Source organism: Euphorbia lathyris, chromosome 2, assembly GCF_963576675.1.
Source record: "Euphorbia lathyris chromosome 2, ddEupLath1.1, whole genome shotgun sequence".
NCBI lineage: Eukaryota > Viridiplantae > Streptophyta > Magnoliopsida > Malpighiales > Euphorbiaceae > Euphorbia > Euphorbia lathyris.
In genome coordinates this window covers 38,754,370-38,826,458 of record NC_088911.1, presented here as the reverse complement: position 1 = coordinate 38,826,458, position 72,089 = coordinate 38,754,370, and the positions used below count along the sequence as shown (strand labels likewise).

Genomic DNA, 72,089 nt, shown 5'->3' with positions numbered 1-72,089 from the left:
CTTTCAGTTAATTTTCCTTGTTTTTGATTAATTTAGGAAATAAAAACGTCAAGCTAACTCGGCTCTCGAGATTTGTATTTCAGGTACGAGCAAGGAGTGAAAATCCACTCAATACGCGAGGCGCCTCATTCCTTACGCGGGGCGTGAAACATAGAGTCAGAAATAATTGCCCTATCCACAGGCACCATGTGGGATCTAGTCAGCATACGCGAGGCGTATGCCAACCTACGCGAGGCGTATGACACATGTCAGAAATGATTAGCCTAATCCTGAAGTTAGACTGCATGGTCTCCCTGAGTCAACTATCCATACGCGGGGCGTACTACCTTACACGCGGGGCGTGTGAGGGAATTCTTCAACATAAAAGTTCAGAGACTCATTTACACGGGGCGTGCCTCAAGCTACGCACGGCGTGAAAGGACCAAATCAAGCGATAAAAAGTCAGAGTCTCAAACACGCGAGGCGCATCCCAGTCTACGCGGGGCGTGTTTGAGACAACAAGATCTGGGATTGGTCCACATGCAGGAGATTTCTGACGGAATGGGCACACATGCAGGGCGTATACCACCATACGCGGGGCGTATTATGGGATTTTTGCACAAAATTATGTTCCTCCATACTTGCACCTTGTGGAATTACAATCTTACCCCCAACTTGATGTATAAATAAGAGTGATTAGCACTCATGTACACACCTTTTGATATACAACTTTTGTATAGTTTAAGTTCTTGTTATTTTGTTGGAGATTATAGTTTACATAACAATTCTCTTCCACCTTGAGAGCTTGCTCGTTGATCCCGGCATTCCGTCAAAGTTTCGTTCCATCTCCGCTCACCAAGCTCGAAAGCTCCACCTCCAAGTCCTAAGAGACGGCCTTGAGTCCGGTTAGCTAGTTCCGAGGGTGGATTCTTCCTTTTTTACTTGCTAACTAGCTTGCACTCTTCCTATGTACTAGGCTTGGTTGTAATTCACATATACATTCTCCATATTTATAATTTATGATTCATAATCTTCTTTTCTATATATGTGTTGATGTTTGTTACTTGTTTTGATATTCATAATTGATTATTGTGTAGGAGAACGCGATTTCTGACGCCATTCGGGCTATCTTTAGGGATTCATATAGGTGTTGCCTTACCGGAAGTGACAAACCGAAAACCGTAGGAATTGACAAGCCACGGAACTTACGGGCCCTAATTTCTGGTCCCAAGCATTAGACACGCCTTGACTAGGAACCACGTAGTCTAAGTACTTCACGGGTCGGTTACACTACACGTAGTCGTCTTTGCAAGAGCAAAACATCAATCGTATATGCATTAGGAGTCGTTATTTGTCATATTTATAACTTATCGCACCCACATCATTTCATAGAGTTTTGTTATATAAAGTTGTCTCACCCATAGTTAGGAGTAGTTTGTAGTTGTTCCCCGAATCAACTCAAAGTATTCACCGCTTAGATAACATATAAAACCGAGTCGTTTAATACTTGCAGTTATAAATCCCGTGGATTCGATACCCGGTCTTAACCAGATTATTACTTGGTACGACGGGGTACACTTGCCCCTAAGTAGTGACGTCTAGTAAATATAGAGCATTTAGAAAGATCACATCCATAGTCGTAACACATTTATCGTAATATACATTTCATATTTACACTACTAGACGGTACACACATCAATTACATTTTGTCGAACGTTACTCGGGTAAAGAGACATATGGCTATGGATCCTACTTATAAGTTTTGTTCTCATCCTAAGACTGCCTTGCACATCGTTCGGACGAACTGCTATCGTGCACGAGCTGTTTGGGATATGGTTCGGCCTCAGAATTTGATTAGAGATTTTTTCATTTCAGATATGAGGACTTGGGTTAACTTGAATTTGAAATGTAATGAGCAGAGATTGCGACGATTTCCTAGTGGCTATGGCGCTGGCGTAATGAGTCGGTCTTTAATCCAGAGTACCGCTTGCCTTTCAATCCAATAGGTTTTCTGCAGACTCAAGTCGCTTCGTTTTATTCTGCCTTTTCTATCAGCAGAAGAGGGGACATGAGAGCTCAAATGGAGATTAATGTGGCATGGAGATTGCCTATGAGTGGATGGGTTAAAATAAACTCGGATGGTGCGAGTAGGGGTAACCTGGGTTGTGCTAGTGCTGGTGGTCTGATACGGGATGAGTTGGGTAGGTGGAGAGGAGGTTTTCTGGCTAACTTAGGAATTTGTTCAGTAGTATTGGCTGAGTTCTGGGGAGTTTATTTTAGCCTTGAGCTTGCTTGGAACCTTGGCTGTCGGCAAGTTATTATGGAGGTGGATTCGCAGGTGGTTATCCGGCTTGTACAGAATGATCGTCCTCGACACCAATATGTTTGGTTAATTAGACAATGTAAGGAGTTGGTGGCGAGGAGTTGGGTGGTCAGATTCCAGCACGTTTACAGGGAAGGTAATCGTGCGGCTGACTAGATGGCGAACTTCGCAGGTACTGTTACCTTGGGTCATCACGAGTGTGGTGTGCCGCCTGCAGGCATCCATGATATTCTGTTTTGTGATTCTTTGGGATTTCTTTCCCCCGCTTAGTTAGCGTTTAGGGTTCTTTGGGGTTTCCCCACCATTTGATAAAAAAAAGATATATTTTTAACATGTGGAATTAGAACATTCAATTTCATAAAAGTTTGGCTTAATACATCATGCGCTTTGAATTTGTTCCAAAATACCATCTGATCTCATAAACTTTAAAAAAATGTTCTATTGACGCTTTATATTTGTTTAAAGTGAATAGATAACTCTCTAAAATCCATATTTTAAAAAGTTAAAAATATATATACTTTAAGTAAATTTAAAGAGCTAATAGATCGTATACAAAAAGTTTAGGATCCTAGTAGATATTTTTCAGAGAATTATTTGAATATTTTAAATTGATAAGGTAAATAGAAATTTGTTGGTATAGGGCAGTTGATTTCTTTTTGAGATAAGTATGAGTGGGTATTAAGCCTAAAAGTTTACATCTTAAACAAAAGTATGAAAAGATAGCAAGTTGCATAGAATAATGGAAATATTACCCAGCCACTCATATCACCAACGTTGCAGGCTATAATGGATCAAAACAAATAAAAGGTCAACATCTTCTTCACAATATTCCATTATTATAAATATATATATATATATATATATATATTTTTTTTGAAAAAATTGTAATTTGATTATTACAATATGGACTAAAAGCATCAAGTTTTTATCCAAAAGAAAAAAACTAAATAAAAAAATTAGTCATTTCTTTATAATGTTAAATCATTCCATGTATCGTTTTTAGAAACTTGAACTCTAACAGTACAATTTTACATTTAAGTTTTCAAAGAACATTAATTTTAATCAATTATATCTTACCATATTTATTTTATTACTAATACAACCTGCTAAAATATCAATATTTAAATCTTCCGAGTACTAATTAATCATAAAAAAAGCAATCTAAAATGTTTATTATGTTATTGAAACAGTTATGGAAAAAACATGTCAAAATACACGAAACTCCTTCAAATTATCAATAAATAGTGTTTGAAAAATCTATTATGGCAATCTACTAACAGTCAATATTAGAGGAAAATTGCACTATTTTGTATGTCGATGGTAAATATGTCTTTTTCCAAAAATAATAGGGGCAAATTTACACATCATCCTTAAATTATTCATTTTTTTTTTATCATTAGTTCTGATTAATCGGTACAAGCTCGTTAGGTAGCTTTTTCTCAATTAAAATCTAATGCGTACTCTAAGATCCCGATTCAAGATTTGTAGCTTGTGTCTTAAGATCCTTATAGCTCAAACTAATAGGGTTGTAAACGGGGCAAGGATTCCCCATCGCCGTCGAGGATCTGCCCCGTCGCGTACAGTGAATCTCTTATTAGAATTGTTGCGAAACGAGAATGAGGACTGTTTTGTCCCCTCAAACGAGGATGAGAATAGGTATTCCCGCTTCGTGGGGATCTTCGTACCTGTTCCTGATATGTTGACACAGGGATCCCCACGAATTCCCTTATTAGTTCATTGTTTAACATTTATTTTTTATTTTTTGATATATTTTTTAGGATTCTTTTTAGAGTTATTAGGTTAGGTCAATTTTATTCTTTATTTCCGCCACTCATCTCAAACTTAGTTTTATTCGTTAGGTATTATAAACAATGCCAAGAAAATAGAAAAAAAATATAATAAAAGTTTTACATATATAAAAAGGGTAATTAATTTATTAGTCCCTATATTTTGACAAAACACACTGTTTAGTCCCTGTATTTTTAAAAACACATGGTAAGGTCCCTAACCTTTTTCTCAGTGAAATGTTTAGTCATTCCGTCTGTTTGTTAGATTTTTTACCGTTTATGACTTCGGAAATGACTAAATTACCTTTTACTATTTACCTTCAAACTTCAGAAGTGGAAATCTAATTTAGAAAAAGAAGCTATTTGTATGGAGAACAAGAAAAAGAACAGACCCAATGCTTGCGAATTTGAACGATTAAGAAGAAAATCAAGAAGAAGAACACTCATAGTTGATTTCAAATGCATTAGAGTTTAAAAGGAAAGGAAAATAAAGGAAAAGAAGAACGCAAAACTAAATTGACTAACAGAACCTTCATGAGAGTCTAACGGCAGGGACTAAACAGTTCACCTAGAAAAACGTTAGGGACTAAACAGTTCACCGAGAAAAAGGTTAAGGACCTTATCGTGTGTTTTTAAAAATACAGGGACTAAACAGTGTGTTTTGTCAAAATATAGGGACTAATAAATTAATTACCCTATAAAAAAACCATAATAAAACAAAAAATAAAGATTCTTGTGGGGATGATGATAAAATTATCCCTGTTAAGATTTCGGAGATTAGATTAGGGAGCGGGGATGGAGAATATAGTCTCCACCTCTCCCAACCTTATTTACATTCCTACAAACCAACCTTACGTGGTAGTTAAATTATGGCTTAATACATCATTTGCCCATTGAACTTATTCAAAAAGTTTGATTGACCTTTTAAATTTTTAAAATATTTCGAAAGCCCATCAATTTGATTAAAATATACCGATAGTCCCATTAACTTGTTTAAAATATAGTCAACTAATTACTTGTTTGCAAAGAAATAAGTTGCATATAGAAGGCGTGCAACATGTGCCTTGGAAAAGCCAAACAACCAAGGTCGGGGTGAGTTTTAGTATTAGAGAATACATAGTTTACAGTTGAGCAAGTAAGAACTTCATTTCTAATATTTTGTGAATTATGTAATAACACTCTAAGGCGTGTGTAACACATTTTTCACATGCAGCTTACTTCTTTACAATCTAATGATTAATTTTTTTTTTTGAAAGAATGAATGAATTAACTTAAATCAGAAACCAATACATCGGAAAGAAACGGTGGAGGACATGCCCACTCACCGAGATCAGAACAAGAACTAACAGCCTTTGCGATCAAATGAGCTGCGAGGTTCGCTGATCTACGAACAAAAGAGATCGACACAGAGTCCAAATCTCTTAAAAGTAAACAACAATCCTGAACAACATCCGATAAGTAAGACAGGTCGACGATCTGATGTTGGATAGCTCGAACCATGTTAAGACAATCCGATTGGACTTCCACATGTGAGAGCCTAAGTCTCTTAATCCAGCTAAGGGCCTCCCGAATGCCGAGAGCCTCGGCCATTACCGGCAAAACAGAAATATTCAGCCCTCCCTTACGAGCTTGAAGGCATTTCCCCTCATGATCCCGCAAAATCATTCCGAAGGAGCAAAAGTCCGCCTCGTTATGAACACTAGCGTCGACATTACAGATCAGCAGTCCTTGCTGCGGTTTTGTCCAGCAATTCGACCTTGCACCAGCTGAAGGTTTATTTGCAGAAATAGCACGGCTTGCCTTCCACGCTTGACATTCAATGTTAGCTGCCAACAACAGTGAGCTTGGTAAGCTGAACTTGTTATTCCATACAATTTGATTGCGATTCTTCCACAAGTGCCATAAAATAGTAGCAGCCATTTCAATTGTCTGTCCATTTGATTCTAGTAAGTTTCCAAACCAATTGAAGAAGTCCTGCTCCCTCTCCATCCTGTTATCAGAGAAAAACAATCCCCATACCTGCTTGGCCACTAGACATGTTAAGAATATGTGGCTCTCATTTTCGCCGGCCAACTGACAGACAGGACAAACATCAGGTAATGTGCTTCGTTTTCTACGCAGATTGGCCATCGACGGTAAGCATCTCGACACAGCCCTCCACAGGAAATTCTTAATCTTAGGGGCAATCTGCAATTTCCACAACAATTTCCAATTAATTTCAATCGGAGCCAGAGGTTGCTGTACTGATGAACAAGCAACTGATAGGTAGCCACTTTTCACAGAATATGTCCCATTTGGCATGTGGATCCACATCCATGAATCATTGGTTCCCTGTCGGCGCTTTGGGATTGATAAGACTAGCTTTGTATCTCTCTCATCGAAGAAGCTCCGAATTTCCTCCTTCTTCCAACTTCCATTCGGATTTAGCAGATCACTCACGAATTCTATCTGACCATTAGCGGGTTCTTGGGTGGTCGGGCTTGGGTTGTCTAAGTCAGGCAGCCATGGACTTCCCCAAATTTTAACTGTTACACCATTGCCGACTCTACAACGAAGACCCGCAGCAAGCAGCTCACGTCCCGCAAGGATGCTACGCCATAAAAAGGAGGGATTGTGTCCCAATGTTGCATGAAGAAAATCTTCATTCGGGAAATAGCGAGCTTTAAGAACCCTGGCTACTAGGGACGATGGATCTTGTAGTAACCTCCATCCTTGCTTCGCGAGAAGGGCAAGGTTGAAAAGATGAAGATTACGAAAACCCATACCTCCCAATGCTTTTGGATAGCTCATATTATCCCAACTCTTCCAATGAATACCAGTGGTCGAGTCACCTGACGATTTCCACCAAAATCGATTGAGTAATCTGTTTATCTCTTCACACAACTCCTTAGGCAACAGATAGAGACTCATCAAATACGTTGGAATAGCTTGAAGGATAGATTTAATGAGTACCTCCTTGCCTGCTCGGGATAAGAATTTCTCCTTCCAATTGCTGATACGCTTCCAAATTCTATCTTTTAAGATCCCAAAAGCTCTTTGCTTACTTCGCCCCACATCAATCGGCGCCCCCAGATAGCTATCCAGTGTCCCAACTTCTGAAACGTGAAGTACCTCATAAACTTCTTCACGGCTACCCATACTGGTATTTGAGCTGAAGAAGATTGAGGATTTCTGAAAATTCACACACTGGCCAGACACCTTTCCATATGTCGCTAAACACTCCTGAATACACTGAGCTTCAGCCAACTTGGCTCGGAAGAACATCAGACTGTCATCTGCAAATAATAAATGCGATACCCTAGGCGCATTTCTGGCAACTTGAATCCCATGTAACCTCCCCTCTCTCTCTCATGCCAGTAGAATTGCCGATAAGCCTTCCACGCAAATTAGAAATAGGAATGGAGAAAGGGGATCTCCCTGTCTCCTCGCTTGGGGAGAATCGGGCCCAACTCTCTACCTTCATGTGATATGGTATAAGAGACAGTGGTGACACATAACATAATCCACCTAACCCAACCAGCCGGAAACCCCAGATGTGATAGCATATGTTCAAGAAACTTCCATTCGATACGATCGTATGCTTTGCTCATGTCTAATTTTAGTGCCGCTGCTCCTTTACTCCCTTGTCTCATCCCCTTCAGTTTATGCACCACCTCGCTTGCCACAATGATATTATCTGTAATAAGCCTACCCGAGATAAATGCACTCTGATTAGTAGATATTAAGTCGGGAAGAATCTGTTTTAAGCGATTGGCAAGCATCTTGGTTAATATCTTCATTAAAACGTTGCATAAAGCAATTGGCCTTAGGTCCGCGACTGTTTGAACAATTTGTTTCTTAGGTATAAGCACTATGAGGGTGTCATTCAACTGTGTAGGAAATTGTAACTGGTGTAGGAAGTTTAAACACGCAGAACTGACATCTTGCCCCACTATATTCCAGAAGCGATGATAAAACGCCGGGTTAAGACCGTCAGGCCCCGGGCTTTTGTCCGGATGCATGGCGAAACAAGCCTGCTTCACATCGTCCCCAGTAAATGGCTGCGCAAGGATTTCCTGGTGAACATCCGATAGCCTCGATCGGACGCAGTTCAAAACTTCCCCATCATCAGTTCCTGAACTGGAGAATATCTCTGTGAAATAATCTGTTATTAGGTCTTCCAACCCGTCACCCCAACCGCATTTCCTGCCCGTATCATCTTGAAGAACCGAAAAGCCATTCCTGCGTTTCCTCTCAGAGGCATATGCGTGAAAGTATTTCGAATTGGAGTCTCCATCATGAAGCCAAAATAGCTTCGCCCTTTGCCTCCAAAAATCCTCCTGCTGTCTAAGAGCTTTGGAATAGGCTTGTGATGCCATGAAGAACTGTTCAGACCCAAAGCTATCCCGCCTACCTCTGAATTTACTCATCTGATTCCGAAGCCCATCTAAAGTTTTTGTGAAATTCGTTTCTAACCGAGAGCTCCAATTGCGCAGTGCATCACAGCAGTTCGCAATTTTATCAGTAACGGACAGCCCCGGGATCGCCTGCCAAGATTGAGAGATAACCATTGAACATTGATCCTCTTGCAACCACAGATTTTCAAAGCGAAATCTTCTGACAGTAGGCCTACGGATCCATACTTGGATATCCAACAACAATGCAGAATGGTCTGAGGCTATTGTTGCTAGATTACGAAGTTTGGTAGCCGCGAAGATCGTATTCCACTTGTCATTAACCAGGGCTCTATCCAATTTCTCTTCCAACCATCTATCCGTACCTCTTCCCACTTCCCAAGTAAATTGATGACCCTCCATCCGAACATCCTGTAACTCACAGTCCTCCACAGCTTTTGAAACCCATCCATTAACCAGCTTGGTTGAGGTCTTCCACCCCATTTCTCTCTACAGTTTAGAATATCGTTAAAATCTCCTATACAGCACCAGGCCATGTCTTCTTGGTTTTTGAGGGATCGCAGCAAATCCCAAGAAGCACGCCTTCTACTACGTTCCGGGAAACCATAGAAGCCGGTTAACCGGAACGGTGTAAGATTCGGAAGAGAGACAATAGCATTAATAAAATTGATGGACGAAGAAACTATATCCACCAGAATTTGCTCTTTCCAGAACAGCACAAGGCCGCCCCCGTGACCAATACCTTCAACCACAAAGAACTTGTTGAAACCTAGCTTCCTCCCAACTTCCTTTATTTTGTCTGCTTTTATCATAATTTCCATCAGAAATAACAACATGGGCTTGTGGACCCGTATTAGGTCCAATAGAACATTAACTGTGCGTGAGTTGCCCAACCCACGACAGTTCAAGCTGAGGAGACTCATTGAGGCTGGCGAGCTTGGGGTCCCTAGCCCGCCACAAAATCGTTTTTTGAAAGTTCAGAATCGTCAATCTCCATCTCATTTTCCTCTCTCCTAGGACGTTTCAGATCGTGTATCAGGCCCTGACCCCCTGAAGCATTAGTAGCCAAGCTATTGGATGCCGGATCACCGCTCCCCTTATTCCCGAATGTATGAATTAGCGCGTCAACCTTTCCCGTACCTGTACTTTGTCCAGTGACGTTGACCATGTCCCATTCAGTGGCTATTCTGGAGCCCTTAACACCTCCTTCATCCTCATTTGACTCCCGTAACCATTCTCTACCCACCATACTGCCATTGCGACGGATCTCTGCTCGGAGAAAGGGTCCATACTATCTATCTGCTGAAGCCAACAGATTATCAAATAGCTGCTGACAGAATTTATCCGAATGACCTATAACTCCATAATAAAAGCAAAAGCTCGGAAGTCTTTCATACCTGAAATTAATCCAGAACCATTCACCCCCACTTCTTTTCATTTTCTAACCCAACTTCGGTGGACATCGAATATCAATGGCTACCTTGATCCTCAAGTAACTTCGGCGGAGGCCTGTAAAATTTCTATCGTCTGCCTCTATATACAGACTAAGGTAATTGCCCAATAGCCTGCAAATAGTTTCTGTTTGAAAACCCACAGGGAGGTCAGCTACTTGCACCCAAATAATCAGGTGATTGAGTTCCACCTGAACAGCTTGCTCTGTAACTTCTAGTCTTTTAAGGACCAGAACATTCTGATTGAACGTCCACGGCCCGTCATTCAGAACCCGGCTTATGTCTAGCTCATGATAGAATTGAAATAGGAATCGTCCCTCCTTATCTGTTTCGGTGATTGTGACTCCTTTGACAGGTCGCCAAATGGAGGCCAGAGTACACTTCATGCTCTCAAAATGGATTGATTTGGCCGTTAGAAACTGGCCGATTATGAACAGCGAAGGGAGATCGTCATTCAGCGGAACTTCCTCCCCTAGGACTATAATCCCGACTTCATCCACATCGTCGAGTCGCATTTTAGCATAGGCTTCCAGAATTCCTTTCCCTTTGTCCATGTCTCAGTAAAAGCTGGTCTGTTGGCGGAGGTAAAGGCGGAAGGCGGCAGCGGAAGTAGCCGGGTAGTAAGAACTCGGTGGAAAAACCCTAATAAGAAACCTTCTCAGAGGAGAAGACTGCCCACACTCCAATAGGAGAGACAATCTAGTGATTAATTGATTACATTTTAAGCAACTTTAAAGAATTATCAGAATATTTTAAATAAATTAAAGAAACTATCGAAACTGTTTAAAAGTCCAATAGACCAATTTTTTTTTTGGATAAGTTCAAAAGTTAAATGATATATTAAGTACTAAATTATTCATTGACGTTGAAGTATAAGAAGATATTCCATAATTTTTTTTTCTATATTCGGCTTTGTATATATATTTATTTCTAATGATATCAATTATTTTTAATAGAAAATTAAGGCTTCAATTGAACTCCTCACTTTTTTTTTGGTAGAAACAGGAAAGAAAACAAACCAACACCGAGACAAAAGCTAACCTGGGATCAGCCTAGGAAAGCTAACCCTAACTCTGTCCTCTAAAAGGAGAGAAGAAAGATAGATAGGAGGATCAGAAAGGGTGGAAACACCTAACATCCCCTCGTGCCCAGCCGCCGCCAAGCGATCCACAATTCGATTTTGTTCTCTGTAGATGTGGCTGAACTCTAAGGACTCAAAGGAGGAGCCAAGACTTCTTATTGCCAATTGAACTCCTCACTAATAGCGAGTTTGTTGTCCCAATGATGTTTAAAAAATAGGGACAATTACAAAACTAGCACCTTTTAAGGGGTTAGTTTTCATTTCTAACACACTTTCAAAATCTCACCAAAACTAACACATTTCATTAACTAAATTCCAACCTTACCCTCATCTCTAACCTTTTTATAACGTTGTCTTCCCCCCATTTTTCCCTTTTCGTCCCGCTCTCTCTCTCTCTCTGTCTCTCTCTCTCTAAAGAACGGGATCAATTTACAGGCAACGATCAACAATCAATCCAACCCACAGTGTGTGCTTCAAGATTTGATACACAATCAAGTAAGTTTTTCATTTATTTACAACATTTAAAGCTTCGTCCTATTCATGGTTGATGTATTAGTTTGTTTCTCTAAAACCTAATGTATATCGTTGCTGTCGTCTATTCATGCTATTACTGTTCGTGCGAAACCCTAAAATGAGTGACATTGTTGCAAGAAGATGCTGATTTGGAACTTCAATCTGCGATTTTACCGACAGTGTCGATATTTGTCGATACAAGATGCATATCTACATACAGAGATGTGTGATCGACAGTGTCAATATTTGTCGATACAAGATGCATATCGACATACAGAGATGTGTGATCGACAAAGCACATAGCACATATCTGTATGTCGATATGTGTTTTATGTCCCTTTTCCATTCTAAATCATAAAATTCAAACACAAAGCATATAAAACATATATAAGAACCATATTTTTATATATTAAAATAAGGAAAAAAATACATAAAACATAAAAAAACACAGTAAAACATAATATAAAAACACAAAACAATAAAAAAAAACAAACACATAACAACTAATATAAGTACGTAAACATTAAAAAAAACACAATTATTGGTACTCAGGACCCATTAACGCCTCAACGTAGTCCTTCTTAGACTTCTCCAAGTCCCTCTTGAGGTGCCTTACTGTCCTCCTCAGCCGCCTGTTTTGGGCCATGACTGACTCCAGAAGGTCAGACATTTCTTCTGCAGCCCAAGACATGGTGTGTGCCATGCCCCTCATGAACCTCACGATTTCGTCCGTGTCTCCATCACGGAACGAGAGGATGAAAGCAACCATGAGTTCTTCGAACTCGGGCAGAGGATGAGGTGGTGGTGGTGGTGGTGGCGACTGTGGTGATCCCGGTGGTGTCGCTGCCATTGTTTTTGGATAAACTTGAGAACTGAAGAGTTTACTAGAATGAATAATAAAGTATAAACAGGTAATGAGTCTATTTATAGATGAAGGAACTGTAATATGCATGGGGAATCTCAACAGACTATAGAGTGATATTCGAAGAAGAGTGACATTCGAAGAAGAGTGAAAGTCAAATTAATCATTACCTGCATTTAATGCTCACTAATAGAGTATTCTAGAAAAACATCTATTCATATTCTGTCGATATACGCCGATAAGGTTCCGTATCGACATTCATACCGACAATACTTCGCAGATACGTGCCGATAGGTGTCGAAATATTTGCTGTATCGGCATATATCGACGTATTTAATGCTTAGAGTGATAGTCAAAGTGATCATTACATGCATTTAAGGCACCGCTTAACAGATCATTCTAGAAAAACGTCTATTCATATTTCGTGGATATACGTCGATATATGAGCCGTATCGATGTCTATACGTCGATATGTGTCTATATGTAAGTTGCATCGACATATATCGACATATCTTATAGTTTGAAGTGTGTATACCAATAATATATAATTTTCGTTAGCTTTCTTCGTTTAGTTACAATAATATATAATTTACTTCTGTGTTTATGATAATGCAGAAATATGTCCACCCCGAATATTTGTCTGTGTATGCTTTCGTGGGATGGAGAATGGAAAAAAGAGGGGCCCATGGACACTATGATATACGTTGGTGGTCAATCGAAGGTGCTCCATTTTTCAACGCCAACTGATTACCAAAATTTGAGAGATAGAATTCACGCTTCCTTGAACGTTGATGCAATCTGTTTTGACATACAAATGGCAATGCACACAACATACGGTCCAAATAAACTTTTTGGACGATTAGCACACATTATGGATGACAGTGATATTGCTGGTTTCGTTGAGTTTTGTAGATGGAATAAACCCGATGTGATGCCATTATATGTGACTATGACTTCTCGAACAAGTGTTGCGGAATTAAGGCGACCAATGGTTGATGAAGTACGGCGACAAAATGTTGCGGAAGTAAAACGACCAATTGTTGCAGAAGTAAGCCGACCAATTGTTGGTGAATTATGTCCACAAAATGTTGCTGAAGCAGAGGCAACCAGAATAAGTTATTGTGTACCTAACATAGCAATTGAGACTCGTGGTCCGGCAAAACATGTCATGAATCCATATACCCAATCTCCTCTTGGGCTAGACGATATTACATTGGATCACAATTGTGGGTATGGTAATGTAGTGCACGGGGATGATCAAGGATATGGTAATGGATGTGATAACGATGACCATGGATACGATAACGACTACAATGGATTTGACAATGATGATCACGTATATGATAACGATGATCGCCAACGATCCGTTTCAGAACCATCGATTGATAATGTTCAACCAAGTTTGCATGTGATTGATGATGAAGCAAGAATGAGAAGGAGAACGGATCCATTTTGGTTTGTTCCACAAGTACCAGAGGATGTAGACATTCCGACCAAAACTACCGAATCTTCGGGGGGTGGTGGGTTGAAGGCGCATGATATGTTCAAAAGCAAACGAGAACTGCAAGATGCACTTGGGAGATATGCAATTGATAATATGTTCGAATGGAAGGTGCACAGGTCAACTAAGTCTTTGTTCGAGGTCCGATGCAAGCATGTTGATACATGTAAGTGGCGGGCTAGAGGTGGAGTCATACTCGGTTCAGATATGTTCATACTTAGGAGAATTGACAGTATGGACAGTCACACTTGTGATAGGGGTGGACAACTATTGCCACATCACAGGCAAGCGGGGAAACGAGTAGCAGGTATCATACTTAGTGAGAAGTTAGATATGGAGAATCGGGTGTACCGTCCAAGTCACATCATTTGGGAGATTGAAAAATTATTTACAATCAACTTATCTTACATGCAAGCTTGGAGAGCAAGATATTGGGCGGTAGATAGCACGAGTGGTACACCTGAAGAATCGTACATGTTGTTACCTGATTATTGTGAGACACTGAAATTTGTTAATCCAGGTACGGTGACACATATTGAAACTGACGATGAAGATAATTTCAAATTCTTTTTCATGGCCATTGGTGCTTCAATCCAGGGTTTTAACGCACATATTCGCCCCGTTATATGTGTAGATGGAACACACTTAAAGGTTAAGTATGGCGGGGTACTTTATGTTGCGGTTGGAAAGGATGGTAATAATCAAATTTACCCAATTGCATTCGGAATTGGGCTGAATGAATGTAATGAATCATGGGCTTATTTCTTCACCAGGTTGAAAGAATGTATTGGTGATGTTAAAGACCTCGTCATAATATCAGATAGGAACAAGAGCATTGATTATGCAGTCAATATGGTGTATCCAAATGCGGTACATGGAAGTTGTGCTCAGCATTTGAAACAGAATGTGAAGGCTAAGTTTGGGGGCGAGAAAAAGTTAGACATAGCGTATTGGCAAGTTGTAAAAGCATGGCCGACCTCTGATTTCCAGGAAAGAGTCGCCAGACTTCGTAGTATAAGTCCGGGGGCAGCGGACTATCTAGAGGAAGCTCGTCGAGAGAAATGGACACGTGCGTACTTTTGCGCACGTCGGTATAACATTATGACGACAAACATCTCAGAATCATTCAACGCAAGAATGGGAGATGGTAGACGTCTACCGATCACATTATTGGTTGAGTATATAAGGACAATCCTCCAAGCATGGTTTCATGAGAGGCGCACAAAAGCAGGTATGATATCAGGACCTCGTCCCTGGTATAATGTACTAATAGTTCTTATGTACTCATATATTGAAAATGTTTTTGCAGGGGAACGGGAGACATATTTGTCTGCATTTTATAACGAGAAGATGCATAAACATGTCAATAAGTCAGTTCAGTGTTCATATAAGCCCATTGATGCTCATAATTTTGAAATCGGCGATCGAGGTAAGGGTGGAATAGTGAATCTGCGTGCGGGAACATGCACGTGTAGGAAATGGCAATTGTCACAATTTCCATGCAGACATGTATGTAAGATTGCATCAATGCATCGATTAGAGAATGCATATGCGTGGGTGCATCGCTACTACAAAAATGAGATTGTACGATTGTCGTACCATGAACCCATACATCCACTGGGCCACCAGTCTGAATGGAAAGTTTGTGAGCCTCCTAAGCGGGTGCTTCCTCCTAAAAAGGCTGCGCCTAGAGTGGGACGTCCGAGAAATCAAAGCCGAATACCGTCAAGGGGTGAGGAGGTAACTCCGACAAGGTGCACCAGATGCCAGCATACTGGTCATAATAGAGCGACTTGTACTAGTATGTTACGAGTTCCATCTCGGCTTCCACCAACAATATCAAGTGAAGCAAGCTGTTCTAAAAACTCAGCTGGCAAATAGTGTACTCTATATTCTGTATTGATAATTTCTGTACTGATAATCTGTGTATGGATAATTTCTGTATTGATAATTTGTGTATTGATAATTTCTGTACTAATAATTTCATAGTTTGTGCCTTTTGAATCAGGAGTTCACGTAACAATATGTCATATATACAAGTCGATATGTTCCCATATCGACTATGTAGACGCCGATATGCGCCCATCTCGACTAAATAGACGCCTTCCATGATCCTACGTACTCGCCGATAAGGTTCCATATCGGCGTCTATAGACTAAATAGACGCCGGTTTGTTCCCATCTGTCCTACGTTAACGCAGATATGCTCCCATATCGACTAAATAGACGCCGGTTTGTTCCCATCTGTCCCATGTTAACGCAGATATGCTCCCATATCGACTAAATAGATGCCGGTTTGTTCCCATCTGTCCCACGTTAATGCAGATATGCTCCCATATCGACTAAATAGACGCCAATATGGAACCTTATGTCCTATTACCAACAAGAAGATGTCACCAATAATCTACATTCATAAGTTACCAACAAACGTTTACATGTTACAATATATTACAAGCCAAGCAAATTAGTCATTGTAATTAGATCATTCTGGTCCAACAATCGTTGGTTGAAGAGTTCCAAGCACACCCGCAGCCTATAGAAACGTCCATCAAACCCGGAGAATCCATAATCCGTACATAATGGCCCTTTTTCAACATAATGCTGAGCAAACAAGCATAGGAAGACACCACAATCATTGGATTTGCGCAGCTGTTGTGGGCACCCGCGAGCCCTCTCCCACTTTATGAATCGATTGCCGTTATCAGGCCGCCCACTTTTCTTCCAATACTCGGCCTCTTCCATTGCTCTTGTCATGATACGAAACCGGGGTTCAAGCCATTTGTCTATTGATTCGTTGGATGCATTTGACTCCAAACTATCATAGAACTCCATCCTCATTTCTTCCACGTAGAACACACCAAGTAACCAGTGTTCTCCTTTATAGTTGATGGGTATTAGCACATGTTTAACCTCATACCAAGGCCGACTGTTAAACTCTTTCATCCCAGTGATTCGTTGCACAAACAACTTGGATTATCCCCAATTTCCGGGTTTGTCATAATCCTTGGTCATATTTGCAAACTCCATAAATCCAAAGAAATTTGAGTCGATGGCAGTCCAATCCTGACTCTGATGGACGTATTTTCCGTTTAATAACCACAAAAATGCATTTACAAGCTGCAACACATGCACAAATAAGTACAAACACAACACATACAAAGTTCACAATATAAACCAAAACATGGAAAGTGAGCAATATCTTACTTGGCTGTCTATGTACTTTCCAGTTATCTCTGCCTCATCAAACCACGATACAGTCTGACCCCAATCGGTTCCACCTAACGTCCTCAGCTGATCATGGGGGGTATTCTTCTTCCAGTCGTCGTATGCTTCTAGAAGGTGTCCTTTTATACGATCGCGACCATCGTGTTGTTCCACGGGGTAATTTGCATCATCATCATCATCAAAATGGTATTGCATCCGAGGATCAGTGAATGGTGACTTAACGTCTTTCCCACGTTTCTTTTCTCGATGGGGGTCTACCTTTCACTTCTTCCTCCTTGATGGTTACATCCCTTCCTGTCCATCTTCTTCCTCCTCTTCTCCCTCTTCCTCCCCTTCCATCCCTTCCTCCTGCATCCATTACCCCCCCTCCTCTCCCTCTTCCTCCTCCTCTTCCACCTCCTCTTACTCCTCCTCTTCCACCTCCTCTTCCTCCTCCTCTATTACCCTGCACTTCCTCCTCATGTTTAACCTCGATAGTCAAATCTTCTATTTCTCCTTTGTCTTCACGTATAGGTAAAGATGATTGGACAACTTGGTTAACCAGAAGAGCAAGCTGTCCATGATCGATCTCAGCATCATGGCCGTCATGGCTCTCATCTTGTTAAAACACCAAGTAGAAACACATATTACATCATTGTGAATTCAGTTAAAAGCACCATATTAAACGTAAAAACAAACTTACATCAATCATTATAACAGTTGCCCTCTCCTGGTCTTTCTTCTCCATCTCAGCCTACTGTTTCTTCTCTATTTCCTCCTGTTCTTTCTTAGCCCTCTCCTCATGTTCTTTCTTAGCCCTCTCCTCCTGTTCTTGCTTAGCCCTCTCCTGCTCTCTCTTATCCATCTCATCCTGTTGTTTCTTCTCTATTTCCTCCTGTTCTTTCTTAGCCCTCTCCTCTTGCTCTTTGTGCACATTCTCCTCATGTTCTCTCTTCTCCCTCTCCTCCTGCTCTTTGTGCACCTTCTCCTCATGTTCTCTCTTCTCCCTCTCCTCCTGCTCTTTGTGCACCTTCTCCTCATGTTCTCTCTTCTCCCCCTCCTCCTGCTCTTTGTGCACCCTCTCCTCATGTACTCTTTTCTCCATCGCCTCCTGCTTTTTCTTCTCTATCTCCTCCCGTTGTTTCTTATCCCTTTCTTCATGCTCGTTCTTCTCTATCTCCTCCCGCTCTTTCTTCTCCCTCGCCTCATGCTCTTTATTCTCCATCTCCTCCTGCTCCGTCTTCTCATTATCATCCAGACCTTGTCCTCCAATCTCCATCTCATACATATCAACATCCCGTTGTGACTTCAGTTCCTGCACATCACGTTCTACAACGGACAATCTATTTACAAAGGCATTGAGTTTCCTATCTTGCTGACCAAACTGTTCAGTTATCATCTTCTCTTGCTCAGCAAACTTGACATTCATTTTCTTCTCGTGCTCATCAAACATCCTCCTCAGTAGTCATTCCAGACCAGATTGTTTCTTCTTCTGGACAGGTACTCTAGGTGAGACAATGAAGGCATTTTCATCATTATCAGTCTCAGATTCACTGTCATCCTCTACATCAACATATCCGCCTTCATATGTACCCAATCCCTCATGTTCCTCCTTTTCCATGCCTTCATCCTCTTGCTCCTCTTTCCCCTCTTCTTCCACCTCCTTCCCCTTTGCAACCTCTTGCCCCTTTTCCTCCTCTTGCCCCTTTTCCAAATCGGTAAATACATGGTCATAATTACACTGCAGACCATCCACATGGTTTACTAGATGATCATACCATGAGCTTTCTTTCTCGGTGTCTTCAGCTGTCAGTTTCGTGGCATTTGGTTTTACACCCGACTAAAAATACAAATGTACAAATAAACAAGTCAGTCAGATGTATAACACAATAGTGACACATATATGCACAATGCTTGGTCAACTTACTTCAAAAATTGCTAGGACTTTGGGCAATTTAGCGATAGCGGTCTTTTTCCATCGTAGCCATCGTGGGATGCGAGTGCCTTTCTTCTCATACCATGTCCGGGTGGCATCCCATACTTCGAACAACCAAGCCTGCAACAAAGTTCCAATTCATTATTTATGCCTATTACCAACATTTCTAGTATACAGAATATACACACATCATACCTGAAATACGTATGCAAAACCATATAGGTTGTATGAGACACGGTTAATCCTTAACTTCTCCCTATAAGCGATCAATTGATCAATTCGGTCTTTTCCACCATCTATCCCATTGACAAGAGACCTGTAGGTCACATCCCACCCACAAACACCCCACGGAAACTTGTTAAACAATCTTGGAAATTCAGAAAGTTCCAACACCCAATGAAGAACTTTTTTTTCACGCGTGTTATCCAACACACAGCCAATGGCAAAATACAACATGACAAATGAAACTGCATCCTGATCAGACTGATCCTTCCAAACAGTTTCCAGCATAATTGTTTCCACGTCTTTATAGGAAGGTGTAGGGATGCCTGGAAAAAACTTATTCCTAAATCTATATGGCTTATTTATCCCACTAAACCTTTCCAGAAATGCTTCCATGTCTCCAAACCGTAACCCACTTAGGAGTCCAAACTCCCAATCCCCAAATCTTAACTCAACACCTCTAACTTTGAAGCAAAGCTCCCTTGGTTTGAGGTCTTCACGTATGATCTCCCTTGTTAAAACGGTATGGCAGAGGACTCCTGCAAATACTGTATTGGTCATTTCCAAGTACTGGCCGAAGCAACTCTTCCTAAATAGATTTAGTTGGTCTGATGTTAACAACCCCTTTATCTGTTCTGCTGCTTGTAGGTTACACCTAACCGTGATGACGCTTTCCGTTCCAAATGCTTTTTTGTATTTATATGCAGATTTCTTCTTGGCTTTCTTCTTCGAAGGAGAGCCATGCTCATCTCTCTTCCTCTTGTCTACACGATCATGCTGAAAAATGTTGTAGACATATCATCAGGGAACATACAATCAAGCTAATTATAACGTTGAGCTAGAATGAGCTAGCGTATGCTAGAATAAGAGAGTTATCAGTAATAGTTCGTCGAGATGAATGTTCTATCGACAATATAACGTCGATATGAATGTTCTATCGGCAATATAACGTCGACATGACTGTTCTATCGGCAATATAACGTCGACATGACTGTTCTATCGGCAAAATGATCGACGATATGGATGTTCTATCGGCCATTAGGCTGTCTATGACTATGTACTATCTACAATTAGGTTGCCGATGAACATACATATCGACAAATGACTTCCTAACACCAGACGAACCCAGGAAAAACCCTAACACCAGAAGCAGTAAACGAAACGAAACGAAACGAAATGTTCCTTCTCAAACACAATAAATGTACATGCAATAGAAGAGAGAAACGCAAATGTAAAGTCAAGTTATTTACCCTCTTTTTCGTTCTTCCTTCTGAGTTCGATTCGTTGTCTGAGCTTTGTGTTCTCGCCATGTCAACTCCAAGTAACAGAGATTCGCCGGATGAAATGTACAGAATCGCCGGAAAGTTAGAGAGAGGAATAGAGGGGTGTTAGGTTAGAGTGATGGAAGTTTGAATGTTGAAGAGCGGGAGCAGAGTGTTAGAGATGAGGGCAAGGTTGGAAGTTAGTTAGTGAAATGTGTTAGTTTTGGTGAGATTTTGAAAGTGTGTTAGAAATGAAAACTAACCCCTTAAAAGGTGCTAGTTTTGTAATTGTCCCTAAAAAATAAGATCACCTATTGTTTTTTAGGTTTAATACATCATATGAGTACATTGAATTTTAGAAAATTTTCATCACAAATTTTTTCATTAGCCTTCTAAATACACACTACACGACAGCAAAAAGAATTTTAAACAAATTAAAACATTCATTATTTTAAACAAGTAAATAAATAATTGTAACATTTTAAGGATAATAAATCATTTTAAATAAATTTTAAAAGTCAATAAATCATTTAATAAATAATTGTAACACTTTAAGGATAATAAATCATTTTAAGTAAATTTTAAAAATCAATAAATCATTTAAACTTGTGTTAGCAAGACGGGACTTTTTAGTTGAACTAAGTTCTTTTTTTTCCACTTGCTTCTTTATGGATTGAATATGATGCTCTTTGCTTTACTGACGTTGTCCCGAGCCACATTCTTTGATCGTAGAGAATCATGGAATGGGTCACGACAAAGCAGCAAATAGATTGGATGCTGGAGCAATGTGACCAACTTACCTACTATTTTAAGAAGACCCTGGAACACGTATACCGACTAAACGAAGGGTTTAGGAAGTATCTCCCACTAACCGACGACACTCAACTGACATATCTTTTTAATTTATATATATATACATATTATCATAAATTTGAAGTTCTCTTCCAATAATATTTATGAGGAAGAGCTCGTTTGATTTAGCTACTGCTTGCTGTTTGAAAAACTGATTTTCTAGAAAGTAGAAATTCTCTGCTTTTGTAAAACGTTATTTTTCATGTATAAATTACAAACACGAGTTTCATAACCAAACACCTAAAACTTCTCCTCTTAAAGTGAAAAGACAAATATGAGGAGAAAATAGAGTAAACAAACACCCCTAAGACCACTCTTACAGGCATTTAAAAATTTATCTTTATACTATAGTTTTCAATTGATTAGTAATTGGCTAAATAAATTTGATCTAAACTTTATTAACATTCTAAATTCAAAATGAAATTATTTTACGACTTAGATTTAATAAGATTAGATCTAACAGTACTTAACAACTAAAAACTATAATAAGTTTACATGAGTTTAACCTTTTTATATTTGTTTCAGTGTAGATTTATTTATTTTGTCTATAATCATATCCTTTTTGTCATTTAAAAAATGATAGTATCCGAGTATTTCTAAAGGGCACATTCGCAGAATATAGAAGGTAACCTTGATACTGTAAATGCTCTTGCACCGCGAGTCTCGAAGGAGGAAAATGATGGATTAGTGGCCCCATTTACGATAGAGGAGTTTAGGGTGGTAGTCTTTCAAGTGCACACTGACAAATCATCGAGTCCAAATGGTCTGAGTCTGGGATTTTATCAGCATTTCTAGTCGGTTATTGGAAGGGAGGTGTTCGAAGCATGTAAAGATTGGTTTGAGAGAAAAGAAGTCCCGGAAAATTTGAATGATACAGTTGTAGTGTTGCTACCAAAGAGTAAACCCCGAAGGTAATGACTGACTACAAGCCAATTTCGACGTGTAATGTGCTCTAAAAAGTGATTTTGAAGGTGTTAGCGAATAAGTTAAAGGTAATACTTCCTAATTTGACGAGTGAGAGTCAATCTTCTTTTGTCCCTGGAAGGTAAATTATTGATAGTGTGCAAATAGCCTTTGAATCTATTCATCATATGAAGAGGAATAATAGAGGATCAGTTAGGGAAGTAGCCCTTAAAATTGACATTAGCAAGGCCTATGATAGGGTGAATTAGAGATTCTAAGCAGTCTTGATGAGATGGGGTTTGGGGATATATGGGTGCAGTGGATTCTACTCTGTATAACCACCGTGTCATACTCAATTTCGGTTAACAAGGATTTGGTGGGGCCGATTTCTCTAGGAAGAGACAAAGGGATTCGTTGTCTCCATACTTATTTATCCTGTGCGAAGATGTGCTATCTCAACTTATCTATGAAGCAGAGCGCGGAGGTTTGATCAGGAGTTGTAAAGTCTATAGAGGAGCACCCATGGTCTCTCATCTGTTCGTTATTGATGATAACTTCTTATTCTTTGGAGCTACGATGGATGGACTAGAATGGTTCTGGAGATCCTGACAAAGTATGAACAAGCTTCGGGACAAACAATCAATGTACTCAAATCAGGTATTTTCTTCGGTACAAATGTTAAGCAGGAAATCAGGGATAGGGTGTGTAACTTGCTAGGTGTCTGGTCTCCGCTAAACACGAGATGGTACTTAGGACTCCTATCTCTAATAGGGAGATCCAAAAGGAGTTTTTTATGTTCTTAATTGACAGACTGAGAAAAAGATTTAGTTGTTGGGGCTTTAAATTTTTTTCTAGTGCGGGTAAAGATAGTTTACTTAAGACTGTTGCACAAACACTACCAATATTTTGCATGAGTACGTTTCTGTTACCTAAGTCTATTTATGAGGAACTACAAAGAATTATGAATTCGTTATAGCGGGGAACAAAGGAGGACAGAAGGAATAAGATACATTAGTTTCATTGGGAGAAACTCTGTAGTACTAAAGTCAAAGGAGAATTGGGTTATAGAGATTTATAGATGTTTAATTTGTCACTGTTGGGTAAGCAAGGGTGGAAAATTCTATCCAGTCCACTTTTTTTAGTCAGTAGGCTATTCAAAACCAAATATTTCCATACTGGCAATTTTCTTGCTTCAAATTTGGGCACTAATCCCAGTTTATTTGGAGAGGGATGTGGAAATCGATAAAAGCGTTGAAGTTGGGGCTAAAATGGAAGGCTGGGGATGGGGAGGCAATACGAGTTTGGAGGGATCATTGGTTAGACGAGGGAAACCAATTTATGGTGGAGTCTAGGGATCTAAGGGGGTATGCTGAAATGAGAGTGAAGGAGTTGTTTGGTGAAGGCTCAAAGGTATGGAATAGGGGAAAGTTAGAACTATTGTTTACAACTCAGGAGGTAATTGCAATAAGTAGAATAATTGTTTCCTCACAAAATATTCTGGACATGATTATTTGGCAGTTCAAAGATAATGGCTTCTATTCTGCAAAGTCAGGTTATCGAGCATTGGAGGCGCAAAAATGGGGTGGTATGCCTCAGATGGATTTGAGTAGAATTTGGAATTTTTGGATCCCTCCTCGAATCCAATTATTTATGTGGAAGCTATGTTCAAGGTGTTTGTCATTGAGATCCCTATTACGGTCTCGCCATATAAGTATGCCTAATAATTATGTTCTATGTGAGACAGATGTGGAATATAGATGGCATCCTTTTTGGGCATGTCCGTTTGCAGTGAGTAGTTGGAAGGAGGCTGGGTTAGCCATGCCATAAGGTGAGTATGAGGATGTCGTAGCATGGTTCTCGGAGGTGTGTGGTACATAAAACGATGAAGTGCTAATCAAAGTAACTAGCGTGTTGTATGCAATCTGGCAGCATCGTAATGATGTTTTATGGTATAACAATCCGAGGAATGCAACTGATGGGTATATGAATGTGTATTGTTTTGTCCAGGATTGGCAAAGGTCGAGGGAGAGCAACACCGGGCAAGCATGTATTGCAAGGGATAACAGTAGCGGGTCCCATGTTGGATGTCAATAGCAATGTGCTATTGATCAACAACAGTAGGAAGCATATCAATAGCATCAGAATCTGCCAGAACATATACAGTAGCAGGCCGTTTGTGGTATCATAAGGTCTGTTCGTCGGCAATAGTAGGGAGGTGTTAATCCGGATATGCAGCAACATCTGCAAGTTTTAGCACGAGCTCTTCATAATCCATTGCAAATTAGAGCAGCAACTTTTGCCATCACTTAGGGTTGTAGGATGATACAGCTCGGAACTAGCAACGGTAGTCGGGGACGAGTGCATGCGAGGCTAGGGACCATCAGCTGGTAACCGAAGATAGTCAACAACAGGTTGAAGAAGCTCGGTTCATACATCAGCAGAGGGTATGGATTCGGGCAGGAGCAGAAACATTGACTGGTGTATACACAACCAGCAGACGTCATGAATGCGACCAACATCGAGAGGAAGCCGAGAGCAGTAGGCAAGCTGGACATCTGAGACAACATCGAGGTAAAAGGTGGATACATCCCGGGAGAGGGTGAATGAAGTGTAAGGTGGATGGTGCCATCTTCCAAACAACAAATAGTGGATAGGGAGCGGTGGTGCAGAATGAAGATGTAGAGTTCATGGCGGGAGCGATGGGAGCGATTGAAGGGGTCCACGATGAATGATTGAGGCTTATGAGTTGCGAGCTAGTTTACTATGGGCCTAAGAACATGATGTGGAAATGGTAGTGTCTGAGACGGACGCGAAGGTAATAGCTGATGTGGTTTAATTATTTAGGGATTTGTTGGAAGATTATAGATAATAATGCAAAGTAAAGCATTAAGGTAGCCTATATTCCTAGACTAGCGAATAGAGCATCTCATCTCGTAGCTAGGCATGTTTTTTCCATGCTAATAGTTATACATTTTTTGATTTACTAGATTGGCTTATGCTTGTAATTAATGAGGATATAATTATTCCCTCATTAATATAAGTTTCTTAATCTTTTTTTTCAAAAAGATTTTGATTCTGATTCTTCCCTTCAATTTGGATTTTGATTCTGCATATTTGTAACACCCGCTCCAAATTTCATTTTATTCTATAATATTTAATAATCATAAATAATTAAAACGTCACTAAAATGAAGAAACTATCATAAGCATACCGATTTATTAATTCTCCATTCTTTACATATCAAAAACCTAACAATGAGTTTATACTTTAATTATATACTGTAACATAGTTTAACATACTGGTTGTTATGACATTTGTACCGCTAGTCAATTAATACCTTTATCCTTAAAAGAAAACTGATGGAAAGTGAGGTGAGCTGGGGGCTCAATAAGATAACTAATTATATACGCAACACAACCACACGCGCATACAATTCAGTGTACATGCATATAATAATTAATAGATGACCAGACATCAAAACAAAACATTTACTATTTATTTATTGACATTTGTTTAAGGGCTCCACTTGCCAAGTAAAAGTATACTCAATGGTTCACCGGTCGACTCAAACTATATCACAATCTCAATCACAATCTCATCATACTATATATCAACAGCACATGATACCATTCCTCGTCAGGTATCCCCGCACCACCCCGGTGCGTAGCAAAAACAGCAAAGAGTATCTCCTGCATCCCGAGATAATCCGACACTAGCCCCATGGACAAGTACCTAGCAAATCATATATCAACTCAACCATATATACCATCAATACGTACACGAATGAACCATTGAATATAACTTCGTCAAGACAAGCTATTAATTATTTTCAATTTCTTTCTTTACCAAATACATCCAATATTCGTTTCCCTCAATAATAATTATTTCATAATATTTAATATCACACTAATATGTATGACACTAGCTACATTCATTAAGCAAGTCACAACAGTCACATAGTTTCAGTTATCATCATTATTATCACTGATAATAAAAAGACACGGACGTCATCAATTGTTACATATTCACAAACTTAACACATTAATCAATGAACCACACCAACTATCCATTTAACAATCAAATACAAAGAACATACAAATAAATATAACTAGGTATATAATTAACCACTTACTTGATATTTACATAATTGAAAATAATTACCAAGCCATGACCGCTACCTTCAACTCTCTCGCTACGAATGACAACCACTGTAAATTTTCTCTCTCAATATAGGTAGGCGGCTATCTTTCTAATTGAAGGAATAATAACTCTTTCTTTTTCCAGAATTTCCAAAGGGTTTGCGGCCGGCCTCCAAAAAAAAAAACAAGTTTCATATATATATATATATATGAGAAAAGAAGAAGTGTACTGAAGGTTAGTAATTAAGAGGAAGACAAGGATAGGCATTGCTGGGCCTTGACCAACAATGGTGCTTATTCCTGCAAATCGGCATTTGAAGCTTTTTCCCTTAACAGGTCTGATCCTCCCTCTAATACTTGGAAGTCCCTTTGGGCCCTTAGAGTCCCTTACCGTATTAGGAGTTTCCTGTGGCTGGGAGTTAAGGACAGGTTGCTTACTAATTCGGATAGGCACAGACGGCATTTGGTGGATTCAGGAGCTTGCAGTAGATGCAGAGGCCATGTTGAAACTTTGTGCCATGCTCTTAGGGATTGCTCGAAGAGTAAAGAGGTGTGGAAGAAAATTCTTCCTCACCACATTCTCTCTCCCTTCCTTGCTCACTCTGAGTACGACTGGTTCTCTGATGGTGTTAGTGGGAAGCTTCTGGCTAACTTGGAGCATGGTGACATTTTCTTTGCTATCATCTGTCACCAAATTTGGAAGTGGAGGAACGAGGAGATTTTTGGTGATAAAACTGTTTTTATTCCTAACCTTTCCGAGTTCTTCTCCAAAAAACTCTCTATTATTACTGAGAGTTTCAAAGGGGATTCCCTTGCCAGGGCTACCCAAAAAAGAGAAGTCCACCTCGTTGGTTGGAGCAGGCCAAGAGATGGGGTGGTGAAGTTGAATACGGATGGCTCTTGCCTTAACAATAGGAAGATTGCGGCCGGAGGGGTTCTTAGAGATGGGGGGGGGGGTGCCTGACTTTCTAGGTTTATCCAGAATCTGGGGTTGGGCTCTTCCTTTTCTGCGGAGCTTTGGGGTATTTTCTCTGGTATCAAGCTTGCCAAGAGTTTGGGTGTTAAGAAGTTATCCGTGGAGTCTGATAACATGGAGGCCATCAATATGATTTGTGATAATCATGCTATTTGTCTTAATAGCCGCAACCTTATCAAAGCTATTAAAAGGCTTAGCTCTTTCTTTAAATCCTTAAAGTTCAGCCACATTTTCAGAGAGCAAAACCGGGTCGCGGATCGTTTGGCGGCTGCTGGTCATGAGGGGATGTTAGGCGTTACTACCCTTTCTGATCCTTTTACTTTTCTTTCTTCTCTTCTTTTAGAGGATAGGATTGGGCTTAGCTTTCCTAGCTGATCCCAGGTTAGGTTTTTTTTTTTTGTTTTTCCTTCCTGTTTCTACCAAAAAAAAAAAAAAACAAATATAGTTCCTACCACAAAAAAAAAAAAAAAAACAAATATAGTACTTAATCCTCATGGTTTTATATAACACATTGTTAAGTCTTCTATTTTGAAAAACAAATTATAAGATACTTATGTTTTGTTAATATTAATTCTTTAGTCATTTTATCTATTTTTTTAGAATTTTTAACTGAACATATCTTAGCTTTCAGGACAGACATAGTACAATATAAAATGACTATATTTATGCGGAATATAACTGTTAAGAATCGGAAAAAAAAAAAGATAAAAGGACAAAAAAAAAAAAGTTAATATCAACAAAAATAAAAATAAAATAAAGATCTTCTTAGGTAAAAAAATAGGGGATATTATATTAGAAAAATATTAAAAGAGATATATAAATTAATTAGTTCTGTTAAATTAAATGATGCAATGATTAACGAGGCATAAAAACTAAAAGAATAAAATAATTATTGTAAAGAAGAAAACAAAAAGAGTAGGTGCTATAGTGAGTGACGGATTGGAAATAAAATGAAAAGAACAGGGACATAATGGGAAATACAGAAGTCTCAAAAGCTACAAAAGACCTGGACATGCTTTTGAGACCAGAGAGTGTATAGTGGAAATCATGTTGAGTCACTGTGTATGTGTATCTGCTTCGACCTCATCTCCCCATTCCTGATTTTATTTTACTTTTCTCTCTTTTTCCGTCTCTACTTTCTTCTCCGGTAAGCAAATTACAGAAGCTGCTCTGTTTTTCCTTTCTTAATTTCTCTTTTCTCTGTCTTCTTCTCCTTCTCTTTCACTGTGTATACTGTTTGTTCGCTAAAAGAAAGTTGGAATTTAGCAAACAATCCAGTACTACTAGCACACTTGCTGTCAATTTTAAACTGTGTTTTATTGTTGAAGATGGAAATTTAATTTTGTCTGGTCCTTTGCTCTTGTACCTCCTTTTACGAGCATAAGTTGAGATTTTTCTATTCTATTTTTGAGGGTTTGAATGTGGAAGTTGTTGAACTTTCTGTTCTTTTTTTTAGTAAGTAGTTCATTTGGGGTCTTTTGGATTCTGACTCTGTTTCATTGTGGACTCCTCTGTTTGGTTACTGAGAAAAGCAGAGGAAAGTGAAATTGGGAGAAATTATTTTCAAATCCTCGTTGATGTAAGATAAATTTGATACTAGAAAATCCCATATCCTCTCATTAACTGAAATTTTGTGGATATAACGAGATGGAGGCATTTAAGTTATCCACTTATCCTGTTTATTTTCCATTCAACTTTCTGGGCATATCGTACAATGTTATTATTCCTGCATACAAGCCATGATGAGTCTATGGGTCTCATTACATTTGGTCTAGTTTAGCTTGTAGAATTCTGGTTTTTGTGTTTGATTTTAGCTGGATCATCATCTTTAATCCTTTGATATATATTATTATTTTTTATGTTGTCAATTTCATCTTTTTTTAGTATTTAATTTAGTGCAACCATGTTTTTGCTATAACTTTTTCTACATCGTTATTTAAATGTGTACTTGCTATCTCTCTGACTTTCACACAATTAAAAGTGAATTTGGTCTTTTGCTACAAGTTCTAAAGGTTGATACTTGTTTTATTTTGGGGTAATTTTTTTTATTCTTTTTCTTACGAGTTTATGCTTATCAACATGTTGTCTGCAGTTGTATTGTTCTCTGCTGATGGAGTCTTGGCGCTATGCTGCAGAAGGGAAAGGTCTTCTGTTCCCAGATGAAATAGATTTATCTATTGATTCATTTGGGAGAAGTAGGAAACTTCTATCAGGATGGGATGGGGATTCTGTTGAGAGCATGGAGTTTGTGGATTTAGGTTTCTCTGAAACGCCCAAAAAGTCTTTTTATGGATGTGAGAGAGGTGTGGAGATGCTTGGTAGTTTTGAAGTTGGTATTGATCCTAATAAGATAGAATTAACTTCACCCAGCTTTATGATGGCTTCAAATTCATCACTGGAATCTGGGTCGAATCATTCTAATTCTTTTATGGAAGCTAACAGCCACGATTCATCTCTTATTGATTTGAAGCTAGGGAGATTGGCTGATGGTAAAAATGCACTGAATACCAAGTTCTTGAAAGAGAGATCAGTGATTTCTTCAGTGAAGCCAACTTCTCAGGCAAAGAGAGCTCGAACAGTGAGTACACGCTTGCAGACTCCTTTCTGCCAGGTCTATGGTTGCCACAAGGATCTCAGCTCCTTGAAGGATTACCACAAGAGGCATAAAGTTTGTGAGGTCCACTCAAAGACTCCTAGAGTTATTGTTAATGGTGTTGAGCAAAGGTTTTGTCAGCAGTGTAGCAGGTTAACTTCTATGTTTCTTGTTTCCCCTTTTTGTCCTTCATTATTGTTCTAAAGGTGATACCAGGCTCATGTTCTTATCCATGCATTTATGTTGGCTAACTGGCCTTTGATGGTGATACTTAATTTACTTTGATAAGATTCTCTGTATCTGTTGATTTATGGTTTATTTGGGAAAAAATTAGGAAAATGGAATAGAAGTGGCTCTAGGGAGACTAGTTATGTTTAGAGTGAATAAAACTACAAAGATATGAATGGGGAATTTTGGTTTTCACCTGTCCAATTGATCTTATAATCTTTTATGAGTCTTTTACCTACAACTGATTCTGTGCATCTTCTCCTTAAGTGTACCCAACTTGGTTTTCTTATACTACTTAATCTTAAATTGATCTTTTAGCATGCGGATCTTTTATCTTCAACAAGTCCCATTGATTGATCTTACAATACTTGATTAATCAGGTTTCATTTGCTGGTTGAATTTGATGAGGGTAAGCGCAGTTGTCGTAAACGCCTAGCAGGTCATAATGAACGTAGAAGGAAGCCTCAATATGGTGGTCTCTCTGGCAGACCACATAGGTTGCTGCATTCGTATCAAGGTATGGACAAGTCATAAGTTTTTACTAGTCTTTCTTAAATACATTTAAATACTCTAGCAGCAATTAGCATCCATTTTGTGAAATTTTGCTTCTTGAAGGGAAGTGGTGTTGTTTGCTAGATGAATGTTGATCTATGCCACTAAAATTCCATTACAGTATGTTTTTAAGTCGATAATGCTTCTCTTTTAGGATGAATAACATATTTTTTCTCACTTTTAATGAGTTTAATGGGTAAACTAATGACATCAACCAAAGTCCGCGCTCTTGTAAATATCTCTTTCTAGAAAGACAATCTTGAATTTTTGGATGATCTCTTCATATAAATCAACTCTAACAGCATGCCTAAAGCTGTGGCTTTACATTTCAGCAAATCTTACATTTGTCATAGGTTTGGTTATACTTGCACTGGGTGACAATGATAATCCTGAAAGAGAATGTTGTGCAGCTTAGAACTTCTGTTCGAATGCAGTTCTTTATGTTTTTTTAACTGTGAATCCTGAAACTGAGAGCATGTTTTAATGTCTTAGAACTTCTGTTGAGGCTTCGAATATTTAATCGGCTAGTCTCTGGTTATTGAAATCTATTCAATCTTGTAGATGCTTCATGAATAAAATCCTGATAATGGATCTATTCAATCTTATGTGATTTTGGAATTAATCGATCCTCCCCATTTAAACCAATGTATGCTATATATGCACAACTTTCAAATTTTCATTATTCAACATATATTTCACTAAATTGCTAACTTTTATGGATTCTGCAGGCAACAAATTTTTGGAGTCTTCCTTGCCAAAGAAGGCTTCTATCATTTTCCCAAATATACTACCCGGTGGTATTCTTTATCCTGATAAATATGAACAGGCTAACTACTCTAGGCCTGTTAAGATGGAAGAGAAGTCATACTGTGCCGATGGACAGTTACTTCCGAAGTCCTTTCTCCATCTACATGGCAATGAGATCCATAACACTTCTGGAATATTTCCACCAGCCGCTGAAGACTTCACTCTTCTTAATGCATCGTCATCTATTCATGACCTTGCTGGGGTGTCACATTCCAGTTGTGCTCTCTCTCTTCTGTCAGCGGAATCACAGGACTTAAGCCATTCAGCAGGAGTTACAATGGCAAGGCCCTTCATCAGTCAAGCTAATCGTTGCCACCATGGCACAGGTTTTTCTGAAAAGTCCTTTGGCATAGAATCTTCAGGAAAGTATATGACGAATGCATTTCATTCATCTGACATGAATACCATTAAAGTTAACCATAACGGGTCCTTTATGGTTGGTCGTGCTGCTGATCTTCAAGTTGAAACAGACGGATTTCTTCAAGATCAAGAGGCAGACTTTTTGAATGCCAAATATTGTGTTCCTGCTGAAGATGGATCTACAGTGGATTTGCTTCAACTCTCATCACATCTCCATAGGGTGGAGCAGCAGCGAAATTCTGCCCAAGTGAAGCATGAAATTGAGGATTTTTCGAGATTCCTTCCCACCTATGGGACATGAAAGGAGAAAGGTTTGAATCATAACTTTCTGAAATCTCTTAGTAATTCTTGTCTGGATCCTTGACAATTATTATTGGTTGATCCATATAAGTCTTTCTCTAAAGGAACTTAATATCTTTAGGAGTAATGATTACTTTAATGTTGGTGCAGGCTCAGAGAATCGTGTTGAACGTAAGCTGCTTCATCACGTATGTAAACTAACTTCTCTGGCGCGACACTGGACTTAGATATGAGCAGAAAATTAAAGAGACAAGTTGTAGAATAATTCTATACTGATAGGTACATAACAGAAGCTAATGCGGGTTTAATCACCAAGTTTAAATAAGTTTATTAATAGTATTTATTGGTTTAAGTACTTTATTTTACCCCCTATTAGTTCAAGGATTCAAACACTTAATTGTACAACTCAACTCAGTATAGTCAGTCACTGGAGAACCTTTTAATGTTTGTTTATCTAAAGCAGAGTCCTACCTTTCATCACTTTGTGAAGGGGCAATTTTGAAGGTACAAAGTGAGGCAAAGGCAAACCCATAGAACTTGAGGAGGTTGAGTTCATTTAACGCATGCCTTCATACTTATATTATTTTATATGCATACTTAATGCTTAACCAACTAGAAGATCCTTCATATCTTTGGTCTTAATATTTTAGAATATCACTCTTGATACATAATACCTTTTGCTGCTGTTCTTTACAGCCCTTTTTTTCTATTATATAATTTATTCCATATACCTTGGAGCTTTGACCAAGTCAAGCTCCAAGAAGAATGAATATAAATTGAATGATTTAGCCTCTTTCCATTTCCAGTTGAAGCAAGATAGGAATGAAAACCCACTTGATGCACTAATCAAAAGTTTTTAACTTTCTCTTTTACTTTTTTTTTTTATTATTATCTCCCTCTCTCACCCTCTAGTCTACAGAGTGGTGTGTGGGGAATGAGTTGTTAAAGGTAACACATTTTCAAAAAGTCAGCAAGAATTAAGTCATCAATCCCACCCAGGATATGGACCCATGTTTTTATCTTTTATTGCACTTTGTGTTAAAAGTAAGATTTCCCTTCATGCAACATATCTTTTCTGCAGCTTTAAACCCTTATAAAATTCTTGAGTGTGCTTGTTTTTTGGGTATTTCCTTTTTGTTTTCCCCATCCCTAGGGCTCTTAGTTTTGAGTTATTTATGTCACCTTGATAGCACTTGATATTTGATTATTGATGAGTTTTTGACAGGAGTGGAGGACTGTATACCACAAGTTCTAAAATACTCTTTAAAAGCTTCAATTTTTGTGATGCAATTTATTATTAATGAAATAAAATACAAGCCTTCTTCTAGGTGCATTCCTCATACGTTGGAGTTGCCAAAAGCCGTCCTAGCCTGATACGTGAGAAATTGAATAAGATGTCGTTTTAAGTTGTTTAGGTTGCGTTTTATAGTCTTATCTTTAGCTGAGTTAGTTAGAGGATGAGTATTGAAAAAAAAAAGTTGGAGGATGAGTATACGTGTACAAACAATCCTGCAATCTGTTAACAACATTCCCTAGGTGTAATGGATATAATCTACTAATGGAATTTATGGTAATGAATACACATTTCCGCCTCTCTAAGCTTCTTCTATTCTTCTTCCTTCTCATCAAGAGAATTTCTTTGGTATCAAAGCAATTTGTTCCTCACCTAAGTTATTATTGCTCTTGCCATATTCAAGCAACGACCATGGTGGACAACATCAAGTCTCGGGTCTTAAATTTTTTTGAAAAAAACATCAAATTTATGGTGAAGAGCATGTTCATGGAGCATAATAAGTAGGAGCAAGCATTCACTGAGCTAATCAATAAATCACAAGGTATAATAATTGATGAGCTTAAAACCTTTATTTTTACTACGCACGCTAAGGGATCTACCTCAACCCAACATTAAACCTAAATTCCTCTGACCTAGAAACTCCACCATACAAACTTTCCACTTGATTCAGTAAAGTAGATTTCCCCAAGTTCGGTTGAACAGATTTGTAGAGGTGACTTTTTCGTTGTGAAAGGTTCTTCCAAATTAATCTCACTCTACCCAATACTAGAGTTAAGCTGGTCTTACTTCACCTAGTAGGTAGAGCTTTAGAACGACACCGGTTATATTTGAAGAATAGAGAAGATTTAGGGAAAGAATGTATGCATTCAATGGAAGATTAGAAACGTTTGATTGAAACACGATCTCTTTTATAATATTTGGTGTCTTTGATGTTTCTTCGCATAAGGTAAATCTCTTTGGAAAAAATGTTTCAAGTTGTTTCCTTAGTGGTTTGATGGATCTTATTGGGCACCTTTTGCAAATGTAGGACCCAAAACCTAGCAATAGGCTTATGTCTACATTTTTCCTCTAGGTAGAACTATTTGTAATAAAGCACTCACCACATTTATTGCACCTTCCTCTATGTCTACATCCTATAAACCCTCACTCCTTCCTACACCAAATGCTACAAAACTGCTGCCATATTTTGCTCACCCCAATCCTATATCTCGCACTTAACTAAACACTACACTACCAACCCAACTCAAAGTACGCAGGCTAACAAAAGCAGAACTAGCTGATAAAAGAGCTAAAAACCAATGTTTTGGTGTGATGAGAAGAGCTCAAAGTATATGCACATGATTATGGTGCAAGAATGTCATAAGGAAGAGATAGAGGATGAGACAAAAGCAGTGGCTGATTTGACTGAAATCTCTACAATTTCATTATGTGCCATGTGACGATTACATGGGAACTCACCCCCAAACAATGAGACTCTTTGGCAGTTTTAAGAAAAAATCCTTGCATATCTTGGTGGATTCAGATAGCACACACAATTGCCTTGATCTTACTATAGTTAAGGGTCTGAGGGTGTCCTTTGAAGGCTATTGAGCCCTTTAAAATCACAATAGCTAACATGCAGAAAGTATATAAAATATATGATTGGGCCTTAACTATCAGTTCGAACTTTTAGTTCAATCGGTTCCATGACATGGTATCAGCGCCTCTAGGACCAAACGGTTGAGGGTTCGAGTCCTGGCAACCTCATTAATTTGTGGAATTAAAACGCATGGCGGGATGAGCCTGTGTTGTGCACGCTGCAAGTCCAAGAGGCATTGTAGGATATCACTTGGAATATCAATTCCTTGAGCATGTCCTTTAAGCTAGGGACCTCCGATTATCATTTGTAGGGCTTTTCCATTACTTCAATTGAAGTGATCTCAGAAAGCAATATGTTGAGAATGCTCAACCATATCATACCCTATAGACATTCATCTCTTCAAAAATATGTCATAGAGAAAATTATCCAGAAGCTGCTAGACAATGACATAGTTCATCATAGTGTTAGTCCATATTCTTCACCAGCGGTATTGGTCAAGAAAAGAGACATTACCTGGAGAATATGCATTGACTACAAAGATCTTAATAGCAAGACAATTAAGGAAATATTTCCAATCCCTATAATTGAAGAACTACTAGATGCATTACATGTAGTTATAGTCTTTTATAAAATAGATCTCACTTCTCGATGCTATCAAATAAGGATGTTGTGAGCGCCTAGTCCTTTAACTGTGAAGGTCTGTTTTTACATTACACTGCCACTTAACATTTTTAAGAACGACACATGGTGTGTCCCTTCCGGTGTATGCATTACTTAGCCTTGTGTCATGTTTTTAGGCTAATTCGATATGTCAGAGTCGCCACCCAGGATTAATGTCCGGAAACATATAAATTAGATGACATATGAGCCCACACTATGCCATATCTTTAGAGTTAGGTTCGTGAATTAAACAGTTAAAGAGTTTGATTAATAAATAGGTAGACTTGACTTCTGTTAGAATATCATTTATGATATAATTCATTTTCAGTTTATAATCATTTATCACACAAAAGGGATAAATAAATACCGAATAATAAATTACATTCCAAAATTACAAAAAAGCCTATACAACCAGTCTAGTCCTATGAATTAAAGATATTAAACCTGCAAGACAGATAAATGTTAGCTGCAAGATATTGAGACCCGTTTTTCGGATTTATCTACGATGCCAGACTCGATCAATTAGGACTCATTCAGATCCTATTGTCTAATCACATCCGCATGCATTTCGATTTGTGATTTATATCTAACTATTCTAGCAGATTTAATATTTATTCCAAAAATACCCTCAACCCGCATTGCATTTTACGTGTTTGAGCCAGTGTTGTAAAAGTCGCTAGGCGCTAGTCGGGCGGACAAGACCTCCAAAGATTAACCGGTGATTAATCAGATTTGTATTTTTCTATTTTTTCGATTTATATTAGATAAATATTATATAAACACATTTAAAATATAAATTATACTATCTAAAAATAATAATAATAAATATTATATAATAGAAAAATATAAATATTTATTTTAAATAAATAATAAAATAGTTATTAGTTAATACTAATTACTTGTATTATTTTTTACTAATTGTAATTTATAAATTGGGCCGATTTTAACCTGTTTCAGCCGATTTTTTCCGCCTAGACCGATTTTTCCGTCTAACCCGACTTGTCCGACTTAACCCGATTTGAACCGCCTAAGTGGAAGAAAATTGGGCTCCCAACTTATGCCGACTAGTTATATAAAATCGGTTAGTGTTGTAAAAATCACCGATATATCGGCCGATTAGTCACCGACTTGATCGATTTTTACAACACTGGTTTGAGCATTTGATCACCTATTTACGCGTACTGGAATGTAAATTTACCGAAATAGAAAATTACAGACTCAACACGTACTAAAATAGAAAGCATCAAAATTTTGTAGTTTTGTAGTAGTGGCCAATCAGCCACCACCCTTGAATTACAGAATTCTACTTTGTCTGTAACTCAAACTACAGTGAAACCAAATATATTCAAATCAAATTGCACAGTCAGCGAAAGGCTTTTAAACCCTTCAGAGCGTTACCATTGGCGCTATGATCCGGATTAGCGTAGAGGTAAACTCACGAACGCAAATGAACAGGAATGCAAGTGAAACCCGCGAACAAAATTCCAAACTGGTGGAATTAGACACGAACATGAATGAATCAATCTCAAATAATTAATTTGATCCCTTTCCTTGCTTCTTAGGAGGATTAGGGTGCTGAAATGGGTGTTTACCCAAAAAATCAGTGAGGGAAATCAAGGATTTCACTCACTTTCAAGTATTTCTCTTTTTAGAAACCTCTTTCTAAACTGAGTGTTGTGAACTTAAATGATGTTTAGATTGACGTGGGAATGATTTCTGATCCTTTTGGAACAATTTGGGTTGAAGAAGATGAAGATGGAGTTTTCTCTTCTTCTTTCTCACTCTTTCTTTGTAACCTTCTGTCGTTTCTGTAACTTCTTTCTTTTTCTAGTAAAAGATGGCCACCCTACCTAAATGGCAGTTATCAACATTCTAAACCAGTATTAGAACTGTATTTTGCAATTATTTCGAGTTATTGGGCATGTTACAATAGAAATTCAGAATCTGTTTTAACTTCCCGCCCGTGGCCGATCAGGCACAGGTGGTGGTCGATCAGCCACCCCCTGGTTAGCCCTGAATGCAGCCCAGATCATTCCAGTTTCCAAAAAATGGCTTTCCCGACATATTATTTCGACGATTCTTATACTGTTGGATTCATCTCGACGAGATGGACATTTCATGTTTTAAGGTCCAAGGCTATAATGAGCTGATTGAAAGATATGGCTCTAACATCGTCCCGAGCTTCCATTCGGAAGACTTTGAATGGTCATAACTCCTTCGTTTGACTTCCGAATTGAGTCCGAAAAAGTGCGTTAGACTCATAATGGAACAGTTGACTTTAAGTTCTAAGATTGAGAGAAACGATTTTGGGTTTCGGTCTTTGATCCAGTACGAAGCGACACGAGACCCACATGCAACGCACCGAGTACATGCAACCTAATTTCATCATTAGGATCGGAAAAATCCATGCTAACAGATGCATCCTGCTGAAATCCAAAAACTATGTTTAGAACTCATGAGGGGAACTAAGTTCACTGTGATGCCCTTTGGGCTCACCAATACCCCCTTCCACATTTGAGAGCCTTAGGAATTAAATTTTTCAAGCCTTGTCTAAGGAAGTTCATTCTACTAAAGAAAATTTTATATATTAAATATTTGTGATAAATTAGTGTTTTTTTAAAAGAGTAATAAGTTAGCATTAATTATTTGTTTCACGAGGTAAAGCATAGGTATTAGAATTCTAATTGATTAAAACAATTATATATGTGTTTATTATAAAAAGAAACAATAATGGTTATTTTAGGTAGGGTAAACTTCTTCTTTTCTCATATATATATATATATATGAAACTTGTTTTTTTTTTTGGAGGCCGGTCGCAAACCCTTTGGAAATTTTGGAAAAAGAAAGGGTTATTATTCCTTCAATTAGAAAGATAGCCGCCTACCTATATCGAGAGAGAAAATTTACAGTGGTTGTCATTCGTAGCGAGGGAGTTGAAGGTAGCGGTCATGGCTTGATAATTATTTTCAATTATGTAAATATCAAGTAAGTGGTTAATTATATACCTAGTTATATTTATTTGTATGTTCTTTGTATTTGATTGTTAAATGGATAGTTGGTGTGGTTCATTGATTAATGTGTTAAGTTTGTGAATATGTAACAATTGATGACGTCCGTGTCTTTTTATTATCAGTGATAATAATGATGATAACTGAAACTATGTGACTGTTGTGACTTGCTTAATGAATGTAGCTAGTGTCATACATATTAGTGTGATATTAAATATTATGAAATAATTATTATTGAGGGAAACGAATATTGGATGTGTTTGGTAAAGAAAGAAATTGAAAATAATTAATAGCTTGTCTTGACGAAGTTATATTCAATGGTTCATTCGTGTACGTATTGATGGTATATATGGTTGAGTTGATATATGATTTGCTAGGCACTTGTCCATGGGGCTAGTGTCGGAGTATCTCGGGATGCAGGAGATACTCTGTGCTGTTTTTGCTACACACCGGGGTGGTGCGGGGATACCTGACGGGGAATTGTATCCTGTGCTGTTGATATATAGTATGATGAGATTGTGATTGAGATTGTGATATAGTTTGAGTCGACCGGTGAACCATTGAGTATACTTTTACTTGGCAAGTGGAACCCTTAAACAAATGTCAATAAATAAATAGTAAATGTTTTGTTTTGATGCCTGGTCATCTATTAATTATTATATGCATGTACACTGAATTGTATGTGCGTGTGGTTGTGTTGCGTATATAATTAGCTATCTTACTGAGCCCCCAGCTCACCTCACTTTCCATCAGTTTTCTTTTCAGAATAAAGATATTAATTGACTAGCGGTACAAATGTCAGAACAACCAGTATGTTAAACTATGTTACAGTATATAATTAAAGTATAGACCCATTGTTAGGTTTTTGATATGTAAAGAATGGAGAATTAATAAATCGATATGCTTATGATAGTTTCTTCATTTTAGTGACGTTTTAATTATTTATGATTGTTAAATATTATAGAATAAAATGAAATTTGGAGCGGGTTTACGTTTCTAGAGATAAGATATGTTAGATAAGGTATGTTAATTATACTATCATTAGCGTTAATTGTGTCATATGACATGGTAGAAACATAACTGCAAGAGTTAGAATAGATTCCGATCATCTTATGAGGAGTTCATAAAGTTCATGTATGTATCAATTGTGAATTATGAGGAGTCTATTAATTATAACTATACCAATCCATTGATTGGTTGATTGCATAAAAATCATAAATTTGACTTTTGATTAATATTTGCTTTTACACATATAGATTATTATTACGTTTATGAAAAAGGATATTAAACTTGTATGTGTAGCCATAAAAAAAAAGGGTTGTATGTGTATATTTGTCCTTGTTAAGTAATATGTAGTCGAGAAGAAGTAATATGTTAGTTAAATTCAATATTTGTATTTTAGTGCTTATTAATTATATGTCAATAAAATTCTATAATTTTGATTCAGTGACCATTTTTAAATTTTACTTATTTTGGAGGTTGAAAATCATTAAAAAAAACATACTGCTATCAATTTTTTTTTTGAAATCTTTTCCTTTATTCTATTAAAGGAAAATGTCAATAAAATTTATTGAGTACTTCAAAAAATAATAGTTATGGAGTGATATAGTTAAGGTTTGATTTTGTGAGTTTCAATATGCAATTAAGCGTATTTTTAAAATATTTTAGTCGTTTAAGTGGAACTCAATATTACATTATTATATATTATGTTATTGATTTACTTTATTAAACCTTCCATTTAGTATTATATAGCTCTTGTGGTTAATTTCCTTAGATTACATTTATTGTTGATATTCTGTCATTTATCTAGTTTTTTCTATTCATATATTTAGTTAACTAAGTTCTTTATTTCAATTAGACTGAAAGGGAAAATAATAAATTGTTCTTTTTTGATAACATTGTGATATTATCCTAAGGATCAAAAGAGATATTTGTCTAAGAATGCCACGTGTTGGTCACCTGATACGAGAATACCACGACGTATTGAAACAAAGAGATCCGACGGGCGGATCACCAAGAACTCATGTGGGCGAACCTGTGAGGCGAATCTCCAAAAACACTCAATCCGCCATTAAGAACAGCTGGGCCGATCCGGCCATAAAGTCCATTAATGAGCTATCAATTAGCTAACCGCCAACTTAAAGGTAACCTGTAACCGCCATTAATGGGACATTAATGGAGACTTTCTAGTTACTGGAAGTTACAACTTCATGACTACATATAGCCTATGTCTCAGGCTATCAAGGTACATATTCACTTACCCTTTGTCAATTCAGTTTGCTCTCTTGTTCTTCCTTACTGACTTTGGCATCGGAGCTTCCCCCCGTCGAACCCAACGACGCCCCACAGAGACGGAAGTCCATCATAAATTCTCCACGTGTCATCAATTGGTGCGGTGAACGTGGAATCCTTAATCAAATAAAGGGTTTCCATTCACATTAGAAAAGATATGACAAATGGAGAACAGAACCCCTCCTCATGGGTTGAAACGCCCTTGGTAACACCCTCAAGCCAACCTGTATCAAGCGCTGGGCGCGTTGATGGGAGCAGTCCAGCAACTCAGGACGGAAGGAGTCTGTCGTCAGATGCATTCATTGAGACATGTGCGGGAGCCATAGGAAGAGCGTTTGGTCCTGATATGGAGAGACGCCTAAGGTCGTTCATGATAGTACCAGAGCTTCGGCGCACCAACCCTACGTCATCTCAATGGCAACAGGCCATTGTTGGATCTGGCGCCCATGATTCTTTGTTCTTCCAAGCTCAACCTACAGATTCCATGGTGACTACTACCGTAGCTAGTATTAACCCGCCACTCAATCGGCAATTATTTTCTGATGAAGCAGGTGGAAGTCAAAGGATGAATCTGGGCGGATCAGCTAATCCAAGTCGCCCGCGGCCGAGTCTCCCTGAGGGAGGATCGGAAGGTCGAAGACACAAAAAGCGTCGAAAAGAGAAAAGTAGGCGGTCGAAATCATCTTCGCCCAGGAGACCAAAATCCACCCGTAGGGGTAGATCACCCCCATCTACTGGTCGTAGACAAAGTAAGAGGCCAGTAGAGACGCCACGTTCAGCTAGACCACCGCCACACCAAGGAGAGGATAAACACCCTCCTTCAGGAGACCACAGAGGCAATAACGGCTAAGGTGATGGAGGCCAAGGTGGTGGAGGCCAAGGTGATGGAGGCCAAGGTGGTGGAGGCCAAGGTAGTGGCGGACAAGGAGGTGGAGGCCAAGGCGGAGGCGGACACGGTGGTGGAGGTGGACGTTCACCATCAGATCCGTCATCTGGTTCCAGCTCTTCATCTTCTCCAAGTAGATCTCCCCGTAGGAGACCTCCGAGTCGATCGCCACGATGAGGACGCCCCAGGGCGGGTCTAGAGAATTTTGATGATCGAGTTAGAGCTGCAGTGCTTCGCATTAATGAAGAGGATGCCCGGCATAATCCGTTCGCCAATCGTGATTCGCCTTTTATAGCGTGGATCGAGGCTGAGGAAACGGAGAGGAATTTTAAAATACCTAATATACCCCTTTACATAGGTGCGGACAACCCGGAGGCCCATGCAAGAAAGTACCGGATGTTGCTCAGCCTTAACCGTGCTAGTGAGGCGGTCTTATGTCGGATGTTTATCACCACCTTAGGAGGTCCCGCTTATGATTGGTTCCAATCTTTACCTCCAGGATCTATTGATAGCTGGGATCAATTGAGTCGGGAGTTTTGTGCGAAATTCGCTGGATGTATTTCTCCAGTGGTCAAATCCCGAAAGCTTTTCGAATTGAAGCAGAAGGCGAACGAACCCCTTCGAGAGTATGTAGACAATTTCAACAAATTGTGCATACGAATTGTCGATGTGGATGTCTCCATGGCGACGGAAGCTCTAGCAAAAAACACCACATGTAAAAGCTTGCAAGAAGATTTAATTCGGAAAAAGCCCCGAGATATGGCAGAATTAATCGAAAGATGCAAGGACTTTATGGAGGTAGACGACATTCGCCGAGAATCACTATCTCTGCCTAGAAAGGACAAAGGCGAATCTCGCCACCGAGATAGGGAAAAAGACAAGCACCAGGATTCCTCCTCTAGAAACCGGTGGAGGGGCTCTAAGAACAAATCGGCATTTGTCACGTCCTTCACACCTCTTAATGCCTCTAAAAGCGAAGTGCTAATGTGGTTAGAGAACAGCCAGCACAAACGGAGCATTTCATACCCCGAACCAAAAGGGGGAGAGTATACTAACACTGGGAAAAATCCAAAAAATTATTGCAAATATCACAGGAAAAATGGCCATGACACAGACGCATGTTGGGAGTTAGCCAGAGAAATAGAACGTCTCATCGAGAGAGGCAAATTGGACCGGTTCGTCCAAAATGATGGCAAGAAGGGAGATGGTGATAGATCCAGAGATGATCTGAAGAAGAAAGGAAAAGGGACCATCAATGTCATAGCAGGCGGACCTGGGTACCAACCTGTACTGAAAAAGGCAAGAACCACTGCTCTTGACAATGCATCACTTAATCGCCCTTTTGCAGATGTTGGCCCAGAGATCTCTCCTCATGCGGATGCCTTGGTCATTACTATGATGGTGGAAGGCTGGAAGATGAAAAGAGTGATGATCGATACCGGGAGTTCATGCAATGTCATTACAAGAGGAGCATTTGCCAAGCTTATGGTCCACCCAATCCAAGTGGAAACCACCATAGTGGACATCCTGGGAGTGACAGGACATACCATCCAAACAAAAGGCCAGGTAACACTAGATTGTGAGTTAACAGATGAAGATCAAGTCTGGAAAGGCGATCTGGAATTTTCTATCCTGGACGGCCAGTTAGCTTACAATATTATCCTTGGGCGACCCTTTATCTCCGAAGCAGCAGCCCTTATCTCCATACGCCACTTAACTCTTTATATCCCCACGGCCAAGGGAGGTGTAATGATCAGAGGAAGCCAAAAGGTAGCTCAGGAGACGTATTCGGCATCTTTAATGATCCGCCCCCAGTCTAAAGACGAGGAGGAGGAAGAACTCGTCACAATGGCCTTGGGCAAAACAGAGATGTACCTCATGGCGGATGAAAAACAGGTACGAATGGCTAAAGGGCTCAAGGGAGAAATTAAAGAAGCAATCACCAAGGTTCTCCATGAGGCAGAAGACGTCTTTGCATGGAAAGATGAGATCCTCCCCGGGATTAGTCCAGATGTGATCACTCACAAACTCAACATCGACAAAGACGCGGTTCCGGTAGCCCAAAAACGAAGAAACCATGGTCTTGAAAGGCAGAAGGTGATAGAAGAAGAAATCACCAAGCTCTAGCGGGCAGATGCCATCAAAGAGGTACTTTATACACAATGGCTAGCGAATGTGGTTCTAGTCAAGAAAGCGGGTGGATCATACCGCATGTGTATTGACTTTACAGATCTCAACAAAGCTTGTCCCAAAGACAACTACCCTTTGCCGTGTATTGACATCCTCGTAGATGGAACCGTAGGACACGCCATGTACTCTTTCACTGACGTAAAGTCGAGTTATCACCAAATCCCAATGGAGCCTTCAGATAGAATCAAAACTTCGTTCGTGACTCACCAAGCCACTTATTGCTTCAAAGTCATGCCCTTTGGGCTTAAAAATGCAGGTGCAACCTATCAACGGATGATGAATAAAATATTCGCGGAAAGAAAAGGTGATAACTACTCTGTCTATGTAGATGATATGATCATCAAGAGTACCACTGTGGAAAAGCATGCAGATGATGTAAGGGAGGTACTGGGCGTACTCCGACGTCACAACATCAAACTGAACCCGGAAAAATGTACTTTTGGTGCAACGTATGGAAAGTTCTTAGGATTCATGATTAGCCAGAAAGGAGTGAGCCCAAATCCGGACAAGATCAAGGCCGTTCTGGAGATGCAAGCGCCACGGAATGTCAGGGAAGTGCAACGTCTTAACGGGCGGATCGTAGCCTTGGGCAGGTTTATCTCATGTTCGGCCCGTAGATGTCAGCCCTTTTATGAGGTGATCAAGAAGCAAAAGGCGTTTGAATGGAACGAGGATTGCGAAAAAGCCTTCGAGGGAATCAAACGGTTTCTTACAGAACCGCCCTTGATGAGCCGACCCTTGAAAGGTGAGAATCTTTACATGTATGTCTCGGTTACAGATAAAGCTGTTTGCACGGTCATGATAAGGGAAGAGGATGGCCAGCAGTATCCAATCTATTATGTAAGCAAAGTATTAAAGGATGCTGAAACAAGATATTCCAAGCTTGATAAAATGGCGTTGGCCGTTGTCACCACAGCAATCCGCCTTAGGCCTAACTTCCAGGCTCATACTGTCATAGTTCGAACGAATATACCAATGAGGAAGGTATTGCAAAAGCCGGAAACTTCAGGGAGATTGATGGAGTGGGAAATCCGCCTTGGAGAATTTGATGTACGATACGAGAGCAGGTCAGCCTTAAAGAGTCAAGTCTTGGCAGACTTTGTGAACGAATTCACTGAGGAAGGGATGAATCTCCCTAAATCTCAAGTCGAGGAATGGACAATGTATACAGATGGGGCCTCCTCGGCAGAAGGAGCTGATATAGGCATCATAATCACAGGTCCCCAATATATAAAACTACGGTACGCAGCAAAATTAGATTTTATTGCAACCAACAATGCAGCGGAGTACGAGGCCTTAATATTGGGACTGCGCCTGTTGAAAGAAATCACTCCCGAGCGGATCGTGATCTATAGTGACTCCAAGTTGATGGTCAACCAAGTAATCAAAAATTACGAGGTAAAGGATGATGTTTTGGCCAAATACGTTGCTGAAGTTAAAAAATTGCTGGATCACCTTGAAGCCAAAGAAACTAAATGGGAATTGATCCATGTGCGTCGCGGATCAAACACTGAAGCGTATCATCTAGCTAAAATGGCTTCCAGCAACGAGAACTGGGCAGATCCACAATGTCCATTCGAAGTTAAAGCAGCTCCTGCCTTCACCTCAGAGGAAGTATCCCTACTCATGACAGTAGAAAGTGATTGGAGGTCGGCAATCCGCCAGTATCTGTTAGATGGAGCACTACCTACAGACAAGGAAGAAGCTCGTCGGATAGTCAGGAAAGCGGCCTATTTCTCCATAATAAATGATTGCCTCTACAGAAAATCTTTTAGCCACCCTTGGTTAAAATGCATTTTGCCAGAAGAGGGACAACAGGTTCTCAAGGAGTTGCACGAAGGAGCATGTGGAGCCCATGAGGCATCCGCTTCCATCTTGAAGAAGTCTAGGTTAGCAGGGTTTTATTGGCCCACAACGGAACTCGATGCACAGAAACTGGTGGAATCCTGCCATAGTTGTCAGATTCATGCAAATGAATCTCATACCGCCAAACATCTCCAGAGGGCCATCATCGAAGGTCAACCCTTTGCTGTCTGGGGAATTGACATTGTTGGACCATTTCCTCCTACTCGTAGACAGAGGAAGTACGTGGTAGTGGCAGTAGACCATTTCACTAAATGGGTAGAAGCTGAAGCTGTCTCTTCCATCAATGTTGAACGAATGGTGGAGTTCGTCAAAGATAATATTGTGGGAAGATACGGAGTTCCACACACGATCATCACTGATAATGGAACGCAATTCAACTGTGGTGAGTTCAAAGCTTTCTGTGAAAAATTGGGCATTCTGAACAGATTCACCTCCGTATATTACCCACAATCCAACGGTATGACCGAAGTCACGAATCGGACAATCGTAAAGGGAATAAAGAAAAGACTGGGTGAGTATGATAAGAAATGGGCGGATCAGTTAACAAGCGTCTTATGGGCATATCGTACTACTTCTCGAACGGCCACAGGCGAAACCCCATTCGCCCTCTCTCATGGCGTGGAAGCTGTAATCCCAGTCGAGATATTGGTTCCAAGTGACAGAGTTGCATTCTATTGCGAAGATGAAAACAGTCAGAGATTGAAAGAAAGTCTTGATCAAGTGGAGGATAGAAGAGACAAGGCATATGTACGTATGGCGGCTTACAAGCAGTGGATCGCAGCTTATCATGACAAAAACGCCAAACTTGTAGACCTAAATGTGGGAGATCTCGTGCTCCGCAAGGCCGACAAAATTCAATCTAGAGAAGGGAAGGGCAAGCTAGGGTTCACCTGGACAGGTCCATATCGAATAGTGGACAAGATTGGGTTCGCCACATTTAAGATTCAAGACATGAAAGGAAATACATTGCCGCGCACTTGGAATCTCCAAAATCTCCGCAAATACTTCGCCAGAAAATAAAATGTAAACAAGGTCTTGAGTACTCTTTTTCCTTTAATAAGCTTTTTTCCCATGAGGTTTTTCTTATTAAAGGTTTTAATGAGGCTCACATATGAGACCCGCTTGCTGTAATAAAGCGTATCTTCTATCAATAAAAAGTAATTGTTCTATTGTCCATATTCTTTTTAAGTATTTTCTTGCAGCAATATAAATATTCCAGTCTCAAAAAGAAGGGGGGCATCCAACGCTAAAAAGTACTGCTATCTCATAGCTACTTTTTCTCCTCAAAGATAGGAGAACAATCTCATGGGCGGATCCATCTTTAGATGATCACCATTCGAGATAGAGTTAAAACATTCCTTGGACGCAAGGTCTTTACACTCTCTTGCACCCTTCCCAAAGAAGGGTTCACAAGTACTAAAGGCGGATCGCTTCACCTCAAAGATAGGTAGCAAGTTGATCCCTAAAGGCAGTTTTACTTCCTCTATAGGAATAAAACAGCTTCAAACCTTCACAAAGGTTCGCGCAATGGAGTATGGCTGGCCACCTACTCCAAAATAAATCCTAAAAGCTTATATATTTACTTACGCAAACGTAAAGGTAAAATAAATAACAACCGTAAGGATTAAACAATTGTACTTAAGTTTTACAAACAACAAGACTAAACATTGACAGGAGCATTCTCCTTAGCATTTTTCTCGCCTGAGGCACCTGCTTGAGAAGCTTCCTTCTCAACAGCTCCAGATACGCACACCAAGGAGACTTCCTTTTCCACGGAAGGTGTTCCCTCAGGAAGAAGGGTGCCATCGGTGATCGGCTCCTCACCCGCCTTTGGAGGTACTTCCTCGAGGTCCACTAGCTTGACATTGGCGGAAGGCTTGCTTTCTTCCACGGGTCCCTTCATCCATTTTCGAACATAATCACGGAGGTGGTCCTTGATGTCCGGGATTTTGTTATATTTGAGAACATCATCTGGGTCCGGAACGGCGAACTGCGGATCTGTAAAATCGATCTCAGGATACGCCAGCTGGAAATACACCATGATCAGCTCGCCATAATAGAAAGCTTGCTCCCCAGCCATGTACTCTGCATCTCCTAAAGCATCCTCATGCTCCTTAGCATCTGCTTCAATCTTCTCCTTTAGCTTTTGGATCTCGGCATCTTTTAGGGCAATGGCGGATGCGGCTTTCGCGTTGGCACCAACAACTTCTTTCTCCAACTTTTCTATAGTAGCCTTATCCGCTACACCTTGAAGGAGCTCCGCTTCCATGGCGCGTAAGCGAGTATACATCTGTTAAGACGAAACGGTTCATTCAAAAGCTGCTAAAAAGGGATCACTTATAGCCAAAGGACAGAAGGAACTAACCGTTAGAAGCTCAATCTTTCCCATTTGAACATGGGCTGATCCTGGGATCTGATTTTGGTTCTTCTGTACCTCGCCCAATTGACCTAGAGCCTCGTCCAGGTCATTGATAACAGATTCATTTCTCAAAGATCCCCTAGTACCATACTTGGCGAACCAATAACCGCCTAGGTCAGGCTTCGTCGTCTGCATGAAGATGAGAGAATCAAAACTTAGATCCAAAGTATGGCAAAAAGATTAAAGTAAAAACAACTTGCCTGTTCCCCCTCCACCGAAGACGTGGCGGATTTCATGGCATCCGCCATAAACTTTTGACCGCCAGAAGCTGCAGGCTTCCTCTTTTTTAGAGGCGGATCGACCGTTGCATCCACCAGGCGTTTCCCTGCACCCTTTTGGGGATCCACCGCCTGCTTTTTCTTACGAGCCTCATCTTCCTTCAACTTCCTGCGCTTCTCTGCAAGAGCGTGATTGGCCTTAGATAAACCCCTGCCAAAAAGAACAAAAAAATCAAGGTTCAAAGAAAACACAAAGTTACCTTGATCAAACTGGGCAATCTTCGAGTAAACAAACTTGTCCCCTTCTCGGCAGATCAGGGGAATATCATTCATCATGAAGTCTAAGGCGTCAGCGTATGTCCAAGCATCCGCCTTGACACTCTTCATGAGCTCCGCCACTACCTCGTCACTATTCGTCAATATACACATATCTCCCGCCATGTGCAAAGGTTTGGGATTCCAAAGTGTTGGAAAGCCTAGAGATTCGCCCTCGTTTATCTTTACGTAGAAGAATTTTTCGTCCCAATAATGGACGTTGGACATTTTGCTGCTAAACGGCGAATACACTCCAAACTTTGCAAAGGTGAGGAAAGACTCAGACTTTCGCTTCGATGGTTTATGAAAAGCTCGAAAGATACGAGGAGTGTATACTACCCCTAAGTTCGAGGCAAGGTAATAATCTAAAGCAATATCTAACCAGCCATTCGGATGTAATTGGCTAACAGTAATGTCAAAGTAAGCAAGGATGTCCGCCATCATCTTTGGAAGAGGCAGTCGGAATCCTCTTTCTACTTGACTACAGTACACATACAAGAATCCACTTGGCCGACAGGCGAGTCGTTGATGAGCATCCGCCAGTTGGGTCTCATAGTTATTTATCCAGGGGAATCTACTCGCCAAATCTGCTAGATCCACGGCACTCATGCGGGAGGAGGTAGACTCTGCACGAGGTGCCTTTTTCCTGGGCGGAGCAGAAGAAGAGGCTGCCATCCTGAAAAATCGCCTAGAATCTATGGCCGGAGCAATACCGGTGATAGGAACAGAAAGGTTTTGACTTCTACCTAAACGAGTCCGACCGCGATTACACGCCGAGTCGAGTAACTCAGCTAAATCGGAGCTAACCGTACCTTCGGAGGAAAGAGAATTTTTCGACGAAGAAGTGGTCCAACTAACTACAATTTCAGAGGGAGAGGTCAAATTAAAAAGTTCAGAGGTTGATCCGGAGGATGAAGAAGAGCTCCTAAACATTCATAAAATATAGAATGAAAAGATGGACTTACATGAAAAATAAAGGCTTAAAGGATTCTGAAACTCCGAAGAAGCTCTGCAAAGAAGACGCAAAGGAAAATGGAGAGGAAGAACGAATGAAGAACAAAGAGAAAAGGAAAATGAAGAAGGCGTCTTCTCTTTCCTCGGGCGGTGCGCCTGCCACACGTGTCACTCCATGATTGGCATCGAACAGAGTGATCATTAATGCAGGTAATCATGACGGCGCGCAAAGAAGCTCAAAAGCCCTAAAGGACTTTAAGAGAACTTTAGGGGGGCTTCTGATAACATTGTGATATTATCCCAAGGATCAAAAGAGATATTTGCCTAAGAATGCCACGTGTTGGTCACCTGTCACGAGAATACCACGGCGTATTGAAACAAAGAGATCCGACGGGCGGATCACCAAGAACTCACGCGGGCGAACCTGTGAGGCGAATCTCCAAAAACACTCAATCCGCCATTAAGAACAGTTGGGCCGATCCGGCCATAAAGTCCATTAATGAGCTATCAATTAGCTAACCGCCAACTTAAAGGTAACCTGTAACTGCCATTAATGGGACATTAATGGAGACTTTCTAGTTACTGGAAGTTACAACTTCATGACTATATATAGCATATGTCTCAGGCTATCAAGGTACACATTCACTTACCCTTTGTCAATTCAGTTTGCTCTCTTGTTCTTCCTTACTGACTTTGGCATCGGAGCTTCCCCCCGTCGAACCCAACGACCCCCCCACAGAGACGGAAGTCCATCGGAAATTCTCCACGTGTCATCATTTTTTTTTTATTTTAAAGGATCTGTCTAACGTGGATTAAACCTGTTAACTATATTAATTAAAATTTCATCTTCTACATTATAGACTTGTTCACTAGGATTTATGGTCAATATATATTCTTTATATATAGTCAGTATTTTTCAACACATGTTAGTTGTTAATTTCGGGGATGAAATTAATTTTAGAGGGGAAGAACTGTAACGCCCATAAAAAAATATTTTTTTTTTCGTACATGTAAATCTTTGAAATTAGGATCCTAAAATAATTAATTAAAATTGATTAATTTTAATAAAAGTAAATATTAATATTATATATTTTTTTTTTTGAAAGAAATTTTTATATATTAAATATTTGTGATAAATTAGTGTTTCTTTTTAAAAGAGTAATAAGTTAGCATTAATTATTTGTTTCACGAGCTAAAGCATAGGTATTAGAATTCTAATTAGTTAAAACAATTATATACGTGTTTATTATAAAAAGAAACAATAAAAGTTATTTTAGGTAGGGTAAACTTCTTCTTTTCTCATATATATATATATATATATATATATATATATAGGGGTGAGATCCAGCGTGACAAGGGTTTAAATTGTGACAATAAGCTTATTGTGTGACATAACAAAACTACGTCGTTTTGGCAATAAAATTCAAACAAAAAAACACGCGTCAATTCTCCTCTGTTCCTCACAGGAAAAACGCGCGAATTTTATGATCATTCTTCAACATTCTTCATCGATTTTCTTCTCTCAAAATCATCGATCGATTTCTAATCTGTATTGAGATTAAACTCTGATTTTCTTCTCCGTTGAATTATCGATCAATTTTCTACTCTCAACATTACTGATCGATTCTCTTGACATCAACATTATCGATCGATTTCTCATCTGTATTCATATAATTCAATCTGAATATGGAATACGAACACCAAAATATGGAATTTGAAGACAACAATCAGTACAATATGACACACACCACAACATCATCTCCAGGTATTTTGCTTATATCTGAAACTTTACATTTATCTGATATATATGAATTTGTTGATAATAAATTTATCTGAAATTTATCTGATATATATGCATTTCTTGATAATAGTTGTTCTAAACTTATTGTCAGACTTGATAATAGCTTTCTTACACTAATTATAAACAAAAACTGTACTGTAAATTCTAACAAATTGTAATTCTTGTTCCATGTGAATATATCATTTGTTCCATATTAATATATTATTTGTTCAAATTAGATATACTAATTGTTCCGAACTAATGTACCATTTGTTCAAAGTACATATTTGTCCTAATCTCAATTCTCTTACCTGTTTTGTAGATTTGCTTTCGCCTAGTTACTCTTCTACTGCAATTGTACCTTACACACCAGAAGTAATCACAAGACTCAGCCCTAATGGAACAAAAATATGGATTCCTAATTGTTCAAATGAGTTAAAACCTGCTCTTGGAATGATATTTGAGAACTATAATAAAGCTCAAGAATTCTACAAATCATATGCATGTGCTGCTGGATTTAATAGTAGGATATCAACTTCAAGAAAGAAACAAAGTGTTATAAAAGAACAATTTTTTGTATGCAATAAAGAAGGTTACAAATATTACAAAAGAAAAGCAACATCCAGTGATATAAAAACCAGAAAAAGGACACTCAGTCGCGTAGGATGCAGTGCTAAAATGATTATCAAACTTTCCGACAATGGAAACTATGAAGTGACACATTTTAAAGAAGAACATAATCATCTTCTATACACTCCAGGATGTCTACAATATCAAAAAGAGGGCAGGAACATGAACCTTCTACTCAAAAAGATGATAGTTAATAATGCAAAGGTAAAAAATCTTCTTCATAATAGTTATGCATTATAAATAATGTATTCTGTTTACTTATAGAATTTTGCTCATTTCATCTAAAAATAAAATAAATTCTGATTTGGTTGAACAGATGAATGTTGGTCCTCTAAGAACTTATAAACAAGCAAAGGAACTTTATGGAGGATATGAAAATATTGGTGCATCGAAGATAGATTTTAAGAACTTCCAGAGAGAATTGAAAGCATATATTAAGGATTCAGATGCACAAATGTTTGTAGATAATTTTCAGAAAAAAAGGAGATATGGAGTGCATTATTTTTCGAATTTAAAGTAGATCAAGAAGGTAGACTCTGTAGAGCTTTATGGGCAGACCCTGTATGTATCAAAAACTACGCTCTTTATGGTGATATGGTCTCATTTGACACCACATATAGCACAAACAGGTACTACATAATAATCTTTGACATAAAATTATTGCTTTCTGCCATTCATATACTGATTTTGAAACACAAAAATTGTGTCATGTTCTTCAAACAGAAAACTTATTTTTATGTTACAATGAACAGGTATAATATGATATTTGGACCATTTACTGGGGTTGACAACCACAAAAAATGTATTACATTTGCATCTTGTTTCGTGGCTAATGAAGATATTGCATCATTTGAGTGGGTTTTTAAAACATTTCTGAAAGCAATGGACAACAATGAGCCGACTTGCTTGATAACAGACCAAGATCCAGCAATGATAGTTGCAATAAAAAATGTTTTTAAAAAAACAGAATATAGATTTTGCATGTGGCACATTATGAAGAAGATGTCAGACAAAATAGGTACGAAAAGTAATTCTATGCTATTTATTTTCTATTGTCCCATTCAATAAATACAATGTTCCAACATAATACATGTGTTGTTCCATACGAATACATAAAATGTTCCAAAATGATATATGTGTTGTTCAATAAGCATACATTAATTTTATTCTAAACTCTTTTCTTACAAATACAGGAAGACAAATAATGCAAGAAACAAATTTTATCACAAAGATAAATTCTTGCGTGTGGAGTGTAGAATTGGAACCAGAAGAGTTTGAACAAAAATGGATGGAAATTATTTTGGAATTCAATTTACAAGAACATGGATGGCTGAAACACATGTATGATATAAGATCAACATGGATTCCTGCTTATTTCAGAGACTCATTCCTAGCAGGCGTAATGAGAACAACCCCAAGGTCAGAAAGTGAAAATCACTTCTTCACTTCTTTCACAAAAAGTCATTTAACTCTCATCGAATTCCTCCTCCGGTTTGAGGGTGCAATGGAAGCACAAAGACATGCACAAGGAAAAAATGACAATGATTCTAAACACTCAATACCTATGACTCAAACACCAATTCCTATCGAAAAGCATGGATCAGAAGTATTTACAAGAACAATCTTCTATGAATTTCAAAAACAAGTGATAGATGCTTCATTTAAATGTGGCGTTGATGATATACAGAAACACACTGACAAATGCAGAATCACTGTAAGGGAAAAAGGTAAAAAAACAACATATCAGGTTGTTTATAATATAGACAACAATGACACAACATGTTTGTGCAAGATGTTCAATAGAGCAGGAATTCCCTGTAGACATATGGTGCTCGTATGGAAGGATAGGATGCTGGAAAAAATTCCTGACCAGTATGTGCTAAACAGATGGAAAATATTACCAGAGATAACACTGCAAAATAATGTTATAGAAGAATGTGCTAGAACAATGGGAAAGAAAATAATGTTGAATAACTTATGGAGTGAGATTCACATGACTGTGTGTTTGGCTGAAGGGGATGAAGAGGACCTAAATAATCTCACAAGAAACATTCAATCATTGAGGACAAAGCTGGAAGCAAAGAAAAGAAAGAACATCAACAATTCTACTAAAATTCAAGACATAGAGATGTTGGTTGGAACAAGTCGGCCCTCTGAAGTTCTAATCAAAGAACCTAAAATTTCTAAAAACAAAGGAACTGGGATTCAGCTTACAAACAGTGAGAAAAGATTGAAGGGAGAAAAAGAGAAAGCAATTGAACAATCACAGAAAAAACAAAGGATGTGCAAAGGATGTCACCAATTGTGCAACCATGACATTAGAAACTGCCTAGAAAAAGCAAAGAGATAAGGTAAAATCCCTATATCTAAACTTTCTTTCCTCTAACAGTATATTTTGTTATTTGACTTCACTTTGAAACCTGTGATTTTTTTTGGAACAACTTGTTATTATATGTCTTGATAATACATTTCTTACAAAGATCAAATAAGATCATTATTGCGACCTAAAACATCATTGTTATATTGCTCAGTCTTGCATTTCAGATTCTTCTTCACTTCCTTCAGCTTCTCCTTCAAATCCACTTTCTTCTCCTCTCGTTTCACAATGAAACACATCACAGACACACAAAATAAAGACATAAAAGCGTTTATGCACTTCAGCTTCACCATGATGCAATCAACATCCCCTTCCATAAACGTTTCCTCCATATCAACAATGACCTTAAAAAGTTCATCAGGAATATCACTACTTGCTTTACGTACTGAACATGTGTGTTAATTTCAAACAACATATGTTTACACTAACAATATATGAACATCAATAATATATAGCAGTATAAAAAACATAACAAAAAAATATATCATTAAATAAAAAAACATACAAACATAAACATAAAAACATAAAAATAAAAACAATTGTTCACAATTAAAAAAAACATTAAATAAAATAATTATCAGGACCCATAACATCATGGTTATATTTCTTAATCTGGTCCTTCAGATTCATCTTCACTTCCTCCAGCTCCTCCTTCAACTCCACTTTCTCCTCCCTTCCTTTCTCAATGAAAGACATCATTGAGTCACAAAATAAAGACATGAAAGCCTTCATGCCCTTAAGCTTCTTTATGATGTCGTCAATATCCCCTTCGATAAAAGTTTCCTCCATATCTTCAATAACTTTAAATAGCTCATCAGGAATTTCACTCCTTTCTTTACGTACTAAAGGTTCAACAGGAGAAGAAGACCTCGTTCTCTTAGACGAACTTAAACTGCTTCCTGACATCTTTGCTCCAATTCAACTTCTACTAAAAAAATACGATCAATAAAGAGAGCAATACTATTTATAGAATTTTATTTAGTCTCCTCAACTTCATACTATCAAACACGCTTTCTTTCATTCAAATGATTATCTATTGGGAAACTCAGAAGCTTTTATTAATTTAGACTCTTCAAATTCTACTTTTCCTGCAATGAAACACGGCTTTTCATTCAAAATAAATGTATATTGGGAATCTCAACAGTATTAAGATTATTACGTATATGAAAATATTTATTAAATGCAAACTAAATTAAAACTGTGAATCAGTCTCTTAAACTATTGGTATTATTTCCTATATAAATCTGTGAATCAGTCTCTTAAACTATTCGTATCAGAATCAATAATTATTTCCTCATTTATTTATTATTGCAAAGGGGATGAATTAAAATCAGATTAAAATAAATCTGTATTCATTTTATTAACAATTAAAACTTTAATGAAACATATACCATGTATTAATTATATTCAAACAAACAGTGATTACTTATTGATCCCTTATTACTGAAACAAATGTAACTATATCATTTCATTTTCTATTTTACAGGATGAATCCTCAAAAGCAAACTTACTGATCAATTGGATATACTCTTATATTCTTCCAACGGTATACATAATATGTTCCATTCCATGAACTGTATTGTTCAATCCGGATACATATGTTGTTCCGGAATAAATATTATATTGTTCCATCAGAAATAGTTACATTCTTTTTATTTACTTTAATGTGATCTAAACTCATTTCCCATTCCAACATAATTAGTACTATGTTCCAACACAATTTGTTTAATAAAATGATGTTTATTAAATCGATAATGTATATAAGGTGGTTGTGAGTGTGAACCATTGGATATGCTCTTATATTTATCCAAAGGTATACATAAATTGTACAAGTTCTTTAATATAACTATATCATTTGTTCCAACTTAATATACCATTAAGTGGTTGTGAGTATTGAAAAATGCTGTAGACTGAATTCTACCAAATTGTACCACTTGTTCCATGTAACTATATCATTTATTCCGAATTAATGTACCATTTGTTCCATTCCATAAACTGAATTGTTCCATCAGAATACATATGTTTTTCCGAAATAAATATTACATTGATCAATCAAAAATAGTTACATTCTTTTTATTTACTTTAATGTGATCTAAAATCATTTCCCATTCAAATATAATTAGTACTATGTTCCAACACAATTTGTTTAATAAAATGATGTTTATTAAATGGATGATACATATAAAGTGGTTGTGAGTATGAACCATTGGATATGCTCTTATATTGATCCAAAAGTATACATAAATTGTACAAATTGTTTAATTAGGTGGTTGTGAGTATTGAAAAAAGGCTGTGGATGAATTCTACAAAATTGTACCACTTGTTCAATGTAATTATATAGTTTGTTCCGAATGAATATACCATTTGTTCAAATTAAATGTAACGTCTGTTCCAAATGAATTATATCTGCTAAATATTGAATATATTGACATCTGTTAAGAATAAACAAATATAATTTGAAAAACCTTTTTAAATATAAAATTTTATATACAAATTCTAAAGTATATTTACAAATTCTAAAATATATTTACAAATTTAAGATACAAAATATGCTATTCTAAATTTAGTCCAGCTCCAACAACCAATTCTTTTGACTTCTTATCAATTTCTTCAATAAGTTGATTTATTGGATTCAAAAGAATGCTCCAGCAATAAAGAATTCTAAGCTTTCTAAAATCTTTTCCCTGCAAAAAAAATGATATAATAAAATAGAATAATAGTAGTACAAACTGTTACATAAAGAATTTACAACATATACCTTAGAATTCTTTGTCAATCCAATATTCCACTCCTTCACACTCTGACCAATGTATATTTCCATATGCTTCAAAAGAAAAATACCACAATGATTGTGGTTATTGTTGCTTCTCCACTTCATCCTCAGGATTTGCACTTTGTATGCACACATTTATTTTAATGAAGAAGCATCATTTTTTAAAACAAAATGAGCATAGGATTTTAACTACAACAAACAAATCAGAAAATATGTTATCACATATACAAAAAAAAAACAAAGAATGAAGTAAATCAAGTTACAACATACCAATTGTTCTGGACAATCATCATACTTATCAGCACGACTGATTTTTCGAGGGAGTGTCATATTATCCAATATTTCAACAGTCTTTGAAAGATTGTTGACAACAATCAGATAAAAATGTGCATGAGAAATAACAGGGAAAAACACCTAATAAACACCAAAAAACATTAGTATCTCAATACATTTAACAGTATTCAACAGCTGCTGTTCCACCATAAAACTTACCAATTCAACATCAGCCAAGTTTTTAAATTTGAAAAAAGAAAGTTCATTCTGAAGCCTTTCCTTAAAATGATATTCTCTTGATCTACTAGCTCCAGAAAACAGAAGATTCTACAAAATAATCAAAACAACATTTAGCACAACAATTATTTACAAAATGAAAACAAAAAACAAACTTACAAAGTTAGGAAACATACAAAAGCATATGTACTGAAAAAAAATCTTTTCGGTTTTCCATTATATTTCTTCAATTCTTCAGTGTTCAAAATTGAACTCCAAGCATCCACAATATTATTGATCATGACCAGACAATGATAAAATCTCCCGTTTATCAATAAAGGTTTGTCCATCACTGAAAAATACATCGCTTCAAAACAAGGAAAAAAACTATCAGTATATGCCAAAATAACATATAAATTCATATAACAAACATAACTTCAACTTCTTACCTGCTTAAACCAGGACTCAGTGCAAATTCAACAATCCTCCTTTAACGACTATCCATGTTATCCATCAACTTTGGATGCCGAGAAATAAATGGAGAACGGAGGTACTTAGATTCCTTAACAGTCCTCCTTACACGACCTCCTCCACCATTTTCATTATCAATACCATATCTCAAAATAATATCTCCCAAATCTCGACGTAATTCATTCATCACATCTACACCGTAAGATGACCTCCTAGCATACTTATCCCACTAAAAAACATATCACAATTAAAATCATGCATCAAAACTATAACTTCAACATGTCATATATTAAAACTAATTGTTCCAAAAATAAACACCAATTGTTCAAAGAAGAAACACCAATTGTTCAAAGAATAAACACTTACAATATTGTCAATTTTCAACACTTTCTCAGACACTATATCATCCATATACTTCATTACATAATACCCACAGCTTTTTGTATCTTTCTGAGATGGAATATTCTGCAAAATAAAATACAAACAACTTAAAAACAATAAAAAAAATACACAAATATACATACAAATTAAACACGTACCACAGGGCAAATCCATTTTACCAAAACCTTCTCATGATAAAAAGAAATAATAGATCTGCAAAACAAATTCATATATATGTCAAACTATTGCATTCAATAAATAAAATACATTATAAAAGAGCATTTGATTATTAAACATACTCATCAACAACATATCTCCATTGATCATTTTCCAAGCCCAAACAAGATTTCAATGGATCCAAAAGAAAAACACGTTTCCACTCAAGATCAACGACAGTCAAAGTCCAATGATACCTGAAGAAAACAAACACATTAGTAAAACTATAATACATTATTAAACAAATAAAATAAATCATCAGTATAGACAAATAATGCATACTCTTTGTTTCGCGGTATCAGATACAAACATTTGTTGCCGGACTGTTCATATCTCTCTGTCAAAAACTTGATCTTCTCCCCAATCTTATTAACTCTTTCAAAATGATTAGTTATATTTGGATCAACAAGGGAGAAGGTGGTATCCAATCTATCATTATTCACAATCACATCATAAAGGTGTCTGTACAAAACACACACGAAACATATACAGTAAACATGCCATTCAAAAAAATAAAACAATATAACCACTAATACAAACATGCAATTATAGATAAAAAAAATACCTCATGTAATACAAAATTGGGCCACACCCTATTGGAGCTAGATCAGCCAATTCACGAATATCCTTCCTCAATATAACTGCTTTCACCGGATGACCAAAAATGTAATCTTCAAACGTGGTAAAAACTGTCCTCCCATGACATAAATAATTGTTAGCCCATCTACACATATCGACAAATTCATCTAGAACATCTCCAGGCAAACACTCCAAGTCTATATCATCATCATCATCAGAATCAAACATCTCTGACTCAATTGCATCATCGATATCACTAGTGAAAATATAAAACAACTCAAATATATAACAAAAAAAAAATTGTTCCACATATATACAAGAAAGGTTCCAAAAAACTGAACCATTTGTTCAACAAATAATAACTTACACAATTTCATCAGTAGGATCAACAAACACATCCCATTCATCTTGATTTACACAAACTAAAGGACCAGCCCCAGAAACTATATCAACAGCCCTACAAACAAAATAAAACATCAATTAAGCCACAAATATTAATTGACATCTTCCAAAACAAAAAACAGGAATTATTCAAACATAATAAATTACAGCTAAAGACTGGCTTAACAACTCAAATTGAGGAGCAGAATTCATCTTTATTCTCAACCTCGGACCTTCAGATGACCCTACTTTCCCTCTAACTTTCTTCGCTACTCCTCTCTTCTTCTTCTTATTCTTCTCCTTCTCTGCTCCTCCTCTCTCTTTCTAAACCTTCAGCTTTCTTTCTCTGTACCTGCTTGTTATATTCTTCATTAACAGCATTATATTCTTCCCAAAAGCCAGACAGATTAAAAAATTCATTATCCTCACCAGATTCATTAGATAATCTTCCCGAATGCTCACTTGCTGGCATTCGCTCAGAACGCTGGCTCATCCTCTCTTCCTTACTAACTCTGTACTTAGTAAAAATGTTTTCAACAAATGTATTCATCCGTACAGGTAAGTCATTCTCATCAAACATATTTTCAGCTTCATCCACCAACATAAACATCTCAGTTACAACATTAGCTAACTTTCTAGCCACTGATTTAAACCTGACAGTGAATTCCTGCATTTATAAAAACACTATTTACTAATTTATCAAAACGAATCACAATCTTCTATATAAAAGAAAAACACAGATGCATACCATGAAGTAACTGGGACAGCCAGAAACTCCTTCTTAAGTATCTTCTTCTTCTCCTTCTTCTATATGCTTCTTCTTCTTCTCTTCTTCTCTCTTCTTCTTCTTCTTACCTTCAACGTTAGGGCCTTCACATTCTACCTCTGCTTCAGATTTCACTAATCTCTTCAATACAATTCCCTTGCCAAAACCACTGGCTTTTTCCAACTTAATTCTTTCAGGGATTAGAACATTATTCCACACAGAAGTTAGTGGAAAGGAACGTGGCCTCAAATCAACCCCACGTTGCAAACGATCAAAATAACATATCTACAATAAAAAAATGAGAAAAACAAATTATAAGCAAATACATAAATTATTCAAAATAAATTCCAACATATTAAAACAATTACCAGTATAAATGGAAGAGGGCCTGTGAAAAAATATGGATTAGAACCGTTCTTGAAAGAACGAACAGAATCTATAAGATGCTTAAAACTAAACTGGCAATCTAACTTCGAAATTTCATTCACATTCATGCAACTGAATAAAAACTTATTGTACAACGCCCTATTCTTGTTTGAACGAATGCAAGAATTAACAACAATAACAATGAAGTTCCAAATAAACTCATCACAAACATCCACTTCCAGCAGATTTTTCAGCCTACAAAGCACATCTTTATCCTTAGGACTGCCACTACTTAGACCAAAAGACTTCCTCCAAGTCTTTAAAAAATTACACCAACTATCCCCACTGTTACTATCCGCTTCCTTAATTTCCTTTCCTCCACATGGCAGGCCATAAACACAATGGAAATCCTCTTCACTCAAATCAATCCGGTCATTACCAGGAAGAATAAAACAGCATCTGTCAGGATCAACAGAAGCCACAACCTTGCCACAAAACATTCCATTAAGCTTCCCAATATCCAGACACAAAAAACCACCAAACCCTATCTTCCTAATGGCAGCTTTGTGTGTCTCTGGCATAGTTTTAACAAACTTAATAAATGTTGTTGGACGCACCCTCTGATTCAATACTACACCAGATAAATCTTGCTCCATAACAGAATAGCAACTATCCTTCTTCACAATCCTTCTTCCACAATCACGGTTCACAGATCTAGAAGAACCAACTCCTTTCCCAACCTCAACTTTATTCCTCTTCAATCTAGAACCACCAGATACTTTCACATCCTCAACCTTCTTCATCTTCAACCTAGAAGAACCATCTCCCTTCAAATTAACTCCAACTTTTCTTTTCTTTTCAACACAACCAGAAACAACATATTCATCATCTGCTTGTTCTTTAGATGGTGTACTCGCACTGATAACAAAATCAGGATCATTCATATTATCACGATCATCAGAACAACTTTCATCAGCATCAGAACAACTTTCTACGTCCTTCAAAGCATCAGAAGAACTTTCATCAACAGGAACACCAATATTTGATGACTTTTTCTTCAAAGCATGAGATTTCTTCACAAATCTCTATTTACTTCCTTCATCACTATTCTTTTCAGAGACCCCTGAAACATAAAAAATAACAAAATTAACAACAATACTAGATCAACAAAATACATATATAGTTACAAACGAACTTATAAATTATTAACGAATACATATATTGTTCCAAACGAAAACATAAATTGTTCAAAACGAATACATATATAGTTCCATACAAAAACATACATAGTTCCAAACAAATACATATATTGTTCCAAAAAAATGCATATATTGTTCCATAAAAACATAACAAAACAGTACCTGTCGTCATCATCCCCCATATAATCAGAGTTTATAGCTTGAAGCAACTCAGGATCAATAACATTATCACGCAAACAATCTTTCCCACTAGAAGTAGCTTTAGACATTCTGATATATACTGAAAAACAACAAAAAACACATATACAAGTCAGAAAACTAACAAATGATAGACGGAAATAATGAAAAAACACAATGAAATGCCGTTGAAACCCTAAAAACCAACAAACAAAACAAAAACAAAATACAAAACCTAAACAGAACATACAAAAAAAAAACAAAGAACATGCATAACACAATATCTAAAATGAACAAAGAAAACACAGAGGAACTCACCGATAACTTCAAAAATACACAAACAGAGAGCCGAACCTACCGATAAAGAAAAAAATATAGGAAATCAGAGCCATAAATATTCAACAAAAAAAACGAAGGGAAATGAACAAACAACAAACATAAATACGATGAAAACAAACACAAAAACATACAGGAACTCACCGATATCTTCCAAAAAACACAAAATGCGAGACGAAACAAAGAAATCGAACCAAAAACTCAACAAAAACACGACCGGAAATGAAACGGCGCTATCGGAAAAAACGAGAGAAATATCAGAGAATCACCGGAGAAGAAAGAACGAGAAAAATATAGGAGATTACAAATATACCCCTAACTTAATAACTATTTATACTAAGCGCGTAAAATTACAAAAATACCCCTCCGTTTTTTACACAATTACTAAAAAGCCACTGTTGTCACACAATAAGCCTTGTCACACCATAAGGAATGTGTCACACCTGATCTCTCATATATATATATATATAGGCCGGCCGCAAACCCTTTGGAAATTCTGGAAAAAGAAAGGGTTATTATTCCTTCAATTAGAAAGATAGTCGCCTACCTATATCGAGAGAGAAAATTTACAGTGGTTGTCATTCGTAGCGAGAGAGTTGAAGGTAGCGGTCATGGCTTGATAATTATTTTCAATTATGTAAATATCAAGTAAGTGGTTAATTATATACCTAGTTATATTTATTTGTATGTTCTTTGTATTTGATTGTTAAATGGATAGTTGGTGTGGTTCATTGATTAATGTGTTAAGTTTGTGAATATATAACAATTGATGATGTCCGTGTCTTTTTATTATCAGTGATAATAATGATGATAACTGAAACTATGTGACTGTTGTGACTTGCTTAATAAATGTAGCTAGTGTCATACATATTAGTGTGATATTAAATATTATGAAATAATTATTATTGAGGGAAACGAATATTGGATGTGTTTGGTAAAGAAAGAAATTGAAAATAATTAATAGCTTGTCTTGACGAAGTTATATTCAATGGTTCATTCGTGTACGTATTGATGGTATATATGGTTAAGTTGATATATGATTTGCTAGGCACTTGTCCATGGGGCTAGTGTCGGATTATCTCGGGATGCAGGAGATACTCTTTGCTGTTTTTGCTATGCACCGGGGTGGTGCGGGATACCTGACGGGGAATGGTATCATGTGCTGTTGATATATAGTATGATGAGATTGTGATTGAGATTGTGATATAGTTTGAGTCGACCGGTGAACCATTGAGTATACTTTTACTTGGCAAGTGGAACCCTTAAACAAATGTCAATAAATAAATAGTAAATGTTTTGTTTTGATGTCTGGCCATCTATTAATTATTATATGCATGTACACTGAATTGTATGCGCGTGTGGTTGTATTGCGTATATAATTAGTTATCTTACTGAGCTCCCAGCTCACCGCACTTTCCATCAGTTTTCTTTCCAGGATAAAGGTATTAATTGACTAGCGGTACAAATGTCATAACAACCAGTATGTTAAACTATGTTACAGTATATAATTAAAGTATAAACTCATTGTTAGGTTTTTGATATGTAAAGAATGGAGAATTAATAAATCGGTATGCTTATGATAGTTTCTTCATTTTAGTGACGTTTTAATTATTTATGATTATTAAATATTATAGAATAAAATGAAATTTGGAGCGGGTGTTACAAATATGCAGAATCAAAATCCAAATTGAAGGGAAGAAGAAGAAGGAGAGCAGAAAATCTATAGAATCAAAATCCAAATTGAAGGGAAGAAGGAGGTGACCAGAAAATCTATAGAATTCGTGATTGCTGGGAAGAAGATGGGAATGCAGCCAAATATAAATTTAACGGTGTTCAATTTTCCATCCAAAAGGTCTAAATGTTTAATTGTGTTCAATTTTCCCTCTTGGGTTTTGGGTTAGGTAAAAAAATGATGAGCTGTTTTATTTGTTTTAATGCTACGCCTAAACACACATAAATTATTAAATATTATTTAGATTAATGTTTAATTGGGTTAAGTCTATTATTGTATTCCAAATTTATTTTGTTTAATTTTTTTTTTTGAATCTTATTTTGTTTAATTAAGCTAGGCTTATTGATCAATTCTGAAATAAGATTAAATACGCGAACTGTTATGAATAAATTGATGGATGTCTATAAGTATAATCATTGTAACTCCTCATTCTTTAATGTTGGCCCTGTTTGGGAATTAGCTGTTAGCTGTTAGCTGTTAGCTGATTACATTAGTTGTTAGCTGGTTACATTAGCTGATTTGACTAGCTGTTTGTGTAGACCTGTTTGGTAAAAATTAGTTGATTGATAATAGCGGTTTGTGCAAAAAGATGAATAAGGGTATTAATTTTAGCGCAGGAGAAGAGGGAGTCTATCTATTAGGGTTAAAGAAGTCTATTAATTTTAATATTCCAAAACGCTAATTGAAAAAGCTCCTTTTAAGAGCTTTTTCTAAATTAGCGTTTTCATCCCAAAACTCTCTCCCAAACCTCTTTCCACCAAACACTCCAATCAGCGGTTTCAGTGGTCAAACCTCTAAAATTGGTCAAAACCGCTCTTTTTATCCCAAAACGCTCTTTACCAAACAGGGCCGTTGTAACTCTTCATTCATTAAGGTTGTAACTCTGTATTCCTTAATGTTTGTAACTCCATAATTTATGTTCTTATGTAAACTATATATTCATAAGCCTGTAAATATAGGTTTCTTTCATGTAATAGAGTACAAGCAAAATGACAAGTGAAATACAAATATACACTTACTCCATTTTTTTTGACAAGAAAGGACAATTTATTAAATATCATCAGCAAGAGCAGTACAGACATAAGAAGGAGGTACTGAAATCCAGACCCTCCTCTCAAAAGCAGGTGTAGCTGCACGGGCTAAAAGGTGAGCAGCGGAATTCGCTGACCTACGAATAAATGAGATTGACACATTACCTATGTCCTTAATAAGGATTTTGCAGTCTTCAATAACTAGATCTAGAGCCGAATTGCCACTAGTTTCTCGTTGAATAGCATACACTAGCAATTGTGAATCCGATTCTACCAACACGTTCTGCCTGCTAGAGTCCTTCAGCCAGCTCAATGCCTCGCGACACGAGATCGCCTCAACAAGGAATGGGTCAAGACAACAGTAAATAGTACCATTGCCCGCAGCTTGGAACCCGCCATCATTATCCCGCAGGAGGAATCCATAACCAGCAATACACAAGTCAGAAAATATGGCCCCGTCAATATTAAGTTTTAACATACCTGACGGGGGTTTGCACCATTTCTGAATCACTTCAGCAGTCGTCACCACCGCACCACTTCCATGGCTTTGGGCAGCTTTCCAACTTGAGACAAATTGCATGGCAGTGGAGAAGACACTTACTCTCCATTGTTCTTATTCTATTGCATACTATCTTCCTTATTTTATAACAAATTATCAGCACGAGTTTGCTCGTTCGGTTAATTTCAACACAAATTTGTTCAACCGATTAATCCCGGCACGAATTTGATGTGTCAAGCTTGTGGTAATAAATGACTAAGTGCTATTAGCATCTATTGTTATTAATGATAATTGAGATTGAAATGTGATTGATGGTTGGTATGTAATTATTTGGTTATTAATTCTATTTAAGTGAATTAATTATTTATAATGGATGTCCGATCACTTGATGTAAATAAAGATCATTTCTGACCTCAAGAAGGTAGAGAAGAAATTCTTGGTCCTGAAGTACCATATCTTAGTGCAATAGGTGCACTAATGTATCTTGCTAACAATACGAGGCCAGATATTGTTTTTTCTGTCAATTTGTTATCCAGATATAGCTTTGCATCTACACGAAGGCATTGGAATGGAATTAAGCATATATTATGTTATCTTCAAGGAACTATTGATTCAGGATATTTATTCACATATGGAAGTACAACTATATCTTGGCGCTCTACGAAGCAAACTATTGCTAAATTCTAGAAATTTAGACACGGGCATGACAATTACAACTACTTCTTCAAATCACGCTGAGTTAATAGCTATTCATGAAGCAAGTCAAGAATATGTTTGGCTAAGATCGTTAACTAAGCATATATGAGAGTCATGTGGTAGATCATCAGATGAAGGAACACCGACTACAATATATGAAGATCATGCAGATTGCATTGCTTAACTTAAAGAAAACTACATTAAAGGAGACAGAATAAAGCACATTTCACCAAAGTTTTTCTTTACGCACGATCTTCAAAAGAACGGTGAAATCAATATTCAGCAAATTCGATCTAGTGACAATCTGGCAGATTTGTTCACAAAGGCATTACATTCTACAACTTTCAAGAAGTTGGTTTATCTTATTGGAATGCCTCGTCTTAAAGACCTTCAATAATATTGCGAATAGGGGGAGTAAACACTGTACCTTTTTCCCCTCAACCAATGGTTTTGTTCCACTGGGTTTTACTTGGTAAAAGTTTTTAATGAGGCAGTGTCCTATTTTCATGGATGGACATCCAAGGGGGAGTGTTATGAATAAATTGATGGATGTCCATATGTATAACCATTGTAACTCCTCATTCTTTAATGTTGTAACTCTTCATTCATTAAGGTTGTAACTCTGTATTCCTTAATGTTTGTAACTCCATAATTTATGTTCTTATGTAACCTATATATTCATAAGTCTATAAATATAGGTTTCTTTCATGTAATAGAGTACAAGCAAAAGGATAAGTGATATACAAACATACACTTACTCTCCATTGTTCTTATTTTTTTTTGGTAGAAACAGGAAAGGAAAACAAACAGACAAAAGGACTAACCCGGGATCAGTCTAGGCAGGCTGACCCCAATCCTATCCTCTAGAAGAATAGACAGCAGAAAAGTGGGAGGAACAGAAAGGGTAGAAACACCTAACATCCCCTCATGCCCAGCAGCTGCCAAGCGATCCGCAACCCGGTTTTGTTCCCTGTAGATATGGCAGAAACTTAAAACCTCAAAGGAAGGGCGGAGCCTCAAAATAGCTTTGATAAGATTTTGGCTGTTAAGACAAAAAGCCTGGTTATCAGAAATTCTGTTGATTGCCTCCAAGTTATCAGATTCCACAGATAACCTCTTAACACCAAGGCGAATGGCAAGCTTGATACCCGAGAGAATACCCCAAAGTTCTGCTGAAAAGGATGAGCCCATCCCCAGGTTATGGGTAAACCCAGCCAGCCAAGCGCCACCTGCATCACGAAGAACTCCTCCAGCAGCAATTCTGCCATTGCTAAGGCAGGAGCCATCCGTATTCAGCTTAACTACCCCTTCTCTAGGCTTGCTCCAACCAACTAAGTGGACCTCTTTTTCCTGGGCAGGTCTGACAAGGGGATCCCCTTCAAAGCTCTTCGAAATAGTAGAGAGCTTTTTCGAGAAGAAATCAAGTAAGTCAGGAATAAGGACAGTCTTCTCAGCAAATAACTCCTCGTTCCTCCACTTCCAAATTTGGTGACAGATGATAGCAAAGAAAATGTCACCGTGCTCCATATTGGCCAATAAATTCCCACTAGCACCATCAGAGAACCAGTCAACCTCAGAATGAGCCATGAAGGAAGGGAGAGAGTGGTGAGGGAGAATCTCCTCCCAAACCTTTTTACTTTTAGGGCAATCCCTCAGAGCATGGCACAAGGTTTCCACATGGCCTCTGCATCTACTACAGGCTCCAGACTCCGCCAAGTGCCGTCTGTGCCTATCCGAGTTAGTGAGCAACCTATTCTTGACACCCAGCCACAGGAAACTCCTAATGCGGTAAGGGATTTTAAGGGTCCAAATGGTTTTCCAATGATTATAATGATTATCTTCCTTGTTTTATAACACGAACTAGTTAATTCTAATGATTATAATTTCGTTTTGGTTAATTGGATTAACTAAAAACGTCAAGCTTTGAAATTTTAAATTTAATTGTAGTTTTATTTTAAATTTTTGAATAATGAGAATAGTTCTCATTTGGAATTTAACTAAGAACTAATTAAGACACGATTAATTTTAGTAAACATATTAGAATAAATTTCATTGGGTGAAATTGATTAATGGTTTGATTAACGTTTTTCTAGATATGTAAATCCAGACTTAATTGGTTATGGATCATAAAATGTTTGTGATATGATTTTATTTTGATATAAATGGGCTTGTGATTCTAGTTTCCCATGGGTTGTAAATTTTATTTAAAATATGGTTTGCACAACGTTTTGTTTTATTTTCTTGTAACATTATTAGAATTATTTGTTTTTATAATGTAATCAAGAAGACAATAGAGCCCATAAGGAAGTCCAGTTCAGACTTGGAGTTAAAGCTTGGAGATTTATCTTATTGTTTAAATTTAGAATTTTTCAATAGGATGTACTAGGAAGCTCATGTATGATCATGTGTAAATTGTTATTTGCATGTCCATTTCACTTCGTGATATCCATAAGCCAAGATAAGTCATAATTAATCAAAATATTATATAATTAAAATCTCTAAATATTAAGTCATAAATGCTTTCAATCGAACCTTGTCGATGAGTGATCACCCAAATGTGGACCATGCCAAAGCTGGGTACATTGAGTCATTTTCGTGGGGCAAGGGTTAGGGTATTGGATACGCCTAACGTCAGATTGGTGGTTGGGCTTAATGTGGACCCCTGGTAGACCCTAGCCATAAACATAGGATGGGATGTGCCAAAATCCTAAAGATCAATCCCTCCAAATCGAGAGTTGCATAAGATTGTAATCAGAACGACATTTCCTACCTAAACACCTGAGACTTAGGTGTACACACTTAACTTGACTAAGTCGATGCCAAATATGAATCTCGACCCACTAGTTTTAGCATGCACTAACATGAGCTATTTAATATGGGATATTAGTTCTTTTAGTAGGAGAAATTAAAAGACCTATATTTATAACTAAACCCATTTTTCTATGTGTAGATTTAATCATGACTGCAATCAACAATAACACATTAACTAATGTCAATTTTGAATCAATGGGCTTGATTCCAAAGAGAAAAGCAACACGCTGCTCCAAATGCAATGATTTGGGCCATTGCATGGCAGAATATACACTAAATGAAAAGTTATGTACGGGTCGAGCCCGTACATCGGAATGCCATGTTATAGAGATAAATCTCTCTGTTCCTACATCGTTGGTATTAGATACCGGATGTGGGTCACATATTTGTTCAAATATGAGTGGACTTGTGAATAGAAGACACTTGGCGCAAGGTGAGGTGGACTTTAGGGTCGAAAATGATGCACAAGTTACAGCTATGAAGCATTGGGATTTCCATCTCTCAATGCCAACTAGTTTGAAACTGATTCTGAGGGACTGTTTCTATGTTCCTTCTATAAGAAGAAACATAATCTTAGTTTCATGTTTAGACAATGAAGGTTTTGATTTTTCTGTGTCGAACATCACTATCACAATACGCCAAGCATGCATTGTTTACGGTATGGCACCACTAAACAATGACCTGTAAATCCTTGATCTAAGTGTCAACAACCAAATCTATAACATAAACACTAGGTGGTTCAGAGCTCATGAACTTAACCCGACTTATTTCTGGCACTGTCGTTTGGGACACGCATATGAGAAGTGCATTTCTAAGCTCCACAGAGTTGGAGTCCTGGGGTCATATGATTTGGAATCATATGACACTTGTGAGCCTTGCCTTAGAGGCAAGATGACAAAAGTTCCTAGCAACAAGCAAGCTAAAACGACAAAGGACTTATTGCAGCTGATACACATAGACGTGTGTGGCCCTATGAGTACTCCTACCAGAGAATATTAGAGAATTTGATGTGATACTAGGTATGGATTACTTGACAAAGCATCACACAACTGTTAAATATTTCACTAAAGAGGTTATTTTTGAGCCACCGGATCAACCAAAAGTTATCTTTCAAGGGGACCGTTAGCTTGTACCAACTTGTTTAATCTATGCTATCAGTGCTTTCCGTTTGATGAAGGGTGGATGCCAAGCATATTTGGCACATATCATTGACACCAAAGCAACAAATGTAGCACTTGAGAATATTCTAGTGGTAAATGAATTTCCAGATGTATTTCCTTCAGACTTGCCGGGTATACCTCCTGGTCGAGAAGTAGAGTTTACAATTGATTTCATTCCAGGAACTTCACCAATTTCTATCTCACCTTATAGAATGGCTCCAGTTGAATTAAAAGAGTTGAAAAAACAATTACAAGAACTACTTGATAAGGGGTTTATCAGAGCCGGAATATGACCATAGGAACATACATAAGCATACATTGCATGACATCCATATCAGTTGTTTATAATATGAATTTTGGATATGTTATGTCTATATATGTCTATGTTTAGTAGGTACAAGAAACAGGGCATTTGGATTAGTATAGAAAGAGTTATGGTAGAATGTGTGTAAGTAGGTCATGTGAGAATATAAGACAAAAGAATTAGATTACATGAACATTGGAGTTAGTGTCTTGTAAATATCATATATGATGAGGGCATCCATCCTTCGGATGCGAACCCGGAACCAAAAGACGAGACCCGGAGAGAACTAGCCGAGGGAGATGAGATCAAGGGCGAAAAGCCGAGCACGCGAAGCGCACATAAGGGGCCCGGAGCGTAAAGAATCCAACATCGGGGGAACAGCCCAGTGGGTCATATACGCGGGGCGTGCCCTTCGAGGCGGGGAGCGTGGAACCAGGCTTCGAAGAGAGTTCCGTCCAGGAGGTAAAGAACGAGGGGCGTACTGCCGGGAACGCCACGCGTGTGAATGCCCAACGAGAGCCACCAAGCCCAGAGACACAACCACGCGGGGCGTGAATCAGGTTACGCGGGGCGTACCAGGGTTGAGGAATACTTCCTCCCCAAGTTCTTCTTGTTAGGAACAATATCTGTCACCTTCTATTTACTGTTTTACCACTCAACTATTTACCACCTTGCCATTTAACTTAATTACCCTATTATCTTTCTTTATGTAATTCCTACTTTACCCCTATGGCTCCTTAGTTGTTGGTAACCCTAGGGGGGCCTTTTAGTCTCTTGTCTTTTATTTGGGAGGAGTATATATTCTCCTCATTTTGTAATGTTTCCCAACTTTTGATGAATATTGAATTTGAAGCCTCCTTTTGGGTTTATTCAACCTTCTAGTTTAGCTAGAGAAGTTTGTATTCTTTGTTAGTTTACGATTAAAACTTTCAGTCGATTTTAATCTACATCAGTTGGTATCAGAGGCGAGTCGTTTTCCTTCCCGAAGACTTCTTCTCGGAAATGGTTCAACCACGTATCATAAACGAAG

At 37.8% G+C, this 72,089-nt stretch overlaps 1 protein-coding gene and 1 long non-coding RNA gene across 3 annotated transcripts; one reads left to right on the top strand and one right to left on the bottom strand.

Annotated features, from left to right (window-relative positions):
- Positions 1-28,417: 28,417 nt before the first annotated feature.
- On the top strand, positions 28,418-33,211 carry LOC136217858 (squamosa promoter-binding-like protein 6). The gene is made up of 5 exons (XM_066004533.1): positions 28,418-28,531; positions 29,477-30,129; positions 30,586-30,722; positions 31,486-32,235; positions 32,375-33,211. Exons 2-4 carry the CDS (start codon positions 29,495-29,497, stop codon positions 32,223-32,225), a joined length of 1,512 nt encoding a protein of 503 aa, XP_065860605.1. The 5' UTR covers positions 28,418-28,531; positions 29,477-29,494; the 3' UTR covers positions 32,226-32,235; positions 32,375-33,211.
- Positions 33,212-58,551: 25,340 nt separating this feature from the next.
- Positions 58,552-59,360, bottom strand: LOC136218259 (uncharacterized). 2 transcript variants are annotated; one of them, XR_010683715.1, is made up of 4 exons: positions 59,305-59,360; positions 58,965-59,019; positions 58,792-58,890; positions 58,552-58,654 (listed from the first exon to the last, which is right to left on the bottom strand). It is a non-coding gene; the product is annotated as an uncharacterized lncRNA (long non-coding RNA). The 2 variants fall into 2 exon arrangements; XR_010683716.1 differs by lacking the exon at positions 58,792-58,890.
- Positions 59,361-72,089: the final 12,729 nt, after the last annotated feature.

Bases quoted from the DNA above. Each gene is read 5' to 3' on its own strand.
- LOC136217858 (XM_066004533.1), top strand. From the start codon at position 29,495: ATGGAGTCTTGGCGCTATGCTGCAGAAGGGAAAGGTCTTCTGTTCCCA. The intron at 30,130-30,585 runs GTTAACTTCTAT...TTGATTAATCAG, and splicing joins TTTTGTCAGCAGTGTAGCAG to GTTTCATTTGCTGGTTGAAT. The intron at 30,723-31,485 runs GTATGGACAAGT...TGGATTCTGCAG, and splicing joins GTTGCTGCATTCGTATCAAG to GCAACAAATTTTTGGAGTCT.